The sequence below is a fragment of the Lactuca virosa genome, chromosome 8 (assembly GCF_052849685.1).
Source record: "Lactuca virosa cultivar CGN04683 chromosome 8, Lactuca_virosa_CGN04683_v6, whole genome shotgun sequence".
NCBI lineage: Eukaryota > Viridiplantae > Streptophyta > Magnoliopsida > Asterales > Asteraceae > Lactuca > Lactuca virosa.
Window position 1 is genome coordinate 260,986,163 of NC_136433.1, and position 72,089 is coordinate 261,058,251.

The 72,089-nt window shown below is 35.3% G+C and overlaps 5 protein-coding genes across 6 annotated transcripts; 4 read left to right on the forward strand and 1 right to left on the reverse strand.

The window, feature by feature from the left end:
• The first annotated feature begins 6,148 nt into the window (after positions 1–6,148).
• Positions 6,149–10,171, forward strand: LOC145129652 (B-box zinc finger protein 19-like). Its single transcript, XM_079064426.1, has 6 exons — positions 6,149–6,548; positions 7,781–7,877; positions 8,611–8,726; positions 8,859–9,113; positions 9,272–9,363; positions 9,852–10,171. Exons 1-5 carry the CDS (start codon positions 6,456–6,458, stop codon positions 9,356–9,358), a joined length of 648 nt encoding a protein of 215 aa, XP_078920552.1. The 5' UTR covers positions 6,149–6,455; the 3' UTR covers positions 9,359–9,363; positions 9,852–10,171.
• A 2,723-nt stretch (positions 10,172–12,894) lies between these two features.
• Positions 12,895–19,036, forward strand: LOC145129651 (uncharacterized). The gene is made up of 10 exons (XM_079064424.1): positions 12,895–14,263; positions 14,366–14,445; positions 14,833–15,014; positions 15,214–16,021; positions 16,191–16,315; positions 16,408–16,467; positions 16,585–16,635; positions 16,731–16,801; positions 16,932–17,086; positions 17,194–19,036. The coding sequence occupies exons 1-10, from the start codon at positions 13,005–13,007 to the stop codon at positions 18,867–18,869; spliced, it is 4,467 nt and encodes a 1,488-aa protein (XP_078920550.1). The 5' UTR covers positions 12,895–13,004; the 3' UTR covers positions 18,870–19,036.
• Positions 19,037–20,295: 1,259 nt separating this feature from the next.
• LOC145134712 (uncharacterized) lies at positions 20,296–24,226 on the reverse strand. 2 transcript variants are annotated; one of them, XM_079069552.1, is made up of 7 exons: positions 23,862–24,225; positions 23,507–23,638; positions 23,231–23,290; positions 22,412–22,488; positions 22,202–22,258; positions 21,783–21,849; positions 20,296–20,582 (listed from the first exon to the last, which is right to left on the reverse strand). In XM_079069552.1, the coding sequence occupies exons 1-7, from the start codon at positions 24,063–24,065 to the stop codon at positions 20,463–20,465; spliced, it is 717 nt and encodes a 238-aa protein (XP_078925678.1). In that variant the 5' UTR covers positions 24,066–24,225; the 3' UTR covers positions 20,296–20,462. The 2 variants fall into 2 exon arrangements, with proteins under 2 accessions (XP_078925678.1, XP_078925679.1); XM_079069553.1 differs by lacking the exon at positions 22,202–22,258 and having other exon boundaries at positions 23,862–24,226.
• Positions 24,227–26,959: 2,733 nt separating this feature from the next.
• LOC145134015 (SH3 domain-containing protein 2-like) lies at positions 26,960–30,693 on the forward strand. The gene is made up of 10 exons (XM_079068948.1): positions 26,960–27,145; positions 27,971–28,093; positions 28,726–28,795; positions 28,894–29,045; positions 29,161–29,262; positions 29,520–29,720; positions 29,817–29,879; positions 29,959–30,105; positions 30,201–30,275; positions 30,351–30,693. The coding sequence occupies exons 1-10, from the start codon at positions 27,086–27,088 to the stop codon at positions 30,465–30,467; spliced, it is 1,110 nt and encodes a 369-aa protein (XP_078925074.1). The 5' UTR covers positions 26,960–27,085; the 3' UTR covers positions 30,468–30,693.
• A 5,598-nt stretch (positions 30,694–36,291) lies between these two features.
• Positions 36,292–38,105, forward strand: LOC145131480 (uncharacterized). The gene is made up of 5 exons (XM_079066160.1): positions 36,292–36,537; positions 36,658–37,047; positions 37,122–37,274; positions 37,351–37,600; positions 37,675–38,105. The coding sequence occupies exons 1-5, from the start codon at positions 36,292–36,294 to the stop codon at positions 38,103–38,105; spliced, it is 1,470 nt and encodes a 489-aa protein (XP_078922286.1).
• The last annotated feature ends 33,984 nt before the right edge of the window (positions 38,106–72,089 follow it).

Sequence of the window (72,089 nt, forward strand, 5' to 3'; positions counted from 1 at the left end):
AAAAGAGGAGATGGGAGGATCAAATCTTGAAAATGGAGGCTAGGGTTTCTCCCAAGAGGTTCTAGATATGATGGAGGCTAAGAAAATACCCTAAAACATGAATCATTACCTTTAAATACCTTGAAGACCCTAAAAATTCATGGGCTTGGGCTGCACAGTTCTCACATCGTGAGAATTACTTCTCACCTCGTGAGAACAGGCTCCTCACGTCGTGAGAATTACTTCTCGCCTCATGAGAACGAGTTTTCACCAAATTTCACTCCAACTTCAAACAGTCATAACTTCTTCGTTTCAATTCTATTTTCGGTGATCTTTATATCCACGAAAAGGTATTGAGGAGCCCTACAACTCTATCTAATTACATTTGACTTAAAATACAATGAACTAAAATCCTTAATTAATGAAAGAAGTCCAAAACATCACTTTTCTCATTTTACCCTTTTGACTCCAAGACACAAACTAAGGGATTAGATCACATAACCAATATTGTCAACATCCAATAGGGTCTAAACCCTATTCCCTTGAAGCCCAAGGCCTTTACTTGATCCATTTATTGTCCACAATCCCAAAATAAGAAACTTCTCGAAACAGGATATTACAGTTTGGAGTTCGATAAGTTTATAAACCTCTATTTTAAACTCATATAATTTTAATCCTGAAATCTTACCGGTTACTAGTTTTAACGATAATTATCACGACGTGACACATCACGAAGTGAGGACTGGGGGGACCAGTTCGCTTTTTATACCCTAAAAATAACCATTAACAATCACTTTCACCAATATCACGAACATGCGCTGCCCCCACTTCAATTTTCAATTGTTTCCACTTAGTTTCTTTCCATTTTCTTGCTTAAATCAACATCCAAGGTATGATTTCTCTATTTAATTCCTTTAACTTTTTTGAATTTGTGCATTTTGGAACTTAGGGCTCGATTACGGATTTGTTATCCCCAAAATTTTGACTTTTAACTGAGCAATAGGGATTGCATGTTTGATTACTAGGTTTAGAATTACATTTTAGCAAAACCTTATGCATTATGTTTGATTAATTTGTTCAAAACAAGTACCGATTTTCAGAAGTATGTTGCACTATTTTCATGACGTGAAGCCCCTTGGTTCACAACGTGAAAACTGGGTTCACAACTTAATTATTTTCTATCTTGCTTAACTACTGTTGGTTTGTTTGTGGTTTTTTTGCAGAATCATAGGACCAAGAAGAGCAAATCAATAACCTTAATAGGATGTCTCACACTTGTACCATTTGTATCAATTCCCACGAGATATGTCGAGTGATATTTTAAGAAGCTATAACAATCGGTTGGGGTGGCTCCATAACCGAGACTTTTCTGTTGCCCTTATAATTGATTGGGCATGGTTAAGAGGAGTTGGGATTATAGAGCAAGTGGAGCGATATTGGACTAAGAGATATATCAGGAATGGGTTTTCTTTCATGTGCAATGAATGGCGTAACCTATTCACTATCCAAGAACCTGTTTATCGCGAGCTTTTAGTGGAGTTCTTTTCCACCATCCATTTTGAGGAAAACACAGTGGACTCGACCTATGCAAGGGCGCTTGCATTTTGATTAGGTGGTGAATATATGGAGTGTAGCTTGGTAGAGTTTGCTTGGAGGATGGATTTATACCTTGAAGATGAAGCTAGGTCTCCTCATTTTCCTTTGTTCTTACAAGACACTTGCCGAGATTTTACCACAGGGACTCAAGATTTAGTGTTTTGGAGAACTATTGATAACTATCAATATGACTCAAAGGATGATTAAGAGAGCTACATGCGGTCTTTGATTCATTGGTTCTCGCACTGCCTCATTCCATTCAGTATCAATCATAAAATTCACAGTGACAAGATTCCAACCAAGAACTGGTTTTATCTTTGGAGCATTATCACATCGGGTGTGTTTTGCAATGTCCCGTATATATTAGCGAGTTTCTTAGGAGGAAAAATGGTTAGTTCTACAGTAGGAATTCCAATCGCGGGTGGACATTTTGTGACCCGCCTTGCACAATCATATGTAATATTGGTTCCGGACATGATTCGATCTTTGGTTCATATTCGGACCACTGACCTCACCACCAATTTATTGGATACTATGTGAGTGGTGGTGAATTTGGAAGGTACTTTTGGGATACCAGTGGATGATTCAGAGATATCGGTTGAGCAAATGGGGGAGCAAAGATCGAGAGGAAGAAGGAACGTGAGAAAACAAGGAGAAAGAGCACAACCACCCCCACAAGACGTGCCCATGGGTGGAGTCCCGACCGACCCTTTTCAAAATTAGGTTGGCGCTTACTTGGACAATCTTCACGAAGGATTCAACCACATCGGTCAATCTATAGATAACTTATACTCTCATTTCCACATAGAGCGCCCGGAGAATATGCCGCCTCAATTGCCATACATTCCTACTTAGGAAGAATTATGGGCTACTGGTGATTTTGGGGTCGGAACGAGTGGTGCATGAGATGATGAGGATGAGTGATTATCCGTTTAATTTTTATTTTTATTTTTGGTTTGATACTATTTGATTTGTTTGTTTTATTTTAATGTTTTTAGTTTTTTTTTATAAAAAAAAAAAACTTGTAACTGAATGATTGTTTTTGTTTCCTTGTTTCAACTCTAGGATTTTCTTCTTATTTTTAATGTCGTAGAAAGTATTTGATTGTCGAAAAAGCCGTGAGAGTTTGAAAGTTTAAAAGCGAAGACCACAACTTTTGATAAGTGTAGGGTAACTATCGAGTGAGGAAGAGTTTAAGAGAGTTTTTACAAAAAAAAGAGGTCTAAAAAAGAGTCTAAAGCCATTATGAACAGAATTGAAAATATACCAAAGAAGTGCATTTTGGCATAAATTTGTTCTGTAATGTTCCAATTTTCACGACGTGACCACCATTATGTCACGTCGCGACGATTTATTCGACGCGCTTCCAAATTTTGACATTTTCGTTTTCACGACGTGGTGACTATATTGTCACGTCATGACGCATCAAGATGGTCGTGATTCTGATACTCTTTCATTCAACATCACGACGTGGCTCCTACTTATTCACGTTGTGACTAAAGTATATTGCTTAGATTAGAAAGTTTTCGCACTGCATTTTTCGAAGTTAAAGTCTTTGGTTTATTTATCCGGCACATTCATGAAAAGCAGCAGGAGTCCACTTTCCAGCAATCTATTAGAGATGTTCAAGATTTCCCACCACAAATCGAATTCGATCTCGCCATTACTATCCCAGATGAGTCGGTTCATTTTTCTCATTTTTATTTGCTTTTAATTGTTTTATGCATATAATGAGGACATTGTATGAACTAAGTGTGGGGTAGGGGACCGAAAAAGGATTTTCAAGCCTACAATTTATTAATTAGAAAATATGCTAGAAATTTAAAAATTCATTATAAAGAGTAAAGACTTGAAAAAATGGTCTAAATTAGAAAAATCTAGAAAATTTAAATTTTTTTGTTGTGTTCGAACTAAGCTTGCTAGTATTGTGTGGGATAATTTGATGTGAACTCTAAGATTTAGTTGAGCCAATATGTTATAGTGTATTTGTGACTTCCCAGTCCTAGTGAAATCATGAGACAAAAAGGCAACCTTGTGTAGTTTGAGGGACATAATATGTTTAGCATCGTGTACTTGAAATGTATGCAGGAAAGCTTAAGTAGCCATTGCACTTTAGACTAATATCTTTAACCAATAAGGGTTGAAGTTAAGTCCTCTTGCTTAAGCATATGTTTTTCTTTTAGGTTTTTAGTTTTGAGTGAAAAAAAAGCAAGTTGAAAAAAAATAGTTGCACAAGTTTGTTGAGTGAATAAGAGCTTACAAAGTATGAAGATCAAGAATCATGAAAAGTTACTAATATTGAAGAATCAAGTTGAAGAAAATAAAGAATAAGGCAAAATTGCCAAAAGCCAAAGGCTAGTATTCAAAGTAGAATTTTTCTTTCTATGTTAATTTACCATATGTAAGCTTGGGAACTTAGCCAAAAATTACCTTGAGGTTAAGAAAGTTTTTTGAGGATAGATTCGGATGGATGCATAAAATGAATGTCGTTCAAAATAAGTGGGAAGCGTTTATGAGGATCGTAAGTATTTAGGACTTGGGAAGTAGTTAGGTTTTTTACACAAATACATGCATTGAGGTGATGCATAATTAGTGAGTTCAATTTGGACTATTTTGTGTGATATTGATGGGAAAAGTTCTATGTGATATGTTAAAATAAGTTTTTCTTGAGGGAAAACAAAAGACAAGTGTGAGGTATTTTGATATTGTAATTTTTACACTTATTTATGCTTTATTTTAATACATTTAATTCGGACCTTTTTGTGTGATATTGGTGGGAAAAATTCTATGTGATGTGTTAAAATAAGTTTTGCTTGAGGGAAAACAAAAGGCAAGTGTAGGGTATTTTGATATTGTATTTTTTACACTTATTTATGCTTTATCATATATTTAAAATAATTAGAAGGTGTTATATCAAATTAGTATAAAAAAATATGAACTTTAAATTAATAACAAGGATACAATTATTTATAATAGCATATACGTATCAATAATTTAACTATATTATTGTAATCAACGTAATATATTTTTCATAACTTTAATTACAATAGTTTTATTCCTGCGCAACGCCGGAGTTTTGCCTAGTGTCATAAATAAGAGGCCTTGAGAAGTCATTTGCTTATTAGACAAAGAAATTGTCAAAAACCTGATAGCTCCCTTGGGAGAAACCCCAAGAACCAATCATCCCCTCGATCTCTTTCTTTGTGTGGGTGTGTATGTTTGTGTTTGTGACATGATCAACAAGCAAAGAAGCGAATAAATGTTTGATCAGTTGGAGTAGCTCTTGGTTTTTGCTTTGTGTGGATCAACCATTAAATGTTATATGCTTTGATAATCTATCTCCAAGTTAAGGTATTATTCTAAACACTCTATCGTTGGTTAATTGTTGATTTATAATGTTCTAATTAGATCGATGACTTTGGGTTTAATTAAAATTTTAAACTATTAATGCTTCCATCGTTTGTACATGTTGTTGTTGTTGTTGTTATGAACATCAATAACACATTTATAGAGTTGTAAATAGTGTTTGAATAATAAAATAGGATATAAAAGATTATCAGCCTTGACGAAGATAACTATGGTTAATTAGTGATTAATGATTTGAGAAATGTTGCCCTATATGTGACAACTAAGCAGCTACATATCATTGGAAGTTGATAGAACAACTACTACAATTGAGGTGAGTATATTTACCAAGAATGCATGTCTATATTATGTATTATATTTTGAAACATTTATTGATTTGAATTACTATGTGCATCTACTCTTTGAAATATTACATGTCATATATGTGCTTGAAATATTACATGTCATATATGTACTTGAAATATTACTTGTCATATATGTGCATTCGCAAAACTTATTGTACAAAGTTTTTGGAGAAAACGAACATGGTACTTTGTTTCAAAATAAGATGTTGAAATGAACTTTTGCATGTTGGGACTTGGTGTGATAGTTATAGATATCCAATTTAAAACTTTGAAAGATGTTTGTAATGACATTCTATAACACCCTCACATGTAGTACGAATTTGCCACACCACGCGTGTGGTTTAGTGTGATGGGTCACTAGTATGTACTTTAATATTTGATTTAAGTTGTCATTGAAAGTGTATCGTGAGTTATGTGTTATCTAATACATCAAACATGAGCCGTTCTTTTCATCTTTGTGGGATTTGGACTTTAAGATTGACCTGTTTATTGAGAGTAAGAACATATTCATTGTATTCTTGAAGTTGTTGATAATTTCCAATGCATATTTTTTAAAAATCCTTTTTCCTCAACGGTTGAAACTTACTAGTCTTTTAAAGTTTTTAGTCTTTTAAAGTTTTGATTTTTTTTTTGACTTTAGGTTTAGATTTAAAAGTTGACATATTTAATTTAATGTTTTAGATTTTCTGAAAACATTTTATTTTAAATTTTAATTTAAGATGTATGTAGAAAAGCAACATAGGACTATACTCGTGAAATGTTTGTTGCGTTTTATTTTTGAGCGGATAATTTTGACGATAAATATATATATTTTGAATAAAATCTTAAATTAAGATAAACAATTAAAAAGGATTATGAAAGAAAAAAAGGAAGAAAGAAAAAAACTCGACTTTAAAGCTTCTTCCTATTTCCCCTCTCTCTCTCTCTCTCTCTCTCTCTCGCACAGAGTCTGGTTGTCAAGTTTTCATCTTTGCCTGTTCTTCTTCCCTTCTCTCGTTCATGGTCTCTCTGTTTGTGTTCTGCGTCTCTTAAAACACATCAAATTTGATTTAAAACTTTGTATTCTGATCAAACATTCACTGGTAAATCGAAAGAATCATGGATTATCTGAAAAGGGAAATGAGTTAGTACCCGAAAGCAGAAGAATTACTTCGTAAAAGGTCTATCATTATGCGAACATTGTGTGATGTTTGCGAAAGTGCTGCTGCGATCCTCTTTTGTGCTGCTGATGAAGCTGCTCTTTGTCGTGCTTGCGACGAAAAGGTTTCAGTTTCTTCTTTTTTCTCAAATCGTATTTACGTTGAAATTGACTTTATTTTTGAAAATTATCGGTTTGATTGGATTGTCCTTCGTGTTTATGTGAAGTGAATGAGAGATTATTATAGAAATTCTTTTGGTGTAATTTCTGATGGATCTAATGTTTGATCCTGAATTTGGTAATAGGGTTTTGTATTCTGTACATAACTATTGTGTTTTAACGCAACTCGTCACCTCATGTAACGTGGTTTTCTTTTGTGAGAACACTTAACAGTAGAAGGATCTTGGTAATTTTCGATTAAAAATTTGTAATGATATATTTTGGAATTGTTGGATGAAGTTCATTAGATAGAGAAATACCTCAATTCTGTTGAACAAAAATCAATTTTATTTATCTCCAAATCTTGATATAAGTCTTGAAAGAATCAATTTCAAGTACATACTAAGAAGTTTTACTCAATAGCTACAAGTGTTTAGTAATTCATTTGTAGATGTTATCCAATTTAGGTGTTGTTTCTTTATTACTTAATGGACTTAATAGGGACATGAGTTAATCCGGTAAGCTCTGTATGAATATTTCTTTGTTTTTTTAATTAATATAGAATAAAACGACTTAAAAAAAAGGAAGCCATGAAAATGAGGCATTTCTGATTGAGTAATAACTCTTTACAGATTTTCCCTAATCTACTAAAATATATTTTAATCATCATTTATACACCTAAGCATTCTTATGGTGCTTTTGGTTTTTGGATCTCGTTTTAAATTAGGTTAATTCATTTCTTTGGTTGGTTGGTTTGTTTAATATATCTTGAGTTGCATGTGTTTGGGTTGTGTTTTTGAATGTTTTTCTTTATGGGAATGCAACAGCCACATCTTTATATTTCTGTCCCTTTATTTTATGGGCCCACCTATTTAAGCACATTTTTTGGCATCCAGATGTATGAATTAGGACCATGAATTTTTTTGGCTAGTGTTTATTTTTCTCATTTTATTTTGTGCATTTCTGGCTTTAATGACTTTTTGGTGTAACATATATAATCATTCTTAATTAGAAGGGAAAGTTTGAGTTTCTATGAAAAGAAAAAAAATCCACCCAATTATAGCACTGAGCATTGTCATAACATTAGATACATTTTTCAGATTCTGTATGTTGACACAGAGAAAGATTTCCCTCTGAAATGAAGTCCTAAAAGATGCTTGTAGTTGTGTATTAATTTATCTGCAAAAATGTTGGGCAGGTGCATATGTGTAATAAGCTTGCAAGTCGGCATGTACGAGTAGGACTTGCTGATCCTAGTGACGTACCACGTTGTGACATATGTGAAAACGCACCTGGTAATTCTCATTTCTCCTTATTTATTATATATATATATATATATATATATATATATATATATATATTAAGTCTCAGTTTGTTACATTTACACAGGCTAGGACAGGACATGACATGACAGAATAGGTTGTACTGTGTTTGACATGCACCGGACATGGACTAGGACCGATGTCAGTGGGACAAAAATTACAAATTTTTATTCATCTCAAAAATACGAGACAGAGATTCGCTCTCTTTCTCTCTTTTATGAAAAAGACATAAATGCCCTCCTTATCTTTATCATTGAAAATAGCCCTAGAAAGCTTATCCAGTCCAATCCAATTCAGTTCAAGTTATGTCGCATGTAACATACGCAGCCTACGGCTGCGTTTTGTTACACGGGTCCTAGCTGGACTGGATCGGACTGGATGAGCTTTCCAGGGCTATTTTCGATGATGAGGATAAGGAGGGTATTTATGTCTTTTTCATAAAAGAGAGAAAGAGAGCGAATCTCTGTCTCGCCTTTTTTAGAGGAATAAAAATTTGTAATTTTTGTTCCGCTGACATTGGTCCTAGTCCGTGTCCGGTGCATGTCAAATACAGTACAACAGTACAACCTGTTCTGTCATGTCATGTCATGTCATGTCATATCCTAGCCTGTGTAAATGTAACGAACAAGGCTTACATAGCAATAATTAGTTTTCTTTTGTTAATCAAGATAGTAACATGATATGATTTTGGTGTGTGTGTGTGTAGCTTTCTTCTACTGTGGAATCGATGGAAGTTCTCTGTGCTTACAGTGTGACATGGTTGTTCATGTTGGTGGTAAACGAACACATGGAAGATATCTGCTACTAAGGCAACGAGTCGAGGTTTCTGGTTTTGTACCACTTCCCTTTCCCTTTGCTTCAAACCTAAAAACGAACCCTCTATTTCTTTTCTTTTCCAATTAATATTTGACAAAATCACCACACACTTACTTACTGTATGAGATTGTTGTGTAGTTTCCAGGTGATAGAAATGGAAATGGTCGTGAAGATGAGTTAGGGTCACAACCCGTGGATCCAAATAATCAACCCAAGCTTACAACAAGAGATAATTATAACCATAATCATAATCATAACCAACATCATAGGTTATCTGCCATAGGAATGATGGAAAATAATAATAATACAGATAATGTTGGTAGGATGGAAAATAAGATGATTGACCTTAACTCAAAGCCTCAACGTATGCATGGTCAAACTTCAAATAATCAGGTACTACTTAACTCTTAAACACACATTTTCTTTTATTCTAATAGCAACCTACTTACATTCTTTTACCTATAATAGCAATCTACTTTATTTGTTATCTATAATAACAAACTATACTTTGTGATTTGCATAATTTGGATTATTTTGATTTTTTTTTCAAGGAACAAGGAATGGAGATTAGTGGTGGTAATAATGAATGTGGAAGTGTGGTTCCTATTGGATCTTTTAAAAGAGAACCCGAGAAATAATTGAGGTATAGACTCTTTTTTTTTTTTTTTTTACCACAATTTATTATAACTAATTATTTTACCTATAAGGGCTAAAAGCAAGAAATAGAATTGTACTTTCATTTGTTTGTTTATTGTATTTGTAGAATCCTACTCTCATTTCTTTTTATTACTTCATTGTTCTTTCAATTTTTTTTTTCTTATTAAGGTGTTGTACTTTGAGATATCTACCAATTATAGCATTACTTTTCACTTATTTTTCTTATCAGGACCTTGTACTTTAAAAAATATACCCAATTATGACAATGAAAATTGCTTTGTATTATAATGACATTGCTATAATCCGGTAGAATTTTCCTTTATGTTTTTATTAATTATTCCATCCTACTTTCGTTTTTCTTTTAAATTACAACTTTGTATTTTCATTATTATGCTCATGCTATGATAAATAAAGATATGAAAGTACGTTGCTATTTCTTTCAACTTTTTAATGTAATTTCTTCTACGCGTGTAGTGATGAGATGGTCTTGGAGATTATCAAAGCAGTGTATGAGGGGGGGAGGGGATTAACTGTTAAGGCATACTTTTACCATTTGATATCGGTGGTAATCCTCTCTCTTTCAAATGTGGCAAATGCTAAATATTGATGATAAGAGTTCCTTACTATGAAGGAAAATCCAAGATTGTTGGTGGATCAAAAAAATCCGAATTTGTAATTGTTTATAAATGTGTTTCGTTATCTTCGAATTAAATCTCATGCAATTTTAGATTTTGATGTATTTATTTGTTTTTTTTAAGTTATAAACGTCTAATGATCGACAAGATTTAATTTGATAGACTATGTATGAATGCTACTTTTCTCAGTTAACTGCATAAAGAACGGCTTAATAGAAAAAAAATAGTGAAATAAGGTTTTCATGTTGAGTCTTAATTTTTATAAATTTGCTCTCGTTCGTTTATTATTATATTTTTTCTAAGTATGTTGTCATTTTCTTAAAAAAATTATGCGACGACATTTAATTAAAAAAGGAAATCGTTTTTTTTTATATTTTTTAATTATATGTTGTATGAGTAAGACTTGAATGCATAAATTGATAAATATATGAAAAATATCATTTTATCTTTGCGTCTAGAAATGATTTCAAATAATAATTGAATATTTATTTAAGAATTTTTATAAATTGAATTGTAAATGACTGTAATAAAGAAATTTGAATGAAGTCATAAAGTTGACTACATTAATGTAACAGCTGAAACCAATAAATTCTCTATTTTGAAACGTCATTTATAAAATAAGGTGTATTTCGTACTGATAAAATGATATGTATTACAGATACAAAACTATACATTAAAAAAATCGGGTGATATTATATTGCATCGGTACAAAATTGTCTTATGAACAAAGCTTGGTGAGCAACTAACATAAGATTTCATGCATAATACATCATTAAAATTATCATAATATAATCCCAAGATAGCATCAATGTAATCATTTAGAAACAAGTTATATGTTGAGCAAGTCCTTTCCCAAACACATGCAATGTACTATATTTCACTCCGATAGCCCTAATACAACAATCATCAAGGCTTACCATATTTGGAAAGCCCGACTAATCAACTATCATGAAAGCTAACAACAATTAGGGTTGTTATACCTGTTGATTATCATGAAAGCTTACCACGATTAGAACGTTCCCATTATTTTATAAGGCTTACCATATTTAGGAAACCCTACTATTCAACTATCATGAAAGCTAACCACAAATAAGGTAGCCATATCGGTTGATTACCATGAAAGCTTACCATGATTATAACGGTCCCATTGTTTTATAAGGCTTACCATATTTGGGAAACCCTACTATTCAACCATCATGAAAGCTAACCACAACTAGGGTAGCCATATCGGTTGATTATCATGAAAGTTTACCACGATTATAACAATTCCATTATTTAAGGCTTCCATATTTGGGAAGCCCTACTATCTAACTATCATGAAAGCTAACCAGAACTAGGGTAGCCATATCGGTTGATTACCATGAAAGCGTACCACTATTAGAACGACCCCATTATTTTATAGGGCTTACCATATTTGGGAAACCCTACTATTCAAGTATCATGAAAGCTAACCACAATTAGGGTAGCCATATCGGTTGATTACCATGAAAGCTTACCACGATTATAACGGTCCCATTGTTTTATAAGGCTTACCATATTTGGGAAACCCTACTATTCAACTATCATGAAAGCTAACCACAACTAGGGTAGCCATATCGGTTGATTACCATGAAAGCTTACCACGATTATAACAGTTCCATTATTTTATAAGGCTTCCATATTTGGGAAGCCCTACTATCTAACTATCATGAAAGCTAACCATAATTAGGGTAACCATATCAGTTGACTATCATGAAAGCTTACAACGATTAGAACAGTCCTATTATTTTATTATCACAAAAGATTACCACAGTTAAAATAGTCATATCATTTGATTATCATGATTCCATAATTAGAATAGCCACACCATTTGATTATCATGAAAGTTTAATCAAACAACTTACATAGTTACTTGTATGAATACTATTATCAACTCTTTCCTTTGTTATATGTGATTGAAAGCTTAATCAAATTAACATGAACACTTTGTCCACCACTTGGTACAACACACATACAAAGCACTATCTTTCATAATTGGTACCTTTTTCAAAAGCAACACTAATGATAACAAAAGGTTTCCATTTAAAAGCATCTATGTAAATACATGTGTATGATCTTATATTATGTCGCAATAGGTTACATATTTCATAATCATCTACCTTTAATCATTCTAAATTAAGGTACAATCTAAGTAGTTTATTGCAATCCGTCATAAACTTACCCTCCATGATCTATCATTGACTTTACTACGAGCATTCATATACACCATGCATGGACTTTTCCATGTTTAGAACATGTGCATATGTATTTCAAGAAGGTTCAAACATAACAAGTTACCCACCTTCAGATACGGTAGTAAAGTTTAGTCCAACTGTTGATGTTTCTTGCTTAGATGTTATAAGATCACTAAACGTCCTATTAACAACATTAGTTTATAGAAATTAACAATTTCCAACCATCCTGTCTTAGCATCGATCTTCATAGAGTGTTTTGCAAATCATGTATCCATTTTCTTAGCATAAAATAGAAAGAAAAACATTATATTATATATCAAGACTTTGTTTTTAAGATATATCAGTTTTCTCTCTCGTTAGTCGAGTTGATTAATATTGCATATTGTAAACATATTATTATCGTCTTCATATAAGTCGAAAACATCCGCTTGATTATTTTGTTGTTTATTTTACTTCAGTCTTTATATATCAAAAAAAAATTTATAAAAAAAAAGATAAAAAATATTATACTTGTATTCATCTGCCATTTCTACAACTATATTACACATACAATATCATACCTAACATAAACATAAAGTATTAAAGATATAATTTTTGATTTTTGAAATAAATCATGATTGAAATAAAAAAAAAAATATTTGATTTTTATATAATTTCTAATGCAGGGGTTTGAGATGGCGTCCAAAATCACGATCCTCCCACTCCTCACATAACATTCCATGATTATATCTGTATAAAGAAAAATAAACTTAGGGTTAGGGTTTTACGGGATTTTAGCTATGGAGGTTGAAGAAGAAACCACCTCAAATCACCTTCAAGAATCTATAGCAGCAGAAACAACAACCGTAATCAGTGAAATCTTGTTAGAAAATACTACTAGTATTGATAAACAATCTGAAAAACAGCTATCGAATTTGGCACCCGAATCAAACAGTCAAGAAGAAAAGGACTCCTCTGTTTCTGTTCCTAAATCTGAGGGCTCGGAGGCATTCGTTTCGGCAGCGGCGGGGGAAAAAGTAGAGGAGCCTGTTGTTCACTGCCGGAACTCGGAGTCGGTTGCGGCATTGAGCGGTGGTGATGATAATTCGGTTTTTATTGAGTCGATGAGCGTGGTACAAGACTCCAAGGACGGGGATGATGGTGCCGTCAAAGAAATTGACGTGGCAGCGGTGGAGTGTGGTGGCAGTGAGTTGACGTATTCGGTTAAAGATGGCGGAGATGAGGGAGGGGAGGCTGTGGTTGAGCGGATTGGTGATCCGGAGGTGGTAAAGGAAATGGTGGGAAATGACGATGAGGATACCAATGTCGGTGAATTTTTGGAGACCGAGAAGGATGAGAATGAAGGTGACGAGATGATGGTAGGAGCGGAAGGCAAACCTGAAGATGAGAAGGAGACGGTGAAAGAGGAGGAAGACGCTGAGGTGTTGAAAGTCGGTGATGATGGAGGTGTTCTCTCGTCGCCTGTTCTTGTTCATAACGACGGAGGAGATGAAATGACAGATCAATCTAAAAACGATGGTGGTCTCAATGTCCGATCGGAAGATGTTGCAAATGTTCAGGGAACGGTCGGTTCTGATGTTAGAAACGATGGTGATGGAGATGCGCAGGTTGAAAACATTGATAATGTTTCAGATGAAGATGTTAGAGAAGATCAGCAGGAGGAAGCATCAGTGGCAAATGAGGAGACAGTTGATGGTGTTGGGGAAAATGAGGAGGAAGAACCCATGGAGGAAGATGAAGAGAAATCCTTAGATACCGACATAGAGACTGAGAAATCTTTAGACATTGAAATGGAGTCTGTGAAATCCTTAGATACAGAAATGGAGACTGAAGAAGAAACAAACTTAGAGGATGAAGAGAAAGTCCAAGAAGCAGATATTGAGACAGAGCCTGAATTGCCAGAGTCATCTAAGAAAGATAGTGGAAGCAAACGGAAAAGAAGAGGAAAGTTCTCAAAAACTACATCAAGGAAAACAATGGAGGAGGATGTTTGCTTCATTTGCTTTGATGGTGGAAATCTTGTGCTCTGTGACAGGCGGTGAGTGTGGCAATGATGATTCATTTGGGTTTACAGGTTTTGCATTAATTGTATTGAGTTATTAAGTGTTAATGTTATGTTGGTTTTTTTTTTCTTCTGTAGGAATTGCCCTAAAGCTTATCATCCTTCTTGTGTTAATCGGGATGAGGCCTTCTTCCAATCTAAGGGTAGTTGGAATTGTGGTGAGTGGGTTCTCTATTCATTATGCATTTAGACCTCAAGTAAGAAGAAAAGTTCAGTAATTTAAGTACAGGAAGAAAGAAGTTGCATCTGGTTGTATGCTATTGCTTTATTACCCTGTTCATACTTTTGAGATTAGGCTATAACCTTTTCAGTAATAGCTATTTATTTGTTCAATTATTATTAAAAAGGGGATTCCATAACTAAGGTAAATGGCGAATGTTGGATATTAAAGAAGTCGAATAGATTTGTGGATAATGTCTCTAGAAGACAGTGTTAAAAGATCTTTACTTTTTTGAGGGATATGCCTCAAGAAGGGCTTTGGATTTGATGTTTGTATCTAAAATAATTTAACCATCTTTTTAATTCTCTTTTACCTCTGAATCCAGGCTGGCATCTGTGTAGTATCTGTGAGAAAAAGGCTGAGTACATGTGCTATACCTGCACATATTCAGTGTGCAAATCATGCATTAAAACCTCGGATATGTTATGTGTTAGAGAGAAAGAGAAGAAAGGCTTATGTGAAGCTTGCATGAGAACTGTGATGTTAATTGAAAATCCAGAAAATCAGGTATTCTCAATTTTAACTATTTCTCTTCTTTTTTGGGTATTTGATTATAATCAATAAAAAGATACAAGATTTTTTTTATTGAGATCACATGATGATGCCCTTTTGGTTTGCTATTTGAAATACATAAAAAGATACATGCTTTCTTGGATAATGACCAAACTGCCCCTTGGTTTTTCTGATTTCTGTTCATATTTTGTAGGAAAATGCAAACTTTGAGGATGAGAGTAGCTGGGAGTATCTTTTCAAGGATTATTGGACTGAAACAAAAGCCAAACATGACTTATCTTTATCTGAACTCATCCAAGCTAAAAAACAAGAATCTTCAATCACACAATCTGATGTTAAAGACGAGGGTAATTCAGACAATCCACCCGAGAACCCAAGTGCAAGAAAGACAAGAAGACAAACAAAGAAGCAAAAATCCGATGCTGTTTCTGACGATTCTGCCCCTGAATGGGTATCAAAAGAACTTCTTGAATTCATAACCCACATGAAAAACGGTGATAGTTCTGTTATATCCCAATATGAAGTTCAAGATCTTTTACTAGAATACATAAAAAGAAACAAACTTCGTGACCCAAATAAAAAAAGTCAAATCATTTGTGACACAAGACTCGAAACCCTTTTTGGGAAACCACGTGTGGCACATATTGAAATGTTGAAGCTTCTAGAATCTCACTTTTTGACAAAAGAAGATTCTCAGGTAGATGATTTTCAAGGGAGCGTTGTTGATGATGATGAAACTAATGAAACCCTAGGAAAGGATCAGAAAGATAAGAAAAGGAAAGGGAGGAAGAAAGGGGATAAAAGAGAACCACAAACCAATCGTGAGGATTATGCTACAATTGACATTCATAATATAAATTTGATCTATTTAAGGAGGAAGTTGGTGGAAGATTTGCTTGATGATATGGAAATGTTTCATCACAAAATTGTTGGAACTTTTGTTAGAATAAGAGTCTCTGGAGCTCAGAAGCAGGATATATATAGATTGGTGCAAGTCACAGGTATTTTTATTTCATTTGATTTGTTTATATAATTGCATACTACTTTCATTTCTTTCTATTAGTAGTTTGTATTTTGAAAAATGCAACCAAGTATAGAAAGAATGTCATCCATTCCATATACATTAATGGAGACTGTGGATATAAGATTCTCCAATGATTTTGCGTATAGGTACTAGTGAAGCAGCAGAATATACACTTGGGAAAAGAACAACATGTGCTATGCTTGAAATCTTGAATCTTAACAAAACCGAGATTATACCCATTGATACTATTTCAAATCAGGAGTTCACAGAGGTAATTTGATCAAAATTCTCTTTTGTTTTCTGCTTTTTTGGCTTCTCATATGAATTTTGAAGATATTTTAATCAATTGTGTGGTTTTGGTAGGATGAATGCAAGCGTCTGAGGCAGAGTATAAAGTTAGGGCTTATAAATAGACTCACTGTGGTATGTTAATATGTTATATTATATTATTTTATACCATTATAATTTTTTAATGTGTCTATTATTATCATTATCCTGATTGTTAAAACTAATTTTAATATTCTTTTTATTGCTTTGTAGGGAGACATTTTGGATAAAGCCATGGAACTTCAGGTGGCAAGAGTTAATGATGTAAGTTGTTTATCTTATGATAAAAAAAAACTGTTTGTATGATATAAAATAGAAGAAATTCATATTAAAATTCATGTATTAAATTAATTGTGCAGTGGCTTGAAACAGAGGTTGTGCGACTTAATCATCTCCGTGATCGAGCAAGTGATTTAGGGCGATTCAAAGAATATCCTTTTTTTTTTCTTTTTTTTTTTTTTATTCCATGCAAGTCTACTATTTGAATGCAAAAAAAATATCATATGTAATGAATATTCGACACATGCCTTAATAAGAATTATTCCTTGACTTTTATTTACGCTAAAAGAATGTGTAGAGAAATTAAACCTTTTAAAGGGACCCGAAGAACGTGCCCGAAGGCTAGAAGAGTTTCCTTTAGTACATGATGATCCTACTATGGATCCTGAAAATGAATCTGAAGAAGACACCAATTCTGATGATAATAAGAGACAAGGTATTTTCAAAGAATTAAGATATTACACAGATAAATAAAAATACCTTACTGTTTTTTGCATTAAGCACCTTTTTCTAACAATCCTTCTTGTTTCTGTGTCCTCACAGAATTATACAAAAGATCAGATAGTTTCGGGTTCAACAAAAGAGGAAGGGATCAATTTTCTCCAAGAGGAGATTACAATTACAGTTACAGCTCCAATTCCAATTCCAAAGAATCTTGGAGTGGGACCCCACGGAATTCCAGGAAAAATTACGAATTTACCCGAAACCACTCAAACACCACCATGTCAAGTTTCGAGAATATCGACAATTCTCCTCGCGTTCATGAACAACGGGCCCCATTTGTCCAACAACCAATCAAATCCGAGAAGCCAAACTTGGTTGCCAATATAAAAACTTCCGTGTCGAGCCCGAAAGTAAACGAATCGGACAAAATGTGGCATTACAAAGACCCGTCGGGTAAAATCCAAGGCCCGTTTTCGTTGGTGAAGTTGCGGAACTGGAGAAATAACAGGTATTTTCCGGCCCGTTTAAAAATATGGAAAAAAAACCAGAAAGAAGACGATGGAATACTTTTGAGTGATGCATTAGAAGGTAACTTTCAAAATAACCCAAACCCAACACCCGAAAATAGACCCGATTTTGCTAATACACCGGTTAAAAGCTCTGCGGGTCAATCACCAACACCAACACCAACTCCAAAACCAAATACCGGTTCTACTTCTGTGAGCCCGCCTTTGGTTCCATGTGAGATTAAAGACACAAATGCAGCGGGAACATCGGTGATTCCGGTTGCGGTTGCACCGGAGAACATTGTACAGGGTGGAGCAATGGCGGCACCTGGCGGCAGTGTGGCGTTGCAGCCACAAATGGTTCAGGCGGTGAGTGGTCAAACTCAAAATCAAAATCCTCAGGGCTGGAATGGTGGTGGTGCGCAAGTGATTCCCATGGCGGGGATGGGGATGCAACCGATGGTGTATAACCAATGGGCCGGTGGTCCAACCATGGTTCAGGACCCTGCCGGAAACTTTTTGCCACAACCTATGGCGGCGGCTCCACCGCAACAGTTTCCGTTTCCGGTCAATCAGAATATGCAGCAACCGAATGTAAATTGGGGGACAATGGGGATGAATCCAAACATGGTGTGGGCTGGGCCGAACCCTGGAATGGCTTGGGGGCCCATGGTTCAAGGCCCGCAAGTAACCGGGACCATGGACCCAAATTGGGTCCAGGTCCCGGGTTGGGTTCCTCAGCCTCCGGTTCCAGGGGTTGCTGCCCCGAATCAAACCTGGGTTGCCCCTCCAAATGGAAACCCTGGTTGGGTTGGACCGGGTGGTGGTTGGAACCAGGGTAATGTTAATGTCAACACCGGGTGGAATCAAGGTGGTGCACCAGGGACTAACATGGGTTGGGTTCAAGGTGCAATACCAACGCCAACTCCTACACCTACACCGGCACCGGCACCGGTACCCACTCCGATTCCGACTCCAATGCCGCCTGGAAATAGCAATCAAAAGTGGGGACCTCGGAATCAGGGGAATTGGGGTGGAAACGAACGGGGTGTTTTCTCGGGACAAAGGCGGAATCGGGGTTCGGGTTTCCATGGTGGTAATAATCGAAGGAATTACAATAATAATAATAATAATAATAATAATAATAATAATAATAATAAGCAAGAATCGTTTCATAAAGACGGGAGGTCGTCGTCGTCGTTCCATGGAGGATCATCGGGTGATTCTGCTCCTGCTCCTGCTCCTGCCCCTGCTCCTTCTGACCAGTAACACAACACTGCCCGGACTGCCCGATTGGAATTTTGTTTTGACTTTTTGTACAGCAAGTTTTGGGTTAGATTTTTTAAGTTTTTTTCTGGATTCTTGTTGACACTTTTAAGGGTTTTAGCAAATGTGTTATTTGTTGGCAACATTTATTGCAGTTTACTTCTGAGACAGCTAGATATTATGGAGGATTCAAATCAGAATTCATCAGTTCCATTACATAACGGAAACAATGACGAATTCCATCTGGCACTTTAAAATGAAATAAACCTCTTCCAGATAACCCTTTGTTATTTTTCAGAGTTTATGTATAGGTCCCCATAGAACTTATATATTTATAATCGGTAAGATAAAAAGAGTAAAATACAAAGAAATTGATGAAAAGGTCCAGAAAAGAATTGTTTTCCTCTCATGAACGGTTATTTGACAGAAAAAACTCTCAAATAAGCTTCTACCTCTTATTTTGCTACCACATACCAGTAAACAAACCAAATGAACAAATAAACAAATGATTTGTTTTTTTGCTTTTGTTCGTTAAATAAATAAATTAACATAATTATCCAAATCAATGAACATAAACATATATAAATATAAACAAACATTAATTAACATAAACATCCAAATAAAGGCTGATCGTTCAGCACTTCACGAATGGTTAATTAAATGTTGGTTTAATTTTGTTAAATGTCAGTTTATCACTTGAGAGGATTTGTAGACGAGTTTGAGTTTGGAGACATCTATCAAAACAAAGTTCGTTTAGTTAGTTTAAATAATCATTAATAAATAATTACTCAATTAAAATATTTAATTAAGACTAAGACCTATATTTCATTTCCAGTTGTGAAAAGACATGTGAGACACTAACAAGTTATTTAGATAGTTTTTTTTTTTTTTTGTCAATTTCAATCTCTGAGATTTTTAGATTTATCAGGATTCATTGACTTACAGTCAACGACATGTTTAATTTAGTCAATGCTATCCATTTCTGTCCCAATTTCTATTCCAATACCAAACGGTACCTTAATATGTGAGATAATTGCTAACAATTCAAATTAAGACTTATTCACACTTAAACCTTTTAAGTCTACTAGTTTTTAATTAATAGTTTCTTGGATTTTTTCATATCTAAATACATATAAGCCCAAACATAAGGTTGAATTACAGATTTCGAAAAGTGTTTCTACACAATCCACAAAATTATCCAAGTACTTTTATTGATATTTGAATCCATATATCTAACAATTATTTGATATTTGAATAATCAAAATCATATCATCAAATATAATAAAATGTGGTACATATATCAATATTTGAATATGTTTTTTTGTGAAGCTAACAAGAGTACATGTAACTTAACACAACCAAACACAATATCCAAACACTAATATAAAACTTACTAAAAATATTAAAACTATATTTGTACAAAAAAACATCAATACAAAATAATAAACTTTTTGATTCCATATACCATATATGTTTCACAAATCAAGTAACCTAATCTACAAACTAATTTGTAAGTTTTAGATTTAGATTTTTCAATCCAAAAATGGAAATGAATGAATCGAAAGAATAAATAGAGTTAAAAGTTGCAATTTTGGTTTACATGAGTATACGGATGACTGCAAGACCAACAGCCGATATGGAAATTAGGGTTCCTATGCAATACTTTATAACATCATACTTTGCTGCTTCTAATTCCGCTCTTAATCCATGAATTTCCTACATACAAATTTACAAAATTACATAAACCATACTTCAAAACACTCTCACTTCTCAACAACAAGGGTAGAATCGTCATTTTCCGGAAAAAAAATCGTCATTTTGTTCACACAACATTTTATCCATTGAAAATGTGTGTTTCTTTCTTTTGTCATGATAAAGTGCTGTATAAAATAAAGACCTTTTTTGCAATGAATGACGAGTAAATGACCATTTTGCCCTTCGTGTGGAACTAATGTTTAACTACAAATGACCATTTTACCCTTGGTCTGGAACTAATTTAACTACAAATGACCATTTTGCCCTTCATGTGGAACTAATGTTTAACTACAAATGACCATTTTACCCTTGGTCTGGAGCTAATTTAATTACAAATGACCATTTTGCCGTTCATGTGGAACTAATGTTTTCCTACAAATGACCATTTTACCCTTGGTCTGGAACTAATGTTAACTACAAATGACCATTTTACCCTTAGTCTTACTACAAATGACCATTTTACCCTTAGTCTGGAACTAATGTTAACTACAAATGACCATTTTATCCTTAGTCTGTAACTAATGCTACCTAGGGCTGTAAACGAACTGAACGTTCAACGAACTGTTCGTGAACCGTTCGGCAGGAAGTTTGTTTATGTTCGTTTATTTAATAAACGAACGAACATGAACACAAATTATCGTTCGTTTAGTTAAACGAACGAACATGAACAATGGTCTTGTTCGTTCAATTATGTTCGTGAATGTTCGTTTATGTTTTTCGTTTACATTCGTTCATATAAATTCATTTTATGTTCACATATGCTTAATTGTGTTTGATTATATTAGTGTATTATATGTTCATTTATGTTCATATATCTTCAATTATGTTTTTTTTTTATCTTTGTTCATTTATATTCGTTTGTTTATGTTCGTTTAGCATGTTCACGAACATAAACGAACGAACATGAACAATGTAATTTGTTAAACGAACGAACATGAACAAGGAAACTCGTTCGTTTATCCGTTCGTGTTCGTTTATTTGTTCGGCTAACTTAAACGAACGAACATGAACAAGCCCCGTTCGTGTTCGTTCGGTTCGTTTACAGCCCTAATGCTACCTACAAATGACCATTTTACCCTTAGTCTGGAACAAATGTTAACAGCAAATGACCATTTTGACCCTTTGTTACTTAATAAAAATAAAATGGAAACAAGGTCTTACTCGGTCAAGCTTGTTGGTGAGGCTGGTGGTTTCAGCATTCTGATTGGCCAGCTCATCACGAATACGCCTAAAACAATATAAATATTTATATTAAATATGTAATTACAATAATCAGAAAAAACTAATAATATATTAATTGTGGGCCTATTAAAAGTTAAAACCCTCATACAATTTTAATACATACCAAAAAATACCCTTCCATTTACTGAATCAACCCTTAGATTAAAATTTTTACAATTTAAAGTCCCCAATTATTTCAATCCATACAAAAAAAAAAAAAAAACTATATTATATTATTTTTAATGCTAGAAAAACATAACCTATCATAGACATACATATGAAAAAGGCCTAATGTTTTAATAATGAGAGGTTTTTTACTTTTTATAAGCATAAATGATAAAAATAATAATTTTTTTTACCCTCTTTCAAGATTTAAATCCAAACGTTGACCTGCAGTGACCTTGTCAATCTCATACCTGTAGAGTGATAGTAATGTTATTATTATTATTATTATTATTATTATTATTATTATTATTATTATTATTATTATTATTATTATTATTATTATTATTCTGTTCATTTAAAGGGTAATATATAAACCAATTAAAATGAAAAATTACGAAAATAACCTCAGTTCGCTTCGCATTTTGTCTATGTCAGTTCTTAGCTTTTCAGTCTCACGTTGCAACATAGAAAAGTGATGCTCCTGCAACAATTCGATAAAAATTAAAAGTAATGTTAATACATTTCAAGCTCCCAATATTTTTGGAAACTAAAAATATTAACTAAACTAAAAATATTAACTAACTTAAAAACATCATTTTATTGATTTAGCCACCGAACTATTATTTTGTTATTGATTGTTAGAATTCACTGACTATATCTGTATAAAACAGTAGTGCAGTTGCTAAATAGATAAAATAATGAAAGTATGTTGTTCTTTTTTGTATATTTCCTAGAAAAAATGGTAATAAAAAGTATCCTGGATTAATCACTGCAGAAAATAGTTAACTTTTCTATATTTTGTCCTAAAAAAAGAAATTGTATCATCTCCAATGAACAATGAAACTTATGAAAACAAAATCTGATATTTAAACTTTTTATGTTATAAGTTTATACAGAAAGAAGGACTAATTACCTAAACTTGAATATTGACTTATTCATAAATGGTTCCTTAATCAACTACTATGTCACTTTTCCAAATATATGACAAAATAACATCAAAATGTAGATCAACCTTTATATTCAACTACTATAAGAAATTTTTTCTTTTTTATTTACTTAATGGAGACATGGGCGTTCCTTTTTTGACTTAATGCTTAAAGAAAGACTTAATAATTAATAAAAATATTATTATCCAGACCATACTTAATGGGAAAAAGAACAGGACACAAACAAAAGGCTATTACTATTAATACCTGTGAACTTGGTGACTTTTAAGAAAGTACCTGTGAACTTTGTACTTCAGATTTAAACTTCCCAAGATGTGCTTCTTGAAGCATCACTGTCTACATAAAAAAAAAATCCAAAATAAATACTTTTGAGAATAGGCTAAATGCAAGAAATAGCAACTGAATTTCACTTTTATTGTTTATTGCATTTATCCCTTGAAAATATTAACCTGTAGTTCTCACAGTATAGTAAGATGTATTGTTGCTCAAAAACAGGAATTCTAATCTAAATATGGAAGAAGATAAGATGTTGCAAAAGATGAAATTTCTTACTTTCTGCATATCAGCTTTTGATACAAACGTATCAGCAACATTTTCCAAACTGTCGTTAAGAACCTCAGTGATAGCAGATGTTATCGCTTCAGCTTGTTTTGAAGGTACTCCTTGAGCTTCTAACCTCCTAACCTAAAAATACAATACACGCCCAAAATCAATTTATACATGAATCTGATTGTGGATAAGTGTTCCACACTATTCACAGTGGTTTATCTACCAACACCGCACATTCAAAGAGAAATCCTAAACATCTTTTGTGTTCGAATCTATATTTGATCTTAGTATTACAACCAATAACGAAAACTAATCATATAGAATTGAAAATTGAACTTAATCATGGTTGGCAACATACCAGAGCTAATGTATCAACGAGAAAGACACGCCTGCCGTTAGGGTTTACGAGCTGGGAGAAATGTCTCCGGTTAGTGTAATCACATCGACTCTGTTTTGGCACCAAAAAAGGTGTAGCAAAACCGTATACGTTGTTCTTCACTGATTGTGCTTGGAATCCTGAATTGATACCTAATTGAACCAAACGCTTCGAAACAGCAGCCATTGTCTATCGTTTGATCGATCTTTTATGCTCAGGCGGAGTGAGTTTTAGGTTACACAAACTAATGGATGTATAATCTTCTCTTGGATCGATCGAATATGAACTTGTAAAGCGCTCAAAAGTTGTTTGAGAATTAAAAAAAAAAAAAAAAAAAAAAAAAAAAAAAGAAGTATTCGAAACTATTTTATTCTTAAAAATGGAACTGCAGAAATGGAGTTTCATGAGTATACTGTCGAAACTTGTTATCCACGAAAGTGGATTGGAAATTGTATGCCTAAATTTTAATCATTTATTTATCAAAGTATTTATTTAGAAAAATATTTATATTTTCTTTAAAATCCTTAGTATTTTCAGATAACTTTTGTATTAACTTAAACATCCGATTTTTAAAGAAATTATTTGTTGTTTTGTGACATACTATCATTTATCTTTTTCGTTTTTAGTTTATCATGAAAAAATTGATATCGTCTTTTGTCTAATATAAATTGTAAAAAATAGATCATTTGCTTAACAATCATCTACTCAAACAAAAATAAGTAACATCGTTTATTTATTTTTTTTCCGTATCAACATAAAATCGAACAAGATAAATGTAATGTTAGAAAACATGTAACTTCTTTAAAAAATAATATTTGGTTAAATTTGAAAGATAACTAAAAATGTAAGAGATTTCTACGTATAAATAAATGTAAGTTTTTTTTTTTTTTTTTGTTTTGTTTTTTTTTTAATGAATGTTAGCTTGGTTGTGATTTTCCACATTTTGCCCTTTTGTTTTACAATTTTACATATTCTTAAAAATAATGTTTTTTATTGTCAATGTATTGTAAATAGTAATATATATATATATATATATATATATATATATATATATATATATATATATATATATATATATATATATATATTTTGCTGTTTATCTTATTTAGATTAATTCCAAAACTGTTTAAATTCTTGTATAAACCATTATTATTATTATATATATATATTAAAGTTGTGGAAGAAAGGAATACTGAAGTTGACATATTTTGTTCAGGTTTGGTTCCTTGATTTACATATCCGGTCCCTGTAATTCTTTAATTAATTTATTCATGGTGTTCCCTTCAACTTCCCATTTTTTTGACAGAATTGGTCCCTGTATTATTGTTGGAAGTTAGGAATACTAAATTTGGATGTTTTTTGGCAACTTTGTTTATTATTCTTTACCCATTTTGACACTTTTGGTCCTTGCAATCAATATTTTTACACTTTTTTGGAACCTTTTAATATTTAAAGTTTGGCCACAAAACTTTAACGGTTTGACAACTTTGATCACTTTTCTAAAAAGTTGCTAATTCCTACCCCTTTAATTCTTTAGCCATTTTCACACTTCTGGTCCTTGCAGTCAAAACTTTTACATTTTTTGTCTGGGGCAAAGCCCAGACTTTTCATCATTGCACGTCTGTCATATTTATCAATTCGGAAACAACATTGAAAGCTTCTGGCCCCCGCGTAGCGGGGGTAACCTTTCTAGTTATTATTAATTTTTTATGTCAAAGATCATGCTCTTGGTTGGTATTGTCGTGTTACCTTCAGCCTACTAAATTCTTATGAGAATTATGATTTTGGTTTTGGTTTTTGCTTAAAGACAAAACTCTAAATTAACAATAAACTTACCTTTATTTTAGGCTATGTTTGGCGTGTGACAACCAGTTTATTTTTTAAGTTCTTTTAAGTTGTTAGGGTTGACAAACCAAAAAGTAGCTTAAAAACTAGCTTTTAAAAAAGCTACTAGGACTAGTTTTTCAGGAGTTTTTTTTATTTTTTCAAATATACCCTTAATTAATTATAAATATCATATTTTCTAAATGACCTTTTTTTTATTTCAACTAGCTTATCAACTAGTTTTTACCAAACATTATTTTTTTATCAGCTAGCTTATAAGCTAGCAGCTAGCTCTTCAGCTAAGAACAAAGAGAGGATATCCAACATAGTCATTATGCTTTCATGTTCCATCCAGGACCACCAACAAAAATAGCATATATGGTTCAATCCGTAGGATCGTGGAAACCAATCAAAGAATTGCCAGCTCAAAGTAAAAACTGTGAGCAGCTTTTCAGCTAACAATTAGTTTTTCGGCTAGTACGCCAAATATAACTTTATAGGACATTCTTTATCCCGAATCACTAAAGTCTTTATTTGTTTTTCCATATGATCCATGTATTACCTAATTAAAACCATTATTGTTTGTGTTTATATTGTTATATTGTGTGACGTCCCTCAGGATATATTTTTTACAAACATTTATGGGAGGTTTTAAATTTTTTAAAGTTGGTGATTTTTCCTTCCTTGTTATTTAAGGACTTGATACTTTATTTAAAAAATATTTCGTCATTCCCAATTATGCTATGTGATGCATGTTTCATTTTAGGACTTCATGATTCATGATATTGTCGTGTTGGTTGCATGCATTTGTATCGATTATCACCATGTTTTGTTTTGATGACGAGCAAACAAGAATCCGTATTGTATCTATATCTAACCATTTTGTATTAAGCATCGATGTTATTTAATGGAAAATGATGATATAACAAATCGACTTTCAATTATTTGAACATCGAATTAGGATGCACAATGATACCATAACTTTATTGGATCCATGATCACAAAGCTTGACAAAGAAAAAAAAATCTAAATCCGAAACCTAACAAAGATTTGTTATTATTAAATCATGACTCAACATGTGTGTCAAATTTATCATCAAATAATTTCCACGTCTTGATCGAAGAAGTTCAATGTATATGAGAAACAATTATTGAAGCTTGCTTTCGAAGTTTTTGTCATTAAGAGATAGTCGAGGGACTATTTTTGTAATATACCCTAACTTAATTCTGAAAAGCCATAATGAAAAACAATTCTAGTATTTGTATCGGAATAACTATAATATAATAAAGTTGGATCTGTTCGACGGGACAAATCTCCGGCGAACCTCAGTTCAACTAAGTCCATAATCCGTTGATTTCTTCCCTTTTTCAGTGAATTCGTGAATGGAAACGATCAGAAAACAGGCGACGAAGCTCCGGGAGCAGGTTGCCAGACAACAACAGGTACAAATCAGACAAATTCTTTGTTTTGAATTCAAACTCTCGGCGGCGAAACACTTTCGATCATAGTTAATTTTGTTTATGACAATTTATTTTTCAAGGATCTGTGGATGAATCAGTAGAATCTGATTTTTTTTTTCTTTCCCTAGTTTATTATATCCGTTCGAAAACGAACGAGACGTATTTTCAAATTTCGATGTCAAAAACTTGTAAAAAACTAATATAGATGTTTAAGCAAAGTCAACATAAAGATAAAATTATTAATGAATGATTCTTTTTTTGTTCAAGATACATTGTCTAACTTGATTCAGTTAGTATCGATCAAGCTGTTTACGTCGATTATAATTTTAATTAGGGCACTCTGTCATAATGTAGGTAAATGATAGTGAGTTTGTAGTTACCTTCAGCTTTTGGTCAAGGTAGTGTAGGTAACTATAATCTCATACTCCGGTTAAAGAAAGATTTATTATAATCTTTCTGTTTTATGAACAAACTAAACATTTATCCTATTCTACAACTGATATAAAGTTATTCACAGTCCCCAAATAGCAATTATCATGCCAAGTCATACTATTTGTTACACAAGTTGATATAGAATAGTCTGTTCTTTGTTACTTATTTAGTAAGAAAACGTGATAACATCATATCTCATAAATAACTACGCGTATTTTCCAAATTTGAAATACTGAAAAATAAACTTTGTGTTCACTTTGTGATAACATGATAATGCCTGAATGGCATAAAGTTGAAAAAGGGCAAAATACAGAAAAGCACAACTTACTTTCACAATAATAATTAATAACATTATTATATATATTTTACTTTCAGGCTGTTTTCAAGCAGTTTGGTGGTGGTGGTTATGGAGGCTCTGATAATGTTGTTACAGATGAGGCAGAATTGAGGCTTCATCAGAAACTTGAGAAGCTATACATATCTACACGTGCTGCTAAGGTTGCTCTTAATCCAAAAGCTACTTCAAGTAGCATTTAAAGAAAACCTCATGCATATTTTAACAAAATTACTAGGTTGCCCTTAAAAAGTCACGTATCTATTCATCTACCCTAACCCTAATCATGTCCTTTTATGTAATTCTACACCTCTTAAAAGCTTACAACTTACTCTTTTACACAAATAAAAGCTTGAGCTTCTGGCTGTTTTTTCCAAACATACACTAAGACTGATGTTAATGGGAAAAAAGATTTCAATTTTTGCCCTACCCAAAAATGTGGAATAGGGGCAAAAGACTTGAATGCTCTTCTCATCTTTATTATTTAACATAGCCCTAAAAAAGCATGTCCTGAATTCAAGAGAAACAATTTTGCAGTTGCATGCTCTAAATCAATGTAAAAAAATAAGCTAAATGTGACTAAATGACCGTTTTACCCTTACATTCTAAAAAACAGTTTTCACAATGTTCACTAATGTTGATGTGAAATGAGTGGGAGGAAAAAAGAAGGGTAGATAGATTAAGTAAAAAAGAAACATTCTTGAGGCTCAATGAAACATGATGTTAACATTTCTGATAATAAAAATTAATTTTACCCTTTTGGTCATATTACAGTTTGCTCCCTTTTCACTTTCAGCATTTCCAAAGGGACATTGTTCGTGGTGTTGAAGGATATATAGTTACAGGTTCCAAACAACTTGAAATTGGTAAACTTTTGATGCTTTTTTCCAACTTTTTTTTTAAAGTTCATTTGATGGACATTGTGTTGTAATTTGTAAATTCACGTGAAGAGTTTGTTGAACAGGGACAAAATTGTCCGAAGATAGCAGAAAATATGGTGTTGAAAACACATGCACTAGTGGAAGCACACTATCTAGAGCTGCAAAAAACTTTTCAAGAGCTCGTGCTTTAATGGAGAAAGAAAGAGGAAACCTACTTAAATCATTTGGGACTCAGGTTCATTTATTTGTTAATTATATGTTACTTTTAATTTTCAAATTAGTGTTCTAAAAATAGAAAGAATTAAAGTACTACGCTAAAAATAGAAAGATTTTTTTTAAATCTTGAACAGGTGGCAGAGCCATTAAGAGCAATGGTAATGGGAGCTCCACTAGAAGATGCTCGTCATCTTGCTCAAAGATATGATAGAATGAGGCAAGAGGCTGAAGTACAGGTGTTCCTTTTTTTCTTTTTAATAAATGAATTTTCTTTTTTTGTTTCTGAAAATTATATTGTCAGTTTTGTTAATGTTGCAATTTGCATTGATTGTTTTATATAAAAATTGTCATCCAAAAAAACACAACACGGATAACAATTCTACTTAGACTACTATCACCATATTATGCTTTTATATATTTTGTCCTGAAAAGTAAAATATTTAATCACAACAGAATATAGTTAAATGGATAAAAAAAAGTAATTAATTTGTAGGCTGTAGAAGTTTCTAAAAGACAAGCAAGAGTAAGAGAAGGAACAGGGAATCCAGACATCCTTATGAAACTTGAAGCAGCAGAATCAAAATTACAAGATCTGAAATCCAACATGGCAATTTTGGGAAGAGAAGCTGCATCAGCAATGGCTGCTGTTGAAGGTCAACAACAAAAAATGACACTTCAGAGATTAATTTCCATGGTATTATATTAAATATTAATAATTCAAATTCAAATTCTCATCATGTGTTATTTATTATCTGACACTTGTATTTTTTTTTTTTTTTTTTTATGAAAGATTGAATCAGAACGTGCCTACCACCAAAAAGTTGTTCAAATTCTCGATCAGCTTGAAGGCGAGGTATGCAATGAGGGCATATTTGTAAAAAGACATGAACTGTGTGAATGCGAGAGTAAATGACTGTTTTACCCTTGTGTAGATGGTATCAGAACGACAAAGAATTGAAGCGGCTCCTACACCAATAGAAACAACACCTCCACCTCCATCATATGAAGAAGTAAATAATGAGTTTACTTCTCCAACTCAAAATGGGTCAAATGATGAAGTGGATTACTTTTTAGGAGAGGTAACAAAGAAACAAGTCTATAAATTATAAAATCCATTCGAATTTATTAACTACTTTCTTGATTATCTTTTTTTATTGATTATTTGTTGTTTCAGGTAATGTACTCATTTCAGGCAGAGTCTGATGTGGAGCTCAATTTATCACTTGGTGATTATGTTGTTATTAGAAAGGTAAGGAATTAATTACATCTACAAAAATCAGATGCCACGTCAGCATATTTGACAAGTCTATAAAAAAAATGACAGGTGTCTAATAACGGTTGGGCAGAAGGTGAATGCAAAGGGAAAGCAGGTTGGTTTCCAGTGGGATACATTGAAAGACGAGAACGTGTTCTTGCAAGTAAGGTCACAGATATTGTTTAGCTCTCATTCCCTTCATTTAAATCTAAAATTTTGTAAATTCTCTTTTGGAATTTTGTTGTTGGTTTTTTTGTGAGACGATTTATATAATCGCTTTTGTGCTTTAGTCATATTTTTGTGTTAAGTCGAGAATGTTAATGTGCTTTTTCTGGGAAACTTTTCTTTGTCATGAAATTCAAGGAACAATTACGAGAAATACAAAACATTATAGCAATGTACTTTTTTTGAACTACAATTTTGCATTTCGATCTTTATGTGTTACATATAGAGAGAGAGACATGTAATTGTGTAAGTGCTTTGCTATGATGAGTAAGGAATTGGAACTATGTTGTTTTGTGTCAAAAAATGGAAGTATGATTTTGTCATGTCATGGGTCACATAAACAGAAATGAAAAATGTGTGTTGGATTAGGCTAGATGGAGTCTACACCTTTTTTGCTCTCATGTAGGTGTCACGTCATATTTGTTATGTCTCTTTAAGATCTTGCCATTAAAAGGGGGTGGTTTGCCACTTTTGCCATAAGATTTTTTTTTCTTTAAAACTAAAATGGATTTATATAAATAGTAATTTATTTATATAAAACTAAAATTTTCATTAAAGTTAAAAGACAAGTACACTTGAAATTAAATAAAAGACAACAAGCTTGAAATTAAATAAAACACAAGACACTTGAAACTAAAACGTGGGAAACATTGAAACATGAAAATAACATAACTTCTTCAGACATATTGACGTCACTTTTCGTGCCCCTTACAATTTGCTAAAACTCTACAAACTTGAAATGTTTGTTACTTTTTGCGAAGAAAGTTTGAAGAGCATTGGCTAATAGTATTTCATCATTTAGTGAACCACATTTCATTTTAAGAAACACAAGGTGAAATTGAACTACCACCACGGTGTTTGTTTTTCTCCACTTGGTGAAAAGTTGATCTTTAGTTCGGTGGTGACCTTGACCTATGTTGTTTATCATTGGCTGATTATGTTTCATAACGAATACCTACTTATGAGGTAGTTGCTATTTGGATTACATCGACCCATACATGAGCCAAAACGATCTCTTCTGTCGTGGTCCAAAAATGAGTCATTTTTAGATGAGTTTTAGGAAAGATTTGAGTGTTTAATGTTTGAGAGAGATGATGAAGAAGGTTTGAAGGTTGTGGAAAATAAAGAAGTTTGTTGGTATTTATATTAGATGAAGAGGAGTTTAAAATTTGAAATTTTGTAAAAAAAAAACGATTAGTTTTTGAAAAATGGGGTATGTTTTGGAAAATAGTAAAAAAAAGAAAAAAAAAACAAAACAAACTTCTTCTCTTTCATCGGCTAAAACTTACAGAGTGCAGTTGTCGAACTCGGCATGCCAAGCACACGGCTTAGTGTGCGTCGAGCCCAACTCAGTAAACTAATGTCGTACGACTCCCTGCATCCTTATGCTTAAAATGTAAGTATATACTGTTATGAGAAAAATAAATTATATATATATATATATATATATATATATATATATATATATATATATATATATATATATATAGTGTTATGTCATGGTAACCCGTTTATTTTCGTGTCTTGTTGATGGTTCAACCTATACCCCATAATCCAAGATGTTTATTATCGCTGATTTTTATTTTATTTATTTTTTAACCGACCAACTAACAATTTTATGCTCTTGTATAATATCTACTTTTAACCTTTTTCTTTGATCTTAGTAAAGAGTGAAACATTTTTTTGAAATATCGGATTTCATAAATGTTCTTGAAATTTAGGATTGTATTTTTTTGTATGTCCGTAATTCTTTGTGTGGACTCTTAAATCCAAAATTTGAATAGAAAATGTAATTCTTAGTCTGGAATCTTAAATCCAAAATTTGAATAGAAAATAGAATTTTCTGTATGAACAATGTACTTTAGATGTGACGTCAAGTTAGTCCAAAACAAATTTAATATAGTTCAAAATATCCAATTTTGGAGAGGGTGGTCATTTTTATAAATGACTTAAATGTAGGTTATAATGAAATGGTTATTTTTGTGATTATTGCTTTATTTTAATTTTATAAAAATTTACATTGTTAATGCCAATAAGAAAGAAATGGGAAAAAGACCAAGAAATGAAAAGAAAACTTCGTGGGGACCTAATGCATCCGAACTAATGAAGGCCCTCCGGTCTCTATTGCATGCCATGTTTAATTATTTTATAAAATTAGCATCATTCACATTAATATACAAAAAAATGAGGAAAAAGACCGACAAAAATAACCTAAAAAAACTTTATATGGATCACTAACCTATCTTGGACAATTAGGTAACACCAATACAACTCAATAATGGATATTGTTGTTATAAATATATCTAAAGGGCGATTAGTGATGCATGTGTAGTTTCTGAAACCCTGAAGATGGGTACGAAAAAACAATGATATCTTAGATTAGGACATACAATGAAAAAGCATTTGCATGTTTTACTCCAGGAGTATCTTTTAAAGATCATGGAGTTTATGGGTTTTGACAAAAAGTGGACATGCTTGATAAATGCTAGCTTGGTGTCGTCTCATGCTTCCATTCTTGTGAATGGGAGCCCTACATTGGAGTTCGGTCTACAAAGATGTCTTCGACATGGAGATTTGTTATCTCATTTTTTGTTCATTATTGTTATGGATGGTTTGCATGTGGCTTTGGAGGATATTACGGCTTAGGTATTGTTTTGTGGTGCTCCAGTTGTCGTAGAAAATCTTACTTTAATGCACCTCGTCTATGCATATGATGCTTTGTTCTTGGGTGAGTGGGATGAAGGGAACATTGTAAACTAATTTCGAATTGTTTCTATTTAGTCCCTAGGTTGAAAAATAAACTTGTAGAAATCCAACTTGTTTGGGGTTGGAATTACTGCATAGGAAGTAGAAGACCTTATTGGTCTCAGGTTGCTCTGCTTCCACTAGCCTATTCACATATCTTGGGTTACCCATGAGGTCTAATGTAGGCCGTATCGAAAACTGGAATGTATGCATCACATCTTTCTTTCTTTAAACTTAAGTTAGGTCATAGAACAATGATCCTAATCCAAAAGAAACAATCAAACAAGACCATGCAATGGGACTAAGTCCACGTTCCTGACCCTAACTGTTTCCTTTGAAAACTTTCTTTTTAAATTTTTGAGCTTTTAAAACTTGAACCATTTTAAAGAAAAATTTCATACATTGAGCCTTAGTTTGAGTTAAAAAATACACAAATGTATGTCTAAATCCCTCAAACCATGCTCTGATATTAACTTGTAATGTCCAACTATAGTCTCATATACCATTGCTATCGTCTAACTATAGTCTCACATACAATTGTTGTAGTCCAACTATAGTCTCACATGCAATTGCTAGTGTCTAACTATAGTCTTGCAACAGTCACACATACACGCTATCATATTACGACATCTAATGTCATACATAGTATAGTGAAAAAAATTATCTTAATCTAGTAACAACAATCTGAAAGCAATCTCCTCAAACGAACAGGTAGCATAAACCACCTAATACCAAATAGAGGTCAATCCTTAGTCTAATACTCATGTTCATCAAGTTTGACCAAAATTCCAACTTGTCAAAAATTCAAAGGTCAACGACCAGATGCGCAGTGGCCAACATTGGATGTGCCACGTCCTTTACATGACAAAATAGTCACGATTGAATCTTGCTTGATGTGTCGCGGTCATCAAATGGACGTGTAAAATCTACTGGCATAACAACCTTCTTTTTTAAGTCCTTAATCCTTTAAGACAAAAGTTGTAACTTTTTAGAAACCATCAAATAAGGTTCTTAATGGATAAAGTTTTCTAACTTTACCCAGATCCAAGCCTATAACAAGGCCAACACTAACCTTAGATTCATAAAGTGGCCAAAAAGGTTGAAATCTTCTTGCATGGGTTAAAGAGGACTGAATGATGCATTCTATTTACCACATTGGGTCCAGAAAACTATCCCAAACAACCTTTGGTCTTGGAGTTTTCCAAAATCCATAGAAAACATGACAAAAAGGGACCAACAAGCACAAAATACCTAGATCTAAAAGCTAAATCCATAAAGGTAAGAACTTTATGACTTATGTAGCTAAGTGAAGTTCTAGAAGGTTAAAACTTCACTGGATCTAGCTTCTCTTGGCACCAAAGGACTTGCTTGTTCTACAAGAATCTCCAAATGCACCAAAAACACAATGATGGAAAGAGATGAGGCTAGGGTTTCTTTGCGCATGGTTATGGAGGATGGGGGCTGGTGATGAGGGAAAACCCTAGAAGTTAGTGCCATTAAATAGCGCCCAAAGCCCGAGACCTAAGGTTTTGGGCTAATTGCAGTGACATGTCGCACCGAACTAAAGATGCATCGTGCCCAACGTACGTCCATTGTGCCGCGACCCTTAAAAGCACATGTCGTGTTCAAGCTAAAATTCATTTCTCTTAAACTTTGAAAATAATTGAACAAATTATTGAAATAGTCCCTGTGGTTTGGCTAAAGTTGCGCGTTTGGTCCCTATGTTTTGTTTTGCACTCGGACCATCCCCACGTTTTCTTTTTATTACTTGCCTGGTCCCTGGGTCCGTTATTCGTCAATTCCAAACGTTAATTCCCTCACGTGCTTCGCACATGAGGGGTATTTTTGTCATTTTATACATGGCGCCTAAATGCAATGCCAATCGTTTCTTCATTCCGATCATTTTACGATCACCTCCCTCACACACACACACACACACACACACTCTCTCACTTAATATGTAACTCATCAAAATCGAGTAGAAACCCTAACTCCTCAAAATTTTGCAAGAATCATCGGAGCAACAATGGTGGGTTGGAGGATTAGAGCAAACATGGAAGAAATAGACGTTGAAAAACATTACGGTAACCCCTTATTTTCAAAAGTTAAATTTATCACTTACAAATTTCAAGCTAATAAGTTGAAGCTTTCTCTTTTACAGCCGGTCATCCAACTATCTTCTCCATCAGATTATTCTATGGTGGAGAGTTTACGAAGTTTCCTGGAAGGAGGTACGTTAAGGGCAAAGAAAGATACGTTGATCTATTGGACATTGATGAGTTTTGTGTGCACGATATTGATGAGATGATGGAGACCCTAGGCTGTGTTGAGGAGGGTAAGTTGCTTTATTACCACTTCAAAAGACCCTTTTCAGATTTGGACTTTGGGTTGTTTGCATTGACTAGTGACAGTAACATTAACCATTTGGGTATATACGTGGGTAAACATAAACTGATTGAAGTTTATGTTGAACATGGTAAAACAATGTTGCATACATATACAATGTCATCTACCCCTAGTAAAGTTAGGATAGAAGAAATCGTTGATCAACCTTCGTGTTAAAGAAGGCTTTTTTTTGGAATGGAAGGAAACTGAAACAAGGGATTGTATTGCATCAAGTAAACTAGATGTTGTGCCAACAAAAGAAACTGAAAGTGACCAAATTGATGCCCAATGTGAAACACAAGGTATATTTGATGAATTTCTAAATGAAGAACCTGGAGGGATTACTCATGAAAGTGACAATAGAGATGATGCTGATGATAGTGATGATAGTGGTGATAGTGATGATAGTGAGTTCTTAGTAGACTTAGATAACCTCCTAGATGAACCTGAGATAGACATGAATGAGTTTTTGTTAAATATTGATGAAGATATAGAGTGGGTGGGTGATCTTGGAGGGTCAAATGTCAAGAAAACAGAAACAAGGGAAATTGATGATATTGAGGTTGTAAAAAATGAGGTATTCTTATATGAGTCATCATCTGATGAAGGTAGGAGCAACAAGAGAAGAAAGTCAATTAAGGCAATCTGAAGGGCAATGGAAAATAGTGACGCAAGAGTTAGCGATCCATTCTATGTGTACCAAAAATTCACCTCATCTGAAGAATTGAAAAATGCAATAAGACAACATGCTGTGGAGACAAGGAGGGAACTAGACTCCATAAAAAATGACAAAAACAGAGTGAGAGCTATTTGTAAAGGTACTATCCCAGACCTTGGTCAACTTGATCCATGTGGGCCCAGTCAAAGCAATAAAGAAAGTGAAGAAAACAAGTGTCCATGGGTACTTTATGCTAGCAAGTGGGAACAAGATGTTGACTGAGAGATCAAGACCTACGAAAAAGAGCATAGATGTCTACAAACAAGAAATGTGAAAGCTTGTACCTACAAGTTCTTGGCAAAGAAAATAGTGCAGCAGATTGAAAGCAACCCTACAGTCCCTACACGAGCTTTACAAGAACAACTTCAACGTGAATACCAGGTAGATATTTCGAAGATGAAGGTATTTAGGACTAAAACAGAAGCATTGAATCAAGTAAGGGGCGATTATGCAGGGCAATATACTACACTACGAGACTATGTTCAAGAACTTCGCACTCGAAACCTAGGGACAACAGTTAAGATAGAGGTCGAAAGTGAGCCAAACCCATCTTCTGATACTAGAACTTTCAAACGGATCTACATCTATCTAAGGCCATTAAAGAAAGGTTTTCTAGCTGGTAAAAGAGATTATCTTGGTTTGGATGGGACTTTTATGAAATGGACTTATCCTGGAATGATACTCACAGCTGTGGTAAGATGTAAACACATATCTTGTGTCATTTTATTCCATTTTATTTAAATTACTAACTCCTTCATTATGTTTAGGGTCTTGATGGAAATAACTGTACATATCCTTTGGCATATGTTGTCGTAGAGGCTAAGAATATAAATTCATGGACTTGGTTCTTAAGGTGCTTGGGTGATGACATTGATTTGCAAGCTAATTCCAAATTTACCTTTAGATCTGACAGACAGAAGGTAAGTAATTTCAATGGACTTGGTTCTTATTGTACAATGTATACATTACATCTAATGCTGTTTACTTTTTGTACAGGGCTTGTTGCAAGCAATTGGTACATTGTATCCATGTGCAGAACACAGGTTTTGTCTGCGACACATTCATGAAAGCATGAAGAAAATGTGGAGGGGAAAGGTGTTTCAGGACATGTTGTGGAACTGTGCAAGTACAGCAACAATACAAGAATTCAACCATGCTCTGGAAGAGTTAAGAAAGCTAAACAATGACTGCTACGAATGGGTCAAAGCTATTCCACCTCAACATTGGTCTAGGGCACACTTCACAGGTTTGTTTTATTTTGTTGGGTTAATTGTTACCAAATGATTCACTTTCTCACATACTTTTTTATTTATATTGTAGGGAGGGCTCATTATGATGGGCTTCTGAATAACTTGTGTGAGACCATAAATAATCAAATTAAGAAAGCACGCAACCAACCAATTATCACATGCCTTGAGTACATTAGAGAGTACCTTATGTTAAGGATTGTGAGTGTCCAAAAGGTAATTGATAAGGCTATTGGACCATTAACTCCAACTGCAACAAGTGTGATTGAAAAAAAAACTGATGCAACTCAATGTGTGGGTAAGTTCTATGGGAATGGAAAATATCAGGTGAGTGGTCCATGGATGGGCCAATGTGTGGTAGACATGGCTCAGCACACATGTTCTTGTAGAAAATGGGAACTCACTGGTATACCCTGTAAACATGCCCTTGTTGCTATATGGGACATGCGAAAAAATAAGCAGAACGTTGGCGTACCTGAAGAATGGGTTCATTCTACTTACTAGTTAAAAACTTGGAAGGAAATGTATTCTTTCAAGATTGAACCAATTAATGGAAGAAGAATGTGGGAAAAGTTTCCATGTCCAACCACTTTGCTTCCTCCCAATCATCATGTCCCCATTGGAAGACCAAGGAAGAAAAGAAGGAAGTCAGCTGTTGAATTAGAAGATATGGTGAAGGGTGGTAGGGCATCAAGGAAGGACAAGAGTGTGACATGTTCAAAATGCAAAAAGCTTGGTCATAATAAAAGAATCTGCAAAGGTCAAAGTGCATGTGATGCTATTTCAAGCAAGAAAGGGAAAGCTGGGAATAAAGCTAAAAGTGTAGGTGATGGTAGTTCAATCAAGAAAGGGAAGGATGGGAAGAAAGATCAAAGTGCAGGTGATGGTAGTTCAAGCAAGAAAGGGAATGTTGGGAAGAAAGCTCAAAGTGTAGGTGGTGGTAGGCAAAGTGGAACTCAAAGTGCATGTGATGGAATTTCAAGCAGGACAAGGAAGGCTGGGAAGAAAGGGAAGTGTATTGCTTAAGTTATGATTGTGTTTTCATATTTTGTGTCTGTGTTATGAACCAATTATGGTGTTATGATCTTTTGTGTTTGTTATATTTGTCATTATGTTTTGTGTCTGTGTTATGAACAATTATGGTATGACTTTTGGGACCTGTTGTCTATGTATGGTATGACTTTTAATGTATCTTTATTTTCAATTATGGTATGAACAATTAGTGCTATAATCTGTTGCTATGTTTTTGTTTTAATTCAATTCCATTTAATCTAATTCTATTCAATCATTCAATTCAATTCCATTCTAATTCAATACCATTCAATTATATTCAATCATTCAATTCAATTCCATTCCAATATAAAACCAGTCAATTGCATTCCATTACAAACCACTCAATTCTATTCCATTATAAAACAGGAAATTCCATTCCATTCCATTATAAAACAGTTAATTGCATTCCAGTACAAACCACTCAATTCCATTCCATTACAAACCCCTAAATTCCATCCCATTAGAAAACTGCCTTGATGAAACAAAAGATAAGTACATTGATAGCATAAATTAAAGCTTGTAAATTAAAATTGACACAAAAAACCCAACTGAACACTAATAACAGCCTCAAGGCCCTATTCTCATGTTGAAGCTCATCCAATGACTTCTGCAAATCAGGGGAGATACTTTTTTCAGTTTTTTCACCATTAAAGTTGTCCTCATCAACCCAATCTATGAAACCACATTTTTCTCCCTGCATTTTGAGTAATTTGTTGTGTGTTAAAGGTATGTGATATATAAATATACTTAAGAAGAAATTGCCCTTACCTTTCCAGTACAACAATAGAAAAGTCTTCCAGGGTTTTTCTTGGTAGTCGATCTTCGTATCACACCAACTTGACCACACTTGCAGGTTTTTTCCATTAGGGTTGATCGACACTTCAAAGAAGAGGAAATGAAAGAGAAGAAGAAAGGGAGTATTTGAAAATAGAGAGAATCAGGGTTTAGGGGTGTTCTAATAGATTTTTTATATAAAATGACGAAAATACCCCTCATGTGCGAAGCACGTGGGGGACTTAACGTGGGGATGGTCAGAGTGCAAAACAAAACATAGGGACCAAACGCGCAACTTTAGCCAAACCACAGGGACTATTTCAGTAATTTGTTCAAAATAATTAACTTGGTAAATAAACATATCGGGAAGCAAGCGTTACAATCAACAACTACGTTTATTGATCCAACTGTTCGCAAAAATACACGTGGACGTCGATGATTGAGAAAACAATAGTAAAAAATGTACCCCACCCCACGCCACCCCCAGAGTACCCCTACCAACCCAACTCCTACCTAAACGCTACCCCACCTACCCTACCCACCCATTCAAGATCCCCATAGACGTAGTTATTCTACATATGCATTATATTACACGAAGACTAATTGTTTTGAATTAAATCAGGAATAAGATAATCATAACATGCATTCATTTCGAGAACCTTCAATGACCAACTCATACTTCAACCAAAGTTAATATGTAATTAAACCCACACATCGGGCATGTTAAAGATGTAAAAAGAGTTGGAAATTATGGATTTTGGGCTATTATTTTGTCATATTAGCATACATACAGATCATAGATGGGAGGCCTTATATAGTGGTCAGTTGAATGGTTATGTTCCGCATAATAGACATAATGCACCACAAAATTGTAACACTTAAATTGTTAGTATATTCCACAAAATTGGGGAGGAGGAGTTGGTTGTTATTAAGGATTCACGAAAAAGAAAAAAATAATCAAAAAGCCGAAAAAATAATCATTCGATGAAAACCCACAATATATCTACTCTACTGTCACAACTAGCATTTTTGGCTAGGAAATTCCGTCCTTGTGTAAACATCGACTATTGTAAGACTTGTGCTAAAACGTTAAGTTTTACAATATGGTTCCTAATGAACCATGTATTGTTAAAATGCAAAGCATATATATCTCTCAAATCTCTCCCAAACATCTCTATATATCTCAAATCTCTCTCAAATCTCTCCATGTATCTCAAATCTCTCTATGTGCCTCAAATCTCTCTCAAATCTCCCTATGTAGTTCCTTAGTCGAAACCAACTCAAAACGAAAGGAGAAAACTTGAAAGAGCAAGCCCTGTTCGGAACCCCTAAGTGACTTCGGAACCTTCGGATTTGGCTCCGGAATCCCTTCACCCGGGCAATATCGCTCCAGACGCCTGCTGATCCAGAACTGCTGACTTCGGAAAAGCCTCGCATCACTCCGGAAGGACCAGCCGCCGAGCCATCTCGCACCTGGATCCTTCGCATCTCGGAAAAGGGCACTCCGGAACCGAACATGCTCGAAAATGGTAATTGACTCCGGAACCTCTTGATTCCACTCCGGAATCTGAGAAGAGCTTCGGAACCCATAATTTGACTCCGGAATTCACCTTTTGACTCCGGAAGTCACCATTTGACTCCAGATTTTTGTCCATTTCGGACATTTTCTTCATTTTAAGGTGTTTTGACGTCGGGAATCCCACCAAACTCGTATTTTTCGTAACTTAGACCCCTTAAACCCCTATTTTATGCCAAATTTGATCATTTAAAATAATATTTAAGATTTCTAAAGGTATTATTTTAAATCATAAGATGTGAATAAGATAAGGATAAGAGTGTTGACTTTGTTGATTAGACACTTTTCCCCACTTCCCCATGTATTTTAATATTCAACATGTATCCATGAAATTAACCAATGGATTCCCAAGTATATATCACATCAAAATTCCTACTCCTTATATTTGGAGGATTTCCTTCCAAAAAGCCCCACCACCTTTTGTCATTTTACCGCGTGTCCATTCCCATTTTCTCTCAAGAGTAACTTCAAGCTTCAAAAGGAGTTAAAGTCTTTAAGCTCACTCTAATCTTTGGATAAAATCAGCTCCAAGGAAGTTCATCCTCTCATCCAAGAGTTTAGGCTGGAGATCTTCACCCCCATCACTCAAACCAACTCATCAACCAACTCAAGGTGAGCTTCATACCCCCTATCTTTTGAGTTTCATTGTTTTTTTGGGGAGGATACAAGTCAAGGGTCTTGTGAAATCATTGTATATTTGCTTGTCTATAATTGTATGTTGTGATGTATGGGTTTAAAATCATAAAACTCCCTATAAAAGTCCAAAATTCGAGGTTTTGGTTAAGTCCCAAGAATTTGAACTATATTTCACTAAATTATTGTTGATTAGAAGTAGAAACTAGTATGTATATGAATTATCATTCATAAAACCTTATGCCAAAAATCACAAGGATTGCTCAAAGAAACTGTTTAAACAAAAGGTTGGAACTAATATTTTGAAGATATTAAGTTATGAAAATATTGATATCATGGGCTATTTTCGGCCATATAAATATATATAAATCATTTTTGGAACATGGAATAAATTTGAGGAATCATCGAACATCTCAATTTCTAAAGGACCAAAAATGAAATTTTTGGATAAACAAGGGCCTTTTTGAATATTTCATAAATATGAGTCTAAAATGAACATTTTAGAAGAAATGAGCCATTTTCAACAATTCACCTAGTTTGAACCACTTATGACACCTTTTGACAAATATGGGTCTTATTTGATAAATCATAAAAAAGAAGGGCCATTTTTGCCAATATCGATAATTTTGGGTCATTTTTGATAATTATGATTCAAAGTGGATTATTTTCAATAAACGAAAACGATAGATCTAGTCATCGAGTACAACTATGTTGTTTTGTGTCAAGAAAATGGAAGTATGATATTGTCATGTCATGGGTCACATAAACACAAATGAAAAATGTGTGTTGTATTAGGTTAGATCGAGTGGTGCTATTTTTGTTACTCCTTTTTTGCTGCTATGTAGGCGTCACATCATATTTGTCATGCCTTTTTAAGATCTTGCCATTTAAAGGGGGTGGTTTGTGTCACACCTCCGGTCGAAGCGACGAAACATGCTGGGTTGTGCGACTTAGTTCATGGATCACAAACAAATTAAATATACTTCACAAATTACAACAATAATAATACATCAATTACATTCCACTTTAAGGTTTGAATACATAGTTCATACAAATAATAATAATAATAAGTTCATGAATTTTCCTTAACAAATAGGCCGTATAACAAAACTAGAGAATACTAGATTGCCCGAAATCCATGACTCTCTTCTGCTAAAAGCTGGTTTAATGATCTCCTGAGAATACATGTAGTTTGAGAGTCAACACAAAGGTTGGTGAGAGTTACAAGTTTTCTGCTAACCGTATTAATAATATATAAAAAGTATGAAAAGTATTTCTTTTGTAGTTAAAACCATGTTTGAAAATGTTTGATAAAAGATAAACCGAATATGTGGGTTCTAGATAAATATTTCAGTTAATGCTTATAGTGATTCCTATAAACGAGCTACGTGAGTAGATATAACTGATGGGTTTTACACAAAATGACATCCTATGTGCACATGCAAACCCTAAATCTTGGATCTAGGTTTCTCTATTGTACATGCAATTCATCCAAGACTTAAGAACCCTAGATCTAGCATATATATTTTGAAATTACACTAATAGATCAGATCTAGATGATTACCTTTCTTGAATGCTAGAATCTTCAATCTTTTGGAGCTTAGTGTCACAATTGTCACACCTCTAATGGCTTACAAACACCAAGGAAAGAGGATGATCTTGAAGACAGGGGATGATAGGCACAAAATCGGCTCCTAGACTTCTTAGGGTTTCAAGTGTCGATTTCTGTAGCCCTAGGGGTCTATTTATACTTGTGCTGCTAGGGTTTCAGTCAAAACCCTAATTGGATAGCTTAGACCTTAAGCAGTCCAAGGAACCTTCTGGAATAAGGCCCCGGACGAAAATATGATGGGCTTCCATCTAATTTTCGTCCACCCCTTGCTCCTTAGGGTTTCACAGCCCAATAACCAATTATCCAATAATTGCAATCCAGTCCCCTAAGTTCAATTAATATCTTTTGATCACCAAATTAATTCTAGACCAACATATTAATTAACTAATATGATTTTTCCTTTAATATATTATTCTTATAATATATTAATAAACCATATTATCCTCTCTCTCCACTAATCATCTAGTCAAGTTGCTTTGGTGAAGGCAACCTAAAAGGACCATGCTACTATCGGGTCAAGTACATACCAAATATAGTTATGGGCTTAGACACCTAATCCAACAATAACCCCTTACGACACTTCATGAACGTGGGTTTAATCCAATGCTCAAATCTTAATTCATAAGCACTCATGAATGTTGCAGCAAACTTTGGCTATGTCTAATACCTTAGACAATCTACAAGCCAATTCATGACAGTCATTCATACCTACTTCCAATGTATGATCGACTGTGGAGGTTTCGAATAATCTTATTATTCACGAAGTCAAAACATGCAAAATGAAACAATAGCAAATAATCAACACAAGATAGTAACTTTACTCATAAATAATACACCTTTATTTAATCATCAAATGTCAATTACAATTTATCTATTACAAGTTTCTAAAACCTATCTAATCAAGAAAACTAATATCGTCCTTCAACCCAATGCTCCTAGCGTGCTGCGAGTGCTTAACCCTACTCAGTCCCTTCGTGAGGGGATCTGCTGGGTTATCCTCTGACGATACCCTCTTCACAACGAGGAGTCCCTCTTCCACACGATGTCTGATAAAATGGTATTGTCTGTCGATATGTCTGGATCTACCATGATCCCTCGGTTCCTTGGTCAGGGTGACTGCACCTTCGTTATCGCAGAAAATCTCCATAGGCTCCTTTATGGCAGGTATAACTCCAAGGTCTCCGATGAAGTTCTTTAGCCATATCGTCTCCTTTGACGTTTCGCTCGCTGCAATGTACTCTGATTCGCACGTTGAATCAGCCACAGTTTCCTGGTTGGAACTCTTCCAAGTTACTGCTCCTCCATTGAAAGTAAAGACCCAGACTGACTGCGATTGGTAGTTCTCCCGATCCGTCTGGAAACTAGCATCACTATCACCTCGTACTCTCAAGTCATCACTCCCACCGAGGACTAGAAACCATTCTTGGTCCGTCGCAGGTACTTGAGAATATTCTTGACTGCGGTCCAATGGGCTCTACCAGGGTTCCCTTGATATCTGCTGACCATGCTCAAAGCGAAGGCCACATCAGGGCGAGTACAAGTCATATCATACATGATGGAGCCGACTGCGGAAGCGTAAAGGACTCGGCTCATCTATGCTATCTCAGCCTCTGTACTCGGACTCCGAGTCTTACTCAGTTTGGTATTGCTTTGGATCGGTAACTCCTCCTTCTTGGAATTCTCCATGCTGAAACGTTTCAACACCTTATCCAAGTAAGTACTTTGACTAAGTCCGATTAGTCTTTTACTCCTGTTTCTCACTATCCTTATCCCTAGGATATAGGCAGCTTCTCCGAGGTCCTTCATAGCGAAACATTTCCCAAGCCAGGACTTAACTTCCTGCAAGGTTGGGATGTCGTTTCCTACGAGTAATATGTCATCCACATACAACACCACAAAGCTAACTATACTCCCACTAACTTTGACATATACACATGACTCATCCTCACTCCTCGTAAAGCCAAACTCTTTGACTTTCTCATCGAAGCAAAGATTCTATCTACGAGACACTTGTTTCAATACATAAATGGATTTCTCAAGCTTGCACACTCTATTGGGATGCTTCGCATCGACAAAACCCTCTGGCTGACTCATGTAAACATCCTCAGCCAACTTCCCATTAAGGAAAGTGGTTTTGACATCCATCTGCCCTATTTCGTAGTCATGAAATGCATCTATGGCTAGCATCATCCTAATAGACTTTATCTTCGCAACTGGTGAGAAGGTCTCATCATAGTCAACTCCATGAGTTTAAGTTAAGCCCTTCGCAACCAATCGCACCTTATAAGTGTGCACTTTCCCATCCATGTCTGTCGCACCCCCAAACCAGAACGGCGGAAACGTTCGGGGGCGGAGGACTTTAGGTAAGTATCACAACACATGTAACATAGTTATAAAAGTACAAACAACCATTGCATTAATAAGTATAAGTTTTACATAAGTGTTTTAAACATTACATATTCAAACACTAAAGTAGGTACAACAGAAGACAAGAGTCGCGGTACGGTACTAGGTAATCTTCTCAAAAGCTTTGGGAGTGTACCTGTCTACTGGATTCCTAATAATACAAGTTATTTGAAAAGAGTAGATCAACATTTAAGCTGGTGAGTTCATAAGTATTTTAGTTCTGTTAAGTATACCCTAAGTTCTTTGAATAAGTTCACTGGTTTCTCCAGGAAATCCTATATCTCCTGAGGTGATTAACTGATAACCTCAATAGTTTCCCTCTGTAATTACCTAGTTTATACTGATTATACATATCATAATATCGAATTGATAGTCAACTGGGTGTATCTGCCCTAAGCCCACAACCAAACAAGGAACAGGAAGTAAGGCGGAAGTCACACACTTTACTGTCAATCGGACATTACTTATGTATAACTATGATGTAGCAACTAAGGAATTATAGAATTAACCACTAAAGGTCTTTTATGTTATACTAGTTTACCGAGATTGAGTGACTAAGTTCCATTGAATAAGTGGTTTAATCCTATAAACCGTTCTCTTTGTATTACTGTTTTGTATTTGTATTCCTTTATGAAAACTTGAAACTAAGAGTGTGCCTGGCTCCACCAGGTGTTAATGGAAACTGTATTAAACCATTGTATTTTGTATTCTGTAAACTGGTACTTTGAAGGTGTACTTTCGTTTATTTGTTTATACACTAACATATTGTTAATACCTTTTTAATGAGTAGTTTTTATTATAACCATACTATGATGGATGGCCTGAACCAAACGCTTTGTGGGCGTTTAAACTGGTGATAACAATTGTCACTCATCTAACTGTAGCTACCAGCCTGAGTGCGGGGTTGTCAATTCCCGATATAGATCTACACACACTTGTTTCGATCCCCGGCTGGAGATTCTGGTTATAATGTCAGGACTTCCTATGTTGTCTAAAATGAATTAAACAACCTGAATATAGAATCTCATAAAAAGCATATTAAGCGTTACATGTATATTAGTTTTGAAAACCCAATCATTATGAAATAATGATTGACAGTATATTCTTAGTTTTCCAAACATGTATTTGATAATTTCCTTGGAAAGTATACAGTCATGAATCATACTTGTATATTTAGTTTTGAATCATAAATTATACCTATTATAATTTATATGTTCTATCTGATTAGCATGAATTCTCATGGAATATCACCTTTGCTCAACCTGATACAAAGGTAATGATACTAAAAGGAGTAACCTTTTAGACTCATATATGTATAATATATATATATATATAATTAAGAAGGAAACGACATTCGGACAAATAATACAACCCTAATTCCACATCCAAACAAGGAAAAGGATATAGGATAATTCATTAGTCCTAAGCCCTTCAAATCTTATTTATATATTTATACATATATAAACATGATTTTGGCTTTTATACTTTGAAATAGCTTATAAAACATTTTTCAAAGAATTTAACGGAGTTTTTACATGACTATAAAGATTTAACATGGCTTCACGTTATTTTGAGAGTATTTGGTAGTTCTTAAAAGCATACGGAAATTCTTTGTGTGATTATTATCACATACAGTTATTAACACAATTTAATATTGTGTTAAACTTGTATTCCCCCCTAAAAAGCATATAAAACCATTTAAAAAGGTATATTATAGGGGTATGAACTCACCTTGATAAGCGGTGATTCGGGCAACGTTTCGTTTCCCGTAAAGAGTTTATTTAACGAGAAACCGGCTCAATTTGGGCAGAGTTTCGACAGGAGAGAGGTTACTTCTCGGGAATCTCAGGGCTTCGAGGCTTGCTTAGGGTTCGAGACTTGATACCGGGGCTTTAGGGGTTGTATATGAGCTTATGGGAGTGGAAGATGTGAAAGAGAATGAATTTAGGGGTGAAAAGTGTAAAGTAGTTCGGAACCCTCGCATGCTATATATAGTCCGAAGGTTCGGACCCGAAGCCATGCGAGGTTGACACGCGTCGGACAGGTGGCGAAGGGAGGCTTGCTTCGGACCGCAGGCTCGCAAGGTGGGAGGCTCGGATTGGACGTTCCTTCGGTCCAATGGGTGACTGACACGTGCGAAGGAGGGTGTCCGAGGGGTGTCTCCGGGGCATCTCCGGGGTGTCTCCTGCGATGCTGTCCGAGGATGACTGGACCACATAGTTGGTCGAATCAGGAGGTGCCACGCAATGCTTCGGTCCACTCAGCAGCTGCCACGTGCGAGGGTGACGTGGCACATGCGAAATTGCCCGGTTTTCCTATTTTTCTTTATTTTTGTGCCAAAACTTGCGAAAATCATAACTTTCGCCTACGAGCTCCGTTTTTAGCGTTCTTTATATGCACGCATAGGTAAAATCATACTCTACGACTTTCATTTAGACTTCGTCGGCTAATTTCGACGTTATTTTTAATATTATTATTTTAAAAAGACTGGGACGGGAATCCGTTAAAAATTCATAACTTCTTCATCCGACGTCCGTTTTCGTCTGTCTGTTTACCGTTGTGCTACTTTTGACGAGATCTTCGATTCTCGTTTAAGTTGCGTCGGCTAAATATCGATCGATTTATATTTCGAATTTTTAGCTGTCTACTGCTAAACCGAAACTTCAAAAAATCATAACTTTCTCATACGAAGTCAGATTTTTACGTTCTTTTTATGAACGTTCTCGGTTTAACATATTCTACAACTTTCATTTAGATTGTTAAGGCTAAAAAGCCTTTTATCGAAAATTCACTTTTTACACTGAACAGTGTTTTGCCGGTTTTGTCGCGGATTTTCGATTGATCATAACTTCTTCGTTATAACTCGGATTTCAGTGTTATTTATGTTTTTGGAAACCTTGTTACAAACTCTACCACTTGGTTCATCCCAATTACGATTATTAATCAATTTATTTTTGACCAAAATTTGACTGGTGTCACGTTATCCCCCCGTTAGAGGGAATTTCCCTACCCATGGTTTTCATTGGTTCTACTACAGAGTGTAGACTTTTATTTAACTTGATTTCATTGAGTGAAATAACAAGTGTTTTATCGGATAGACACCTCTTTAGATTAGATATGTGAAAGATGGGATGAATGTTATTAAGTTTTTGGTGGTAGTTTAAGTTTTAAAAGTACAAGACCGATTCTGGTAAGAACCTCAAATGGTCCTATGTACTTTGAGTTTTGTATTTCACGCTTTCTCAAGCGCATCTTGTCCTTCCTGAGTGAGACCTTTATATGACAAGGTCATCAATCCTGGAATTCCAAGGGTTTTCTTTTATCGGAGCCGTAGCTTCTCTGGTTAATTCTAGAAGTTTTATGGCGCTTCCCGATTCGTATTTTGTTTTTGGTAGTTTCTCGGATGAATTCCAGATCAGCGAGGATGGTGTGTGGAAATTGGATCTCTAGCTAGTTGCGTATTACCTACTTTAGTCCAGTGCAGATAGAATCTGCACTTGTGACCACAGAAGGTTTTGAATGGAGCAACTTGAATGCGAGCGTGTTAAAGGACTCGACTAATTGGTAAATGGGTATCCCATTCTTTACCATAGTCGATCACATAGAATCATGACTATTCTGGTTCCTAGAGATTTTTGAGTGACGGCCTGAACTGAGAGATGATTATATTATCTCCATGGAGATAACAGGTATTGGCATACCGTGCACTCATACGTTCTAGTTATCTTCTCTACTTGCCACATTTTCAGGTTTCAAGGCTTCCTGTTGAGCCTCCTTACTTTGTGTGGAGAGATTTGAAAGGGTTATCATATTCCGTGAGTGGCACTATGACATGGGTACTCTTTCCGACTTAGGGTGTTAGCTACTATATTGGCTTTGTCGAGATGATAACGAATTTCAAATTCGTAGTCATTTAGTAGCTCGACCCACTGTCGTGGTCTCATGTTGAATTCTACCTGGTAGAATATATGATGCAGGCTTTTGCTCTGAAGTTCATGATCAGACTCATACTTGGCTCATCCACCATAACCTCGTGTATACAAGTCGTATATAATTTAGATTTCACAAAACGTTCGGATGGGTGACTCTGCCCCAGGTCCACAACCAAACAAGGAACAGGAGATAGGGCGGAGTCACACATCCTTAATCTTGTTAAGTCTAACTTATATACCACCCTCGTGTATACACTTAGCAGCGATAGATTAACTTAATGAGTTCTTAGTCTCTATTCTTGAACTTGACCTGTGATACAATGATTTTCCTATGAGATCTATTGAGGTACTTCGGTAGTTACTGACTTCTAAGACTACTTCGGTGCTTTTCGTTTGAAGTTTCCTGTCTACTGAGTAGACTAGAATGGTGTGGTACTCTTCGCATGGGTACTTCTGAAGTTTTGAAACAAGAGACAACCTAAGGGTTTTGTGTTATGGATTGAAAGAATTTCATCTTACGGCTGATTAAGGAAAAAGTTCTCTTATACAACATAAGAATTTTCACATGGCAAGGGCCAGGCCAAACCATGTCGAATGAGGATGTTAGAATTTTCTCGACGAAATAGATATTAAGTCGTTCTGGGACGAATGATTACTAGGATGATATCCTATGTACCTAAGTTTTCAGCACTTCTGGTTTTATTCTGTTATTATTACTACGAACCCCTTTTTGATTCAAAATTGGCGGGTACTACCAATACGAGGGTTTTGTTAATTTGAAATTATGAACTTTCATGAAACGATCCTTACTAGGTCTCTCTATAATCGGTTGGTGTATACAAGTCATGTATAATTAAGATTGGTAAGACCTTTGACTAAGCAACCCTGCCCTAAATCCACAACCAAACAAGGAACAAGAAATGTGGCGGGATTACTCACTCTAAGTCTACAAATCTTAATTATAAATGACCCCTATGTATACACTAAGTCATTATAGCTTACCTGTTAGGGTTTCAAATTATATATAATTATTGTGATTTAATTTGAACGGAAGAGTAATCATAATTGTAGCTAGTTATCGGGGTTTGGAAGCGTACCAAAATATAGCAGGGTTCTTTGATGCTTCCCCATGTATTGGGGTCAAAATCCTCCTGCTCCCCCGTCGTTCTTCTCTGTTGGATAATCCCTCTTGTAATGTCCTATTTCACCACAAAGGTGACATATGGGAATGGTTCCAACATTGGTAGTTGAAGTGATGAACTCAACCGGAGTTCTACAGAAGCGGGCGGTATGCCTCCTCAAGTTGCGTCTATCGCAATGCGGCTTTCGGCAAACTCCATGATGATGGTAGTTGCACTTGCTGCAGTGTGGGAGGTTTCCTAAATACGGCTTAGTCGGTGCTAGAATAACAGGGATGATGGGGGTATTGACTGCCTCAGTTCGTTGCCCTCTGTTAGGTTCTTGAGTTGAACAACTCCCTTTCTTGTTTTTGAACTTTCGTTTAAGGATTTTAGGCTTAAGGTTCAAGGTGTTCTTACAAGTAGGTGCTCGTTGCTGTACTTGGCCATCACCACGATCGGGGTTACCGATAGCATTACTACTAACATTTGCATTGTTAGCATTAAGGTGTGCCATGACAGCTGTTACAGCTGCTGTGACCGCAGCTTGGAATGTGGCCGCATCTATCTGAAGGATTGGTGTTTCGCTGGTGGGTTGGTTACATATCCTTGAAGGCATGATTCTGTTACATGATAAGAAAATGAGCTCATGAGCGATGATAGTTGTCTTTAGATGTATTCTAACCATTTGTATTTATGTATAAATCTTTCGTTTCGTTATATTGTTCTTAATGATTCGACCTGCATCCCTATGATGCAGTCCTGGTAAAGAACAGAAATAAGTTTCTAGAGTGGTTATGAATCGAGTATCATCCGAACTAAGTTACCTTCGTTTGGTGGATATCGTTTCCCATTTTTCGAAAATATTCGAAAATAATTCATAACAGTGTCTACATAAAATAGACTAATGAATTTGTGAAGTAATCATTATCAATTAAGATTCCGTGATCTGAGTTATTGTTATTAGTTGTGACCGGAAAAGAGGATAAACTCAAAACCTAATGTGAGTAATGAAATCACTGACTCACTAGGTTGAATTGATTTACTAGTTATTACTTAGATGAACAGGTGTTCGAACACTTCACATGAATCATGCGTGGTTTTCCTTTGTTCTATTCTGGGTGATAATGATTTGTTTCCTCCTGGTATCTATAGGGTGTCCTTCTCTTCTGTAGGTATATTGAATTCCCGGGCTGTCTCACTTCCGATTCTGACACTGGTCCCCATTACTTCGTAATGAAGACTTTGAATCTCGGAAGTTCATGCGAATCTCTCATCGGTGTCCTTAATAGGGTAAGGGCACTAAATGATTTCTATAGTTTGTTTACTTCTCCTATGTTTCTTTCTTGGGATTCTCCTAATGAAATTCTGTTGGATCCTCCTTGACTCTTCTATTTATTGTTGGAGTAACTATGTTTATCTAACGGGTGTATACGAGAATGGGAATGTCTAAAGAATCTATGAGAAAATTAAAATTCTTACGAAGGTGATCCTTCCTGGTCCTTCTATAATCACATGGTGTGTACCGATTATATATAATCCAGATCAAATAGACCTTTGAATAAGTAATCCTACCCTAAAACCACATCCAAACAAGGAAAAGGAAGTAGAGTGAAAATCACCTATTCTAAGTCTATAAAATCTCGGTTATATATAACCTTAACGTATCCACTTAGTAATTATAGATTTATCAGAAAAGATCTTTTTAACATTTCCTCAAAGGTATGTAACATACCTCCATGTTATTTTAGTTATGAGTTTGATTCTTGGACTTCTAGATACAAGAACTTAACAAGTCTTCAGTTTTCTTGTTATAGCATCCTAAAATACTCCCATAGTATTTTAGTCTTTATGTTTGGTTCTAGAATTCTTCTGGTACTTAGGTAAGTTGTAGACCAGTTGCAACACTACAATCACTCCCCCAAACATGTGTTGGTCATACCTTGGATGAATATAGTTGATCAGGCTATATTGATCCCAGATATGATTACGTCACTGTCTAGGTTTAACTACAATGTCCAACTTCCAAATACTTTAGTTTTGTTCTCCTTGTGATACTCATTCTGGTATATATACTCTACATGTACTTATACTTTTATAAAATATTAATATATTTTTAAAGTATAAGTCTTGGTCAGAGTGTTTTTATCCCAATGGGTTTATAGTTGTATATCTTTTATGACTGATATACTGAGTTCACTATAAACACTGCTCTGATACCAATCTGTCGCACCCCCAAACCAGAACGGCGGAAACGTTCGGGGGCGGAGGACTTTAGGTAAGTATCACAACACATGTAACATAGTAATCAAAGTACAAACAACCATTGCATTAATAAGTATAAGTTTTACATAAGTGTTTTAAACATTACATATTCAAACACTAAAGTAGGTACAGCAGAAGACAAGAGTCGCGGTACGATACTAGGTAATCTTCTCAAAAGCTTCGGGAGTGTACCTGTCTACTGGATTCCTGAGAATACAAGTTATTTGAAAAGAGTAGACCAGCATTTAAGCTGGTGAGTTCATAAGTATTTTAGTTCTGTTAAGTATACCCTAAGTTCTTTGAATAAGTTCACTGGTTTCTCCAGGAAATCCTATATCTCCTGAGGTGATTAACTTATAACCTCAATAGTTTCCCTCTGTAATTACCTAGTTTATACTGATTATACATATCATAATATCGAATTGATAGTCAACTGGGTGTATCTGCCCTAAGCCCACAACCAAACAAGGAACAGGAAGTAAGGCGGAAGTCACACACTTTACTGTCAATCGGACATTACTTATGTATAACTATGATGTAGCAACTAAGGAATTATAGAATTAACCACTAAAGGTCTTTTATGTTATACTAGTTTACCGAGATTGAGTGACTAAGTTCCATTGAATAAGTGGTTTAATCCCATAAACCGTTCTCTTTGTATTACTGTTTTGTATTTGTATTACTTTATGAAAACTTGAAACTGAGAGTGTGCCTGGCTCCACCAGGTGTTAATGGAAACTGTATTAAACCATTGTATTTTGTATTCTATAAACTGGTACTTTGAAGGTGTACTTTCGTTTATTTGTTTATACACTAACGTATTGTTAATACCTTTTTAATGAGTAGTTTTTATTATAACCATACTATGACGGATGGCCTGAAACAAACGCTTTGTGGGCGTTTAAAATGGTGATAACAATTGTCACTCATCTAACTGTAGCTAGCAGCCTGAGTGCGGGGTTGTCAATTCCCGATATAGATCTACACACACTTGTTTCGATCCCCGGCTGGAGATTCTGGTTATAATGTCAGGACTTCCTATGTTGTCTAAAATGAATTAAACAACCTGAATATAGAATCTCATAAAAAGCATATTAAGCGTTACATGTATATTAGTTTTGAAAACCCAATCATTCTGAAATAATGATTGACAGTATATTCTTAGTTTTCCAAACATGTATTTGATAATTTCCTTGGAAAGTATACAGTCATGAATCATACTTGTATATTTAGTTTTGAATCATAAATTATACCTATTATAATTTATATGTTCTATCTGATTAGCATGAATTCTCATGGAATATCACCTTTGCTCAACCTGATACAAAGGTAACGATACTAAAAGGAGTAACCTTTTAGACTCATATATGTATAATATATATATAATTAAGAAGGAAACGACCTTCGGACAAATAATACAACCCTAATTACACATCCAAACAAGGAAAATGATATAGGATAATTCATTAGTCCTAAGCCCTTCAAATCTTATTTATATATTTATACATATATAAACATGATTTTGGCTTTTATACTTTGAAATAGCTTATAAAACATTTTTCAAAGAATTTAACGGAGTTTTTACATGACTATAAAGATTTAACATGGCTTCACGTTATTTTGAGAGTATTTGGTAGTTCTTAAAAGCATACGGAAATTCTTTGTGTGATTATTATCACATACAGTTATTAACACAATTTAATATTGTGTTAAACTTGTATTCCCCCCTAAAAAGCATATAAAACCATTTAAAAAGGTATATTATAGGGGTATGAACTCACCTTGATAAGCGGTGATTCGGGCAGCGTTTCGTTTCCCGTAAAGAGTTTATTTAACGAGAAACCGGCTCAATTTGGGCAGAGTTTCGACAGGAGAGAGGTTACTTCTCGGGAATCTCGGGGCTTCGAGGCTTGCTTAGGGTTCGAGACTTGATACCGGGGCTTTAGGGGTTGTATATGAGCTTATGGGAGTGGAAGATGTGAAAGAGAATGAATTTAGGGGTGAAAAGTGTAAACTAGTTCCGAACCCTCGCATGCTATATATAGTCCGAAGGTTCGGACCCGAAGCCATGCGAGGTTGACACGCGTCGGACAGGTGGCGAAGGGAGGCTTGCTTCGGACCGCAGGCTCGCAAGGTGGGAGGCTCGGATTGGACGTTCCTTCGGTCCAATGGGTGACTGACACGTGCGAAGGAGGGTGTCCGAGGGGTGTCTCCGGGGCATCTCCGGGGTGTCTCCTGCGATGTTGTCCGAGGATGACTGGACCGCAGAGTTGGTCGAATCAAGAGGTGACACGCAATGCTTCGGTCCACTCAGCAGCTGCCACGTGCGAGGGTGACGTGGCACATGCGAAATTGCCCGGTTTTCCTATTTTTCTTTAATTTTGTGCCGAAACTTGCGAAAATCATAACGTTCGCATACGAGCTCCGCTTTTGACGTTCTTTATATGCACGCGTAGGTAAAATCATACTCTACGACTTTCCTTTAGACTTCGTCGGCTAATTTCGATTTATTTTTAATATTATTATTTTAAAAAGACTGGGACGGGAATCCGTTAACAATTCATAACTTCTTCATCCGACGTCCGTTTTCATCTGTTTTTTTACCGTTGTGCTACTTTTGACGAGATCTTCGATTCTCGTTTAAGTTGCGTCGGCTAAATATCGATCGATTTATATTTCGAATTTTTAGCTGTCTACTGCTAAACCGAAACTTCAAAAAATCATAACTTTCTCATACGAAGTCAGGTTTTTACGTTCTTTTTATGAACGTTCTCGGTTTAACATATTATACAACTTTCATTTAGATTGTTAAGGCTAAAAAGCCTTTTATCGAAAATTCACTTTTTACACTGAACAGTGTTTTGCCGGTTTCGTCGTGGATTTTCGATTGATCATAACTTCTTCGTTATAACTCGGATTTCAGTGTTCTTTATGTTTTTGGAAACCTTGTTACAAACTCTACCACTTGGTTCATCCCAATTACGATTATTGATCAATTTATTTTTGACCAAAATTTGACTGGTGTCACAATGTCTGTCTTCTTCTTGAAGATCCACTTGCACCCAACTGTCTTACGACCTGGTACGTTGTCAACCAAGTTCCAAACTTGATTGTCATACATGGACTGAATCTCGCTGTCCATTGCCTCTTTCCACTTCGCAGACTCCGGGCCTGCCATCGCTTCCTTGTAGCTATTAGGCTCATCCAAGTTCACTAGTGTACTATCATTAATGAACGTATCACCCTCAGTAGTAATATGGAATCCATAAAACGTGGGTGGATGGCTAACTCTACTGGAACATCTAAGAGGTAGGGACTCGTCAACTGGTTCAACATGAGTTTCCTCCTCAGGTTGATCGCTAGTGTTGGAGGTTCCTTCATCGCTTGAATCTTGAAGCTCTTCAAGATTAATTTTCCTCCCACTGTCCTCTTGGCATATGAGCTCTCTCTCTCGCAAAAGACTCCTCTCCTAGCAACGAAGACAACATCGTCACTCGGTCTATAGAAGAGATATCCAAAGGACTTCTATGGATAGCCGATGAAAATACACCGCTCACTACGAGGTTCAAGCTTGTCGTGAGTCTCTCGTATAACGAAAGCCTCGCAACCCCAAACCTTTATATGTGCCAACGAGGGAGCTTTTCCTGTCCACATCTCGTGAGGTGTTTTGGCAACCTTGTTTGTAGGGACTAAGTTAAGGATATGAGTGACAGTCTCTAAGGCGTACCCCCAAAATGAGATAGGTAACGAAGCACGACTCACTATGGAACGAACCATGTCCAACAAGGTCTGATTGCGCCTCTCAGCCACACCATTAAGTTGTGGTGTCCTAGGTGGCTTCAAATGTGAAACTATTCCACATTCCTTTAGATACTCGTGGAACTCGATACTAAGATACTCTCATCCTCGATCAGATCGTAGCATCTTTATCTTCCTGCCCAACTGATTCTCCACTTCTTGTTTAAACTCTTTGAACTTTTCAAAGGTTTCTAACTTATGCTTGATTAAGTAGATATACCCATATCTACTGTAATCATCAATAAAAGTCACACAGAAGCGACAAGCATCCCTTGTGGTGGATCTGAAGGGTCCACACACATCAGTATGTATGAGGTCCAACAAACCCTCACCCCTCTCACAAGTACCAGTGAAGGGTGACTTGGTTATCTTTTCAATTAGACAAGACTCGCACGTGTCGTCTGATTTTAGGTCAAACGACTCCAACACTCCATCCTTTTGGAGTTGGGCTATGCGCTTCTTGTTGACATGTCCATGACGACAATGCCATAAACATGCTTTGTCCAAACTATTGGATGAATCGATTTACAATACATTATTTCCTAAGTTATCAACAACCATCACAGTTTCATATATTCCATTACAAGGCAATTCTTCAAAATAGAAAACACCATTCAAATAAGCATAAATAGAACCAATTTCATTATTGAATGAAAATCTAAAACCTTGTTTATATAAACCATGAAAAGAAATAATGTTTCTCGCCATCTCAGACGAGTAGCAACAATTGTTCAATTCTAACCCTAACCCACTACCAAGCACTAAAGAATAAGTCGCAATCTTGGTCACAACCGACTTTCTTCTGTTCCCCATGATTAGGTTCATCTTCCCATGCTCCACATCCCTACTTCTTTTTAGGCCCTGCAAATCAGAACAAATGTGAAAACCACACCCTGTATCAAGAACCCAAGAAATAGCATGTGATGAGTTGTTAGATTGAATAGTATAAATACCTGCATGAGTGGGCTTGACCTTCCCATCTCTGATGTCTTGCAAGTATTTCGGGCAGCTTCGTTTCCAATGCCCTTTCTCGTGACAATAGAAGCACTCTGCTTCTTTGGGATCGGACGAGGGAGTAGCAGAACCAGCCTTGGTCCCACTAGAAGAGGATCCATCATGGGTCTTACCCTTGAAGCTCTTGTGAGGAGCCTTCCTCTTCTTTCCTTTGCCTTGCCCAATAGCCAGGACATTGGCAGCAACAGTAGGAGTTGGTGCAACAGGTTTATCTTTGAGATTGCTCTTAGCAGTGCGCAAGAGACCTTGAAGCTTGCTCAAGGTTACCTCCTCCTTATTCATATGATAAGTTATACGAAATTGGTTGTAGCAAGGAGGTAAGGAGTGGAGAATGATGTCAATCGCCAGCTCCTCATCGAAGTTAACATTTAACTTCAGCAAACGGTCCACATACCTCTGCATCTTTTGCAGGTGGGACGTGATGGACTCTCCATCTTTCATTTTGGTCGTGATCATCGAGACGATGATCTCGTACCTCTCTTGCCTCGCACTTTGATGGTATCGCTCCATCAAATCCTGGTGCATCTCATAGGGATAGTAGTCCTCATAGGACTTCTAGAGTTCGGCAGTCATAGTAGCCAGCATGATGCAATGAACTTTTTTTGCATCCCTCTCATGTGCCTCATAGGCAGCTATCTCCTCAGGAGTGCCAATATTGATGTTTATCTCCTTGAGCTCCTTGTCGAGGACATACTCTTTGTCCTCGTATCTGGTTACCATGCGAATATTACGAATCCAATCGTTAAAATTGGTGCCATTGAAGATCACTCTCCCACAAAGATTCATGAGAGAGACGGAGCCAGAAGCATTTGAGCCATAAGCGTTTGTGTTGTTTTGAGTAGACATCTGAAAAAGAGACAAAGTTTTGATTAAAAATGAAAATCCCCAATTAAACACCCAAATGAGAAATTAGGGCTAGGATCCAACAACATTATTTACAATCTACAAAAGGGATGCCGTGATCTAATTGCAAATAATTTGAAGGTAGGTGAATGACGATTCACCAATGGCATGTTCAAATCTCGATCATGCCCTTCAATTTTGTGACTGGGATGCCGAGGATCACAAACAAGGTGGGAATAACCATGCAAATGTACTTGGCGCTCTCGATGTCATTTATCACCTAACCAATGTGCCGGTAAACCACACACGCTCCATTAGTCTATGACAAACATCGAGCCACCCTTTGCCACCCAAGCTAGTCCAAAGTTAGTGTGCCGGTTAGCCACACACGCTCCACTAATGACTTGGCAAGGTGCAAAGTGTAATTTCATAGAATAGCATACAATTTCACATTTTTCCTAAAGTAACTAAGATTGAGAATTTTGTAAAAAATATTTAGTTACTTTATTAATCATTATACTTATAATGAGGAATTAGTTGCCCTATCCTACCCGTTCGGCTAACGACCCTCCACCAATCAAGGAAGCGGTGGGTGAGAGTGGACACCCATTCAATCGCCATTTTATAGGCAATTTCCTTATACCCCCTTATAGATCGGCTTCGTGAATGAGGCCTAATAATGGTAAGACTAGCTTAATCTTATATATATATATATATATATATATATATATATATATATATATATATATTAATCTTATAATAAATAATAGTATAAGGTTGAATTTTAAACTTTTAAAATTCTAGGGTTTAAAATTTAAATATTTCAAAATTAAACTTTTAATCAAAAATTTAAATCTTAAAACTTGAGGGCAAGTTTTGAACTTTTCAAAACACATAAGATCAAATTGAAAATAATTTAAATTAAAGAATTAATTTATGATTATCTAAATTTGACCTAATTCAATTTCATAACAAGATAATTGTCACACCCCAAAACCAGAACGGCAGAAACGTTCTGGGGTGGCGGACGTCATGTTTAGTATCACAAGTCATGCATCATTGTAAGCAAAGTAATAAACAACCATTTCATTAGAAAGAAAGTGTTTACAAAGTGTGTGATTCACATAATATAGAATACATAGCAAATAACAAAAGACATGAAGCTATACTGCTCCATCTTCTAAATCCCAGTGCGCGTACCTGTCTACTGGTCTCCCGAGAATACAAGTTATTTTGAAAGAGTAGATCAACATTAAAGCTGGTGAGTTCATAAGATTTTAGTGATGTAAAGTAAGTTGTAAGAAAGTTGTAGTAAGTTGTAAGTTATGTTTAGAAAAGTTCGCCTGTTCCTCTAGAAAATCCTATATTTCCTGCTTTGATGAAAGCTAAGTAAAAATGACTCTACAATCCTTTCTATGAGTATTAAATGGATACAAGTTATATAAAACCCAGAGTAAACAAACAATCGGTTGTGTGTATCTGCCCTAAGACCACAACCAAACAAGGAACAGGAAATGAGGCGGAAGACACACATCCCATTGTTTGTTAGATCATCGTTGTATATAACCCTGAAGTATTCACTTGGTACTCACGGAGTTAACTGTAATAGTTCCTTTATATTTGATGAAAAGATTCTTTAAGAAAACCCTTATTTATTTTAATAAAAATGGTAACCACAGTGGTTCCTTCTATAATCACTTAGTTTATACTAGCTATATATAATCTAATATCGAACAATTAGTTAATTGTGTGAATCTGCCCTAAGCCCACAACCAAACAAGGAACAGGGAATGAGGCGGAAAGCACACATCCAACTACCCATCGGATATTAATTATATATAACCATGATGTATAAACTGAGGTAATATGGAATTAATCACCTAAGGTCCTTTAAGTTATACTGGTTTAATAAAATGGATTAAACCTTTACTGGTATGTTTCTAGTTTTGACTACCAAATGTTCTATTTGAAAAGTATGTTTTATACTAGAAAACGGTGCATTGAATTAGTGTCCTATGACCTGGCCCATACCTGGTACCCCTTATGATTACTTGGTGTATACGGAACATATATATAGCTAAGATCAGATAGATAGTAGGCTGGGTGAATCTGCTCTAAGCCCACAACCAAACAAGGAACAGGAAATGAAGCGGAAAGCACACATCCTACTACCTGTCGGACCCGATTAATATATATCCCTGAATGCATATACTAAGGAATCATAAAGTTAGCATTATAGGCCCCCTTTCTACTGAATGTACTAGACTCGACTGTTCTGTTTGTCGTTTGTAAAATGAAAGTTTTCCCTAGTTTATAACTATCTTGACTCGAAAATAGTTTGCATTAACTTTCAAGTGGAACTGTCACAAAATGAAAGCAATGGGAAAATATAAGTACACAGTTGTCTTTTGAATTGACAACATGCAGTACTAATTACCTTAAAACATGTTTATTTTATTAAGGTCATAATGTGATGGATAGTACCCATACTATACGCTCTCCCTGCAAGAGATTCTGGGGACCAAACGCGACTTCCGCAACCAAATTGCTAGGCCGTGTAAATTCACATTAAAGTTATATGATCATGTATACCCAATTTTACTATCACCTTTTGTTTAGAACAATGAGTTAGTGATTCATTGGTATAATTTGATCCTGTAGTGTTCTTATGCTATAGCATCTTAGTATGTTCGTTCTGTTATAGTATCTTAGTATGTTCTCTTTGTATAGTGTATAGTATGTCTCTCTGATGTATTGTATCTACCTCCCTGTTTCTCTTTATAGTATGATCTCCATGTTATCGTGTATTGTATCTACCTCCCTGTTTCTCTTTATAGTATGTTCTAGCATCTAGTATGAACTGAAACTCTAAACTATACCCCTTATAGTTTACTAGTATTTTACTTGAACTGTTATTGAAAAGACTCATTTTTCTACTAAGTTATGTTTGTACTTTAAAAACGGAGTTTTGTTAAACTATAAAGTAACATAACTTGAAAAGAGTTTTTGAAATGTTTTGATCACTTATAAATGACATAAGCAATCTTTTGAAAGATGTTTATAACAAACATTTACACAATTATCATTGTGTTCAACTTGTATTCCCTCCCCCTTAAAAGCATTTAAAACAGTTAAAAGATTCATTATAGGGGTATGAACTCACCTTATGTGGGTGATTCAAACGAATATGCGCGTAAGGATGAGAAGTTCCACGAATGAAGTCCCGAAACGCAAACGAGTCCTAAATGACATATATGTCATGTATTTGCATGAATATAGTGTTTATAAGCAACTAAAATGCAAGGAAACACCCTTAGGGACTAGGAAACACTTGAACTAAGTGTTAGAATCACATGTGATTCATCTAAGGGATGCTTAAGGCCACCATTTGGTGTTTACGACCATGGAGTTTATGGCAGTAAACTCCTGGTAAAAGGTGCATAAGAGGGTGTTTGAATGCTAGGGAAACTTGTGGGACCATTGCTCTACAAGAGGATGAGCAAAACTAACTTATTGGGAGGTGTTGAGGTGTTTACGGCCACACCAAAAGTGTATGACCGTAAACTCTCCAAATGGTGTCATTTTGAGTCCTAAAGGAAAGGGTTCTCAATGGTTCATGTGTTCTAATGGATAGCAAGAGGCTAGAAGTGTTTAGGGCTCATTACATGACCAAACAAGGGTTTACGGCCAAGGGAGATTCCATGGCCGTAAACTCTTGGTATTTATGGCTAGATGGATGATTCAAGACTATGATCTAATGATTAACATGCCCAACTAGATGATAGATGGAATACTCACTCTTTTGAGGGCCTTTGAGGAGTTTTCGGCCACCAAGAACAAGTGTGTGTTCTTGGTGAAAGTTGATGATCTTGAAGATCTAACCAAAAGAGATGATTTCCATGGATGAAATCAAAGGGGTGTACTAGATTAAGTAGAATAACAACTCAAAGATGGAAGAACACTTACGTTTTTGAAGATCAAAGTGAAGAACTCGATGATACTTGAGAGAGAATGGAAGTGTTCTTGAGGTGGAAGTGTAAGAATGAAAGAAAAGTGAAGGGAAGGAGTCTTATGGGGGGAGTTTACGGGCAGCCTTGAGTTTACGGCCGTAAACTCATGTGCCTTGGCCGTGAACTCCTTTTTGGTGGAGCTTAGGCTTGAATGTTGCACAATGACTTTAGCAGGTACTTCCTAACACTCATTCCTTGAATGTTCTAGGCTTAGAACACTCAAAACAGACTCTAAACAATACTAAAAGATAACATGAGCGAGTCTGACTTAAGGTTGATTGTACTGGCTTTACAAGGAAAAAAATTTCGGGTTGTCACAATAATTCATCAAATAAATCAATTAATCAAAGATTATCACATAAGGCAATAATTATTTAATCAATCGGTAATTATCTTTTATTTTGGTAAGGATAATCACATAATAATAATAAAAATCAGATTTTATTAGTCAAAAACGTATTTGGTAATTATCCCACAGCAAAAACAACAAAAATCTCGATTTTCCCTCTGTCTGACCCCTGGACTTGCCGAGTCACTGACTGGACTCGCCGAGTTGGTCAGGCAGAGGACAAAAAATCGATTTTTCAAGTATTGGAAGAACAAGCAAACATCAAATACAATTGAAACCAATCTAGTCTCTGATACCACTGATGAGTTTTACACAAAACAACATCCTATGTGCATATGCAAAACCCTAAAGTTGGATCTAGGTTTCTCTATTGTACATGCAATTCATCCAAGACTTAAGAACCCTAGATCTAGCATATATATTTTGAAATTACACTAATAGATTAGATCTAGATGATTACCTTTCTTGAATGCTAGAATCTACAATCTTTTGGAGCTTAGTGTCACAATTGTCACACCTCTAATGGCTTACAAACACCAAGGCAGGAGGAGAATCTTGAAGAGAGGGGATGACAGGCACAAAATCGGCTCCTAGACTTCTTAGGGTTTCAAGTGCCGATTTCTGTAGCCCTAGGGGTCTATTTATACTTGTGCTGCTAGGGTTTCAGTCAAAACCCCAATTAGATAGCTTAGACCTTAAGCAGTCCAAGGAACCTTCTGGAATAAGGCCATGGACGACAATCTGATGGGCTTCCATCTAATTTTCGTCCACCACTTGCTCCTTAGGGTTTCACAGCCCAATAACCAATTATCCAATAATTGCAATCTAGTCCCCTAAGTTCAATTAATATCTTTTGATCACCAAATTAATTCTAGACCAACATATTAATTAACTAATATGATTTTTTCCTTTAATATATTATTCTTCTAATATATTAATAAACCATATTATCCTCTCTCTCCACTAATCATCTAGTCAAGTTGCTTTGGTGAAGGAAACCCAAAAGGACCATGCTACTATCGGGACAAGTACATACCAAATATAGTTATGGGCTTAGACACCTAGTACAACAATAACCCCTTACAACACTTCATTTGACGTCGTGGATAAAGATAGAAGATAATTATCACCCGCTTCGATTGATTCGTCGAGGTTGTAGCTAGCAACCGCAGGTGGGGGTGTTAACCCATATTACATCAACAATCACATCAGGCAAATGCGGCTCACTCGGACCTGCTCCAGAACCTTTCCCATCCACTTCTAGTAGCCACCATTATGTAAACACAAACAGAAAGGTTACAACATATATATAGTGTTATCCCCACACTATTTTTCCCGATTAAACCCTGTGACCCTTCCTGATCTAAGTATGTATCCTATGTTTCCTATAGTACGAGCCCATACTACCTTCCATACATATTCATACTTGTCCCAAGAATTTCCCTTAAGTTTCTAAGTTGCCCCTTACAACCACTACTTTACATTTGATCACACAAGTATATGCTTACACACACATACTACTAATATTCCTAGGCTCTCTAGGATTTAATGCCATTACTAAGCGTCCTATCACACATGTATATTCCTACACCCATATATACTACCGATCTTCCTAGAATCTCATTAGAATTTCGCTCCCCTACCATGTCGAATGAAGTTTCCGCCAATATTGCTGAGTCACCTTATGAATGCACATTCGTACGTAGTCAATAATGAGATAAACATTCGAATAATTGATCCTACCCTAAGGCAACAACCAAAAAAGGAACATACAATAAGGCAAGATCAATAATTCTAAGACTATTTGATTCTATTCGTGTACAACCCTAAAACATTCACTTAGAAACCTATCAATATTAACATAGACTTCAGGTAGCACATAACAATCAATACACTAGGAAAAACAAGGTATCTTTCCTAAGCAAGCAATTTAACATGCGAATCCTAAGCAGATCCTTAGCCTACATTCTAGCATGCATATCTATCAACTGCATGAATAACATACAAAAGAAATATGGGTATATTGAGAATCACTTTCCTTCTCGAGCATCACATATTTCTTTCTTTAAACTTAAGTTAGGTCATAGAACAATGATCCTAATCCTAAAGAAACCATCAAACCAGAACATGCAATGGGACCAAGTCCACGTTCCTGAGCCTAACTGTTTCCTTTGAAAACTTTCTTTTTAAAATTTTTGAGCTTTTAAAACTTGACCCATTTTAAAGAAAAATTTCATACCTTGAGCCTTAGTTTGAGTTTAAACATACACAAATGTATGTCTAAATCCCTTAAACCATGCTCTGATACTAACTTGTAATGTACAACTATAGTCTTACATACCATTGCTATCGTCTAAATAATAGTCTTTTTAGGTAAGACATGGACCAAGCGCGTAACAAAAACAAACATTAGGGACCAAGCACGTAACAAAAACAAACAGTAGGGACCTTTCGAGTTAAAAAAAATAAGTTAGAGACCAAACATGCAAATTACCCCCAACCATAGGGACCATTCGTGTAATTTACTCTAAAAAAGTAATGACATTATCTTAATTTGTAGGCTGCAGAAGTTTCTAAAAGACAAGCAAGAGTAAGAGAAGGAACATGGAATCCAGACATCCTTATGAAACTTGAAGCAACAGAATCAAAATTACAAGATCTCAAATCCAACATGGCAATTTTGGGAAGAGAAGTTGCATCAGCAATGGCTGCTGTTGAAGGTCAACAACAAAAAATGACACTTCAGAGATTAATTTCCATGGTATTATTATTACTATTAATAATTCAACTTCTCATCATGTCTTATTTATTACCTGACACTTGTATTTTTTTTATGAATGATTGAATCAGAACGTGCCTACCACCAAAAGGTTGTTCAAATTCTGGATCAGCTTGAAGGCGAGGTATTTCGTTGTTATTTTTATGTTTTATGCATTTTAAATAACCAGATCTAAATTAATTGCATAATTAGGAGAGTCGCAACATAACTGAAACGCTTTTTATTATTGATTTTTTAAAGTTTTTTATGCACTTTAATTTCTACAGTTTTGTATTTAGTTTTATTTTTAATACTCAAAATCCCCCTTATTAATTTCTGTTTGGATTAGTATTGTACCTGGCGCAAAAATCATTGACTTTTATGTTGTGTCCATATGGATTCAACCCTACATTCTTGTGCTACCCTTTAGTGCAATAAATCGGTCTCCTTTATTATTTTTTGTAGGTGTAAACGATGCCGTAACAGGTGGCGTGGCGTGGGTGCCGAGCTCCAACCCAACTTCTCCCTTACCCATGCTTTTTCGAGGTGATGAAACGGCAAGCAAATGTCAAGAAGAGCACAAAAACTATGCATGAACCCAACGTGGTGTTTGTCGAGTTCCCATGCCGAGCCAATCCTACTACTAGCTTGATACATATGTCAAAAATTCGGATAATAATGTCTTTGGTCAAAACAATCGTCTTAAGAATCCTTGGTCATGCCATTAAAATTTTGATGATTTTTAGCCTTTTGTATTTTGTTTGATTTTAAGGCGTATAAAAAATAGAATTTGTTTTTTATTTCTATTTCATTTATATATTTAGAATTTAGAAATCAAAGTAAATACAAATAGCATTTGCAAAACATATTTTCAAAGAATCTAAACCAATTTATGTATTTACTATTAGCCGATTATATTTATAGTTTATACGTATCTTTAGGAGATATACTTCTGTCAATATTTGATTGTATATATGGTATTTATCTCCACTATATGTGGCGGTTTTGCATTGTATTGGTCCCTATATATAGGGCGTTGATTATCAATAAGAAGAGATCGATGGATGATACCATAATCACTTTTATGGTATCAGAGCCTTAGAAACCCAAATCGACAGATCCTAGAACCTCCAATAGCTACGGCTTTGTCTCAGCCCCTTCTCTGTTTATTAATATCCAGTCATCATGGGCAAAGACGATGCTAGTTCAAGCGAAGTGAAGGCCACGTCCTTATACCCAACATATATTGTGACAAATATTCAAACCAAGATTCGAACCCTAGATGGAACTAAGGTTACCTACTCCTCATGGACGAAACTGTTCCGTCTTCATGCCAAAGCCTACATGGTTCTTGATCACATTGACGACACCCCAGCACCACAGAAAAACGATCCTAGTTATGACCAATGGGTAGAGATCAATTCACTCGTCTTGCAATGGATCTACAGTACGCTATCTGATGAACTCATGGTTCGAATCCTAGAAAGCGATACCACCGCCCAAGCTGTATGGAACAAACTCAAAAAAAACTTTCTCAATAACAAAGGGTCACGTGCTGCAGCCCTCGAACAGGAATTTTCTAACCTTACTCTGGCCTCATCTTCATCAATGGAAGCTTATTGTCAGAAATTGAAAGATTTAGTGGACCAGCTAGGTGATGTTGACAATCCTGTCACTGAACCAAGACTCGTCTTGCAGATGGTTCGCGGATTGCCACCAGAATTTGATGTCGTCGGGGCATATATCAATCAAAGCTCTCCATCATGGGAAACGACTCGTAGCATGTTACAACTGGAACAACACAGACAAATTGCTAGGCAGAATCAAACACAAACAGTCTTTGCTGCATCTTCTACGATTGATCGAGCATCACAATACCCAACAACGGGTCAACATGTTCAAACTCCTTCCTACCACAACCACTTGGGCAGAGGTGCAAGCAGTCGAGGTCGTGGTTCAAATAGTCGAGGCCGTGGTAGAAGCTTTAGAGGACGTGGAGGTCAAGGTCAACAACATTGGAATCAAGGAAGTCAATGGAATCAAGGAAATAATTGGAATCAACAGAACTGGAACACCTCGCCATCATGGAATCCACCACCATCACCTTATCCGTCTCACAGTCCAAACAAGTCTACAAATCACTGGGCTAATCATACCTTTGGGTCCAGCCCAGTTTTTGAACCAATGGCACAACAAGCTCCCCATGGACCGCCTATGGTGCAACCCTCTGGCCAAATGTCACACCCCCCGAACCAGAACGGCAGAAACGTCTGGGGGCGGGTGACTTCATCTTGTAATATCATCACAGTGTATATAAATGAATCAAAGACAACATCATCATCATACATAAATATAACAACCATCATTGCTTACATCAAAGTATTGTATCACAAATTACATGCCAAAATGTTAATTATATGATAAAAGCAAAAGTACAGCAAAAGTCCATATTGATCTTGACGATTGACCTGCTTAACGTGTCCCTGAGAATACAAGTTATTTTGGAAACGTCAACATATATAATGTTTGTGAGTTCATAAGCATGTTTGTATGAAAAATTTTGTATTGTTTTGTGAACACCAGAAAATCCGATATTTTCTGTAAAAATGGTTTGAGAGTTTTGTTTCAAATCTTGTATTTAGCATGTGTGTTCCTGTTTTTGGCAGTGTATAAAATGAGAGTTCCAGAAAATCCGATATTTTCTGTAGTAAGTATATAGTAGTGTATAATGTATTTCCTAGGAAAGCCGATATTTTCTGCTTGTGAAAGTGTTGTGGTCTTAAAACCCTAAGACCGAAAAATAGTATTTGTATGGTTTCGTAACATCGGTAGAGTATATGTATTCCGTAAATTCACAGTGTTGTTAATCTCTATGTGAGTCGTTATAACCATGCTTGATGTGACTGTTATGCTTGTCATGACGTTCTTCAAGCATCGCTTGTTTAAGGTAAGATATCTGTCACCCTAGACTGGCCTAGTCTAGCTGTAGCGAACAGCTCAGGTGTGGGGTGTCAACCCCATGTAGATCTATACACAAACTCTCGCTCTCCTTCCAGGAGACTCTGGTTATAACTACAGGAGTTACGGTTGTACACTAGGTAGGTACGGGTGAAGGTGTGTCTCACAAGAGCCTTAACTAAACTTACGCGAACAGTGTTTCACATTATCATTCGTTTTAAATAATGCTCCGAGTATGTATTTGATTTCAAAACATTGGTGAATAAAAATACCATTTGTTTTTATCAAAATGTCAAGTATTTATTGTTATCAGTCCGATTAACATAGAATGTGTTGTGAGGCCTAATAAACATCAAATGAGTATAACAGGCCCAATAAACATGTAAATGGGTATTTAAGGCCCAATAAACATTAAATGAATATACAATGCCCAATAAGCATGTAAATGGGTATTTAAGGCCCAATAAACATGAAATGAATGTACAAGGCCCAATAAGCCTGTAAATGAGTATGTGAGACCCAATAAACATGTAATGAATATACAAGGTCCAATAAAATACCAATGAACATGAAATGAATATACAAGGCCCAATAAGCATGTAAATGGGTATTTAAGGCCCAATAAACATGAAATGAATGTAAAAGACCCAATAAGCCTGCCTGTAAATGAGTATGTGAGGCCCAATAAACATGTAATGAATGTACAAGGTCCAATAAGCATGTAAATGAGTATTTAAGGCCCAATTAACATGAAATGAATATACAAGGCCCAATAAGCATGTAATCGGGTATTTAAGGCCCAATAACATGAAATGAATATACAAGGCCCAATAAGCATGTAAATGGGTATTTAAGGCCCAATAAACATGAAATGAATGTACAAGGCCCAATATGCCCGTAAATGGGTATTTGAGGCCCATTTTGTTAAAAATGACATTTTCAACCAATTTTTGATAACAATGACATTTTCGGCCCACTTTTGATAAAGATGACATTTTCGGCCCATTTTTGATAAAAATGTCATTTTCGGCCCATTTTTGATATAAATGACATTTTCGGCCCATTTTTGATATAAACGACATTTTCGGCCCATTTATGATAAAAAAATGACATTTTCGGCCCATTTTTTATATAAATGACATTTTCGGCCCACTTTTGATAAAGATGACATTTCGGCCCATTTTTGATAAAAATGACATTTTCGGCCCATTTTTGATAAAAATGACATTTTAAGTCCATAAAGGCCAAAAATTACATTTTAGGCCCATGAAACCGTGAATTTCTAAATATGGCCTATTTTTATGAAAAATGACCATTTTAGCCCATTAAAATCGAGAAGGCCCAAAAGAAGCCCATTTTGTCAAAAATAACACTTTTGACCCCTACAAAACCGTGAATGTCATAAAAATACATTTTTATCCAAAAATGACTCTTTTGGCCCCTTTCAAGTATCCTTTAACATGTTTTATCCTTTCAACATCATAATGAGTTACATAAAGTAACCTGTTTTCCTAATATCTTCAAGACTTGGAATATATATCGAGTTCATGAGTGTTAAACATAGATTCCTAACACATTTACATAACATATCATGAAAATACACACAAGCATGCATAAATACTTAGATCTAACACAAAACCATATTGTATCCTCCCCCAAAACATAGTAAAACCCGAAAACAATGGGGTATGAAGCTCACCTTGGGTGATGGATCGGTTTTGATGAAGGAATGAAAGAGAATGAGGGTGTTTTCGGCCTTGGATGCTTCTTTGAGGCGAGTTTTCGAATTCTAGGAGGTTCTTAGAGCATGATCACGAAAACATAGTGTTCATGAGGAATAATCTAGCACAAAATGGAATAAATCAACTTGAGTTTAGTTAAAGACTTACCAAATGAATGAAAAGCTTCAAGTGGATTGTTTAAATACACACACTAACTCACGATTTGTTGGAGGAAAAAGTGAGAGAGTTCTTGAGAGTTTAGAGAGAATTTTTAGTGTGTTTGAAGTTTGAATGGAGAGTGGAGAGGGTTAGAGGTCTCGGCCGAGAGTTTAAGGAGTGAAGAGAGGAAATATCTTGCCTTGAAGTATGAGATTTCTAGATGTATGGGGGGTTAATGTCACACCCCAAAACCGGAACGGCAGAAACGTTCTGGGGTGGAGGACGTCATGTACAGTATCATAACAACGCACAATAGTAGAAACAAGCAACAACATCCATTGCATTAATATAATAGTTAAATACATGTGTGTTCTTTTGTAAGTTTAAATGACACCAAAAATGTATAATCAAAATAAGACGAGTCTTGGATCCACTCCATCCTTCAAAAGCTGCATGGGTGTACCTGTCTTACTAGTTCCCTGAGAATACAAGTTATTTTGAAAGAGAGTATCAACATAAAATGTTGGTGAGTTCATAAGTATTTAGTGTCATTTAGTAGTTAAAAGTCACAATATGTTTGTATTAAAACCCTGAAAAATTTGTAAAGTTTTCCCAGAAAATCCTATATTTCCTGCTTATAAATATTGTAGCCTTCTACCCGAGGCCCGACTGTTTTACATGTTTGTTCTTGTATAAAAATTGTAATGTTTGTATATGTACTTGTAATAGTGAGAAAAATATAGTAGTACTTTGTTACTGTGCAAAAGTATGTTTTCTCTCAATCATTCCTATTCTCTACTAGGAAAATAGTATGTTCTACCTCAACAGTGACACTACTGACTATTAATTGATCTAATGAAGACTCAAGGTCGTATTAAATGTACCATACTCCTTAATGAGTCCTGTTGCCTTTAATTGTTGATTAAAGGTTCAAATGTGAATTAGTTTGTAACCATACTGATCGACGGCTGAATACTTGACGACCTTCTGGCGTCATAAAATAGTGAGGTGACATTTTGTCACCCATTGGCCTTACCGGCTGGGACTGTAGCTAGCAGTCGGGGTGTGGGAGTGTCTGTCCCGTATAGATCTATACACACGATGCCCTCTCTCCCTCCAGGAGACTCTGGTTACAAAGTGATACGTCAATGTATTATTGTATCATGAAGTAGTATTTCACATTTAAATTATCGTGTATCAGTATTTGTATAGTTAGTCCTAGCGTAGTAATGTTCTCTCTGTACTAGTGTATAGTATATTTTCTTGTATAGTGTATAGTATGTTCTCTGGTATAGTGTATAGTATGTATTATTTCTCATAATAGTAGGTTTGTATTGACTCATGAATGAACTGACTCTTGTATGATTATTTGTACTAATCATAGCGAATAGTAATCTCTTAAACTATACCTATTATAGTTTACTAGTAATGTTGCTTGTCTGCCTTTGCTACCCAAAGGTATTGAACTGAAGTAAAAGCTTTTATATCTAAACACATATATATGATATA

Bases quoted from the DNA above. Each gene is read 5' to 3' on its own strand.
- LOC145129652 (XM_079064426.1), top strand. From the start codon at position 6,456: ATGCGAACATTGTGTGATGTTTGCGAAAGTGCTGCTGCGATCCTCTTT. The intron at 6,549-7,780 runs GTTTCAGTTTCT...AATGTTGGGCAG, and splicing joins GTCGTGCTTGCGACGAAAAG to GTGCATATGTGTAATAAGCT. The intron at 8,727-8,858 runs GTTTCTGGTTTT...ATTGTTGTGTAG, and splicing joins TACTAAGGCAACGAGTCGAG to TTTCCAGGTGATAGAAATGG.
- LOC145129651 (XM_079064424.1), top strand. From the start codon at position 13,005: ATGGAGGTTGAAGAAGAAACCACCTCAAATCACCTTCAAGAATCTATA. The intron at 15,015-15,213 runs GTATTCTCAATT...CATATTTTGTAG, and splicing joins TTGAAAATCCAGAAAATCAG to GAAAATGCAAACTTTGAGGA. The intron at 16,636-16,730 runs GTAAGTTGTTTA...TTAATTGTGCAG, and splicing joins AGGTGGCAAGAGTTAATGAT to TGGCTTGAAACAGAGGTTGT.
- LOC145134712 (XM_079069552.1), bottom strand. From the start codon at position 24,065: ATGGCTGCTGTTTCGAAGCGTTTGGTTCAATTAGGTATCAATTCAGGA. The intron at 23,639-23,861 runs GTATGTTGCCAA...TTGTATTTTTAG, and splicing joins TCGTTGATACATTAGCTCTG to GTTAGGAGGTTAGAAGCTCA. The intron at 22,259-22,411 runs GTTATTTTCGTA...ATCACTCTACAG, and splicing joins AAAATGCGAAGCGAACTGAG to GTATGAGATTGACAAGGTCA.
- LOC145134015 (XM_079068948.1), top strand. From the start codon at position 27,086: ATGGAAACGATCAGAAAACAGGCGACGAAGCTCCGGGAGCAGGTTGCC. The intron at 29,263-29,519 runs GTGTTCCTTTTT...ATTAATTTGTAG, and splicing joins GGCAAGAGGCTGAAGTACAG to GCTGTAGAAGTTTCTAAAAG. The intron at 29,721-29,816 runs GTATTATATTAA...TTTTTATGAAAG, and splicing joins TTCAGAGATTAATTTCCATG to ATTGAATCAGAACGTGCCTA.
- LOC145131480 (XM_079066160.1), top strand. From the start codon at position 36,292: ATGGAAAATAGTGACGCAAGAGTTAGCGATCCATTCTATGTGTACCAA. The intron at 37,275-37,350 runs GTAAGTAATTTC...CTTTTTGTACAG, and splicing joins TTAGATCTGACAGACAGAAG to GGCTTGTTGCAAGCAATTGG. The intron at 37,601-37,674 runs GTTTGTTTTATT...TTTATATTGTAG, and splicing joins GTCTAGGGCACACTTCACAG to GGAGGGCTCATTATGATGGG.